Source organism: Cinclus cinclus, chromosome 2, assembly GCF_963662255.1.
Source record: "Cinclus cinclus chromosome 2, bCinCin1.1, whole genome shotgun sequence".
NCBI classification, from domain to species: Eukaryota; Metazoa; Chordata; class Aves; order Passeriformes; family Cinclidae; genus Cinclus; species Cinclus cinclus.
This window is the reverse complement of record NC_085047.1, coordinates 5,904,219-5,976,307: the sequence shown is the minus strand read 5'-3', so window position 1 is coordinate 5,976,307 and position 72,089 is coordinate 5,904,219. Positions and strand designations below refer to the sequence as shown.

The 72,089-nt window shown below is 39.8% G+C and overlaps 2 protein-coding genes across 4 annotated transcripts; one reads left to right on the top strand and one right to left on the bottom strand.

The window, feature by feature from the left end:
- The first annotated feature begins 15,591 nt into the window (after positions 1 to 15,591).
- Positions 15,592 to 26,434, top strand: CHMP2B (charged multivesicular body protein 2B). Of its 3 annotated transcripts, none has more exons than XM_062515332.1 (6): positions 15,592 to 15,699; positions 18,533 to 18,624; positions 21,443 to 21,637; positions 23,963 to 24,065; positions 25,006 to 25,112; positions 25,243 to 26,434. In XM_062515332.1, exons 1-6 carry the CDS (start codon positions 15,666 to 15,668, stop codon positions 25,354 to 25,356), a joined length of 645 nt encoding a protein of 214 aa, XP_062371316.1. In that variant the 5' UTR covers positions 15,592 to 15,665; the 3' UTR covers positions 25,357 to 26,434. The 3 variants fall into 3 exon arrangements, with proteins under 3 accessions (XP_062371316.1, XP_062371317.1, XP_062371315.1); XM_062515333.1 differs by lacking the exon at positions 15,592 to 15,699 and adding an exon at positions 16,785 to 16,809; XM_062515331.1 differs by lacking the exon at positions 15,592 to 15,699 and having other exon boundaries at positions 18,095 to 18,624.
- Positions 26,435 to 30,498: 4,064 nt separating this feature from the next.
- On the bottom strand, positions 30,499 to 41,506 carry POU1F1 (POU class 1 homeobox 1). Its single transcript, XM_062511493.1, has 7 exons — positions 41,365 to 41,506; positions 38,549 to 38,614; positions 37,520 to 37,633; positions 36,277 to 36,522; positions 33,983 to 34,147; positions 33,324 to 33,384; positions 30,499 to 30,952 (listed from the first exon to the last, which is right to left on the bottom strand). The coding sequence occupies exons 1-7, from the start codon at positions 41,504 to 41,506 to the stop codon at positions 30,739 to 30,741; spliced, it is 1,008 nt and encodes a 335-aa protein (XP_062367477.1). The 3' UTR covers positions 30,499 to 30,738.
- Between the last annotated feature and the right edge of the window lie 30,583 nt (positions 41,507 to 72,089).

Here is a 72,089-nt window from a genome sequence, read left to right as displayed (position 1 = left end):
CCAGGAAAAAACTTCATTCTATTTGTTTCCATTGAAAAGAAATTTCAGGCTACACCAAAATGTCATTAAACTCCATTAGACTCCATGTCTGCTCCTAATCATACTGCTAATAATTACAATCATTATAATATTCTAGAGCACAGGAAAACATTAAAATGAAAACACAAACCTACTCCGAAAGAAAACACTTTAAGAATCCTGTAGCATGAAAACTTCCCTGATGTGGAGACAAAAAAGGTGGTAAAACTGTCTGTATCATTTCACTATTTCTTTACAATTTTCCCTTCAGTTCCATGGTGTAAAACTGTTCCAAGATTTTGGTCAACCTTCACTTTTCCAGTGTCTAGAGCACACTTGTTACCAACTACAGAACCAGCTTTTTTTTTTTTTTTTTTTTAATCTCTGCATACACTGAATCCAGGGATATGAGATTCAAACAATATTACAGATGCTACCGCAGTGTTTTGAATTTAATAAGAATCACAGAAATTCTAACAGGTTTTTCTTTTCCTTTTAAGCTTTTCACATAGAAAAAAAAAAAAAGAACTAAGAAAAACAGAGTGTGTTAAGCACCTACATAAAATTATAGAGAAATCCATCTTTTACCAACTCACTTATTTTGCTAAACAGTTTACCTTCACTTCATATTTGGAATTCAGCATCTTATATATTCGGGTTAGTCTTCTCTGGCTAAGTATCAAAAAGGAGGAATAAACATCATAAAGAAATAGACCTTCCACCCTAATCAGTATGCTTTTCAAAAAAATATTACAGGAAACAGAGAAAGAAATGGATAATTTGCTGATCACATCCAGCTGAAACTGTAGGAATTGAATCCAGCAAAGAGGTAGAGTGGAAACTTGTATAGAATAACTGTTAATTTTCAGAAGAGCAGGTGGCTCACTATGTATTTACAGGAGTCCTGACTTAAAAGATAGTTTTCTCTAAGCCCTGCTGACAGCACAAGCCACATTTGTCAGTGAAAGCAAACCACGGCACATCCTGCTCTTTATTCAGCTCCTGTAATCCTGTCTCAAGCCTTTGGTGCACATCAAGAAGAGGAGTGCATTTATGTGCCAGACTAACACACTGTACAGGAAAACACTGTACTGAGCTGTCATTCTTCATATGCAAAAATGAAACACGAGATTTACTACTGCCATCCTCAGTGACCTAGAGTAGAGCAACCCCAGCAGCAGGGGGTTCAGCTGTTTTGATTTAGCTCTTATCTAGGAAACACATAAACCCCATTTTGCATGTCTAAATCTTCAAAACTGACGGTGCTGAGCAACACTGCGGGGCAAACCAGGGCATCAGTGCTCCAGCACTGAAAATGCCTGGGCAGAGTTGTTATCTGGGATCACAGGAGTTATCCAGGATCACACCAAACCCTGGCAAATGCCAGGCTGTGTGTTTGCTGTCTGACAGCAGCACACAAGCCCACTGCAGACTCACACATTTCTGAGCTCAGGCAGAAGCTATTTGGCTGCCACAGAACAAAAAGGCAGCAGCACACATATGTACAAAGAGACCCATAGAATCCAGTCCCCCATCTCCAGCAGCAGTTTGAATGCCATCAGCTTAGTTTAATTTTTAATTAGATTTTACTGTTACAAATACCATAGACTGTGCTACAGCTTGCATACATGAGTACTGCTGCCAAGCCTAATAAAATATTATGTCTTTTCACGATGTAGATAATCACAAATCTGCCCTTTTCTTTCAGCCAAAACCCACTCTAAAAATTCAGAATGAAAGGTTGTTTTAAGTTGATGAAATAGGCAAGATAATTGCAGAAACAGCTCATTTCTCTCCGAAATGATAAAAAGAATACAATGACCATCCCTCACCCACAAAATCCTATTTATTATTGCTTATGAAATGTGCACAAATTCTGGAACACAGCTTTATGATGCTATTTCTTTTTACCATGCTGTTGCATCCTCTTTCACACCATGTTTTGAAACTCATTCATGTTAGACCCTTTTGTCTTCTATATAGAATATTTGTGGAAGATTTTTACTGCAAGTCATAAATTAATAAATAAAGATAGACTGTAATACCAAGAGCCAAAAACCAGCCCCCATAAAATAATACCTTCTGAAAGAAGTTAATGACACTCCTTTAGACAAGACACCAACATATCAGAGATGATATTTCTATCCTGAAAGAGATTGCTTAGAGTACCTACGGGGTTATTATTACACATTCAGATGATACACTCCATAACGGACATCTGAATAAAATAAGGGACTAATTTGGATGTGTTATTACCCAATCATGAAACTGGACCTCATGTCTTACTGGCAAGGAGAAACTTTGTTTCTGCTGCACTGAAATAGTTTTGTATAATAATTTTCTGAAGCTGCCATTTTTCAAATGTCATACAGACCCTTTATAGAGGGACAGTGGTTTCCACATAATAACAGCTACTTCGGTGTCTTCACTTCAAAATACATGTTAGTTCCCACTAAATGCTGAAGTTTTATACTCCTCTTTCAAATAACCATTAAGGACATTTACTACGTTCAGTTGCAAACTATTATCTATTAATTGCTTGATGCAACTTATTAAGAATATTTTATATGTTGATGCGGAGGAGGTTTTTGGTAATGCAATCAGTTTTAAATGTAAGATGATATCCCAGTACAAAACACTGATCAACTGGTTAAATTGAGAACTGCATCCGTTTAAAAGCTATTTTTTTGCAAATATAAAATGTTTCTTTCATTGAGTTAATAACACAAAGGGGTTGATTTGGGGTAGGTTTGTTGGTTTTGGGGCTTTTAAAATTGTCAATGCTTTGCTGAGGTGATTACTAACTTTTATAACCACTCTTGGGACTTATGGATGTCTACACAGATCTACTTTTCTTCAGTGGGATGGAAAACACGAGTTTGGGATTGTTCAGCCCGGAGATGTGAAGGCTCCAGGGACCATCCCTGGGAATGCTCAAGGCCAGGTTGGATGGGGTTTTGAACAACCTGGTCTAATGGAATAAGTTCTGCCCATGGAAGGGAGGTTGGAATGAGATGATCTTTAGTGTCTCTTCCAACCCAAACCATTCTATGATTCTAGATCCAAAAACCAAGCTAAAAATTTGTGAGAGTCCCTTCTTTTAAATTAGGTATAGAACCACAAGGCAAATGAAATTTAGGATTTTTTTTTTCATTTACAAAAGAATTTTAAGAAATAAAATATTCACAAAACTAACCCTCTCAATTTTCCAGATGTATTCATTTAGAGGACAAGATTCCAGATGTATTCATTTAGAAGACAAGACTCTCTTCCAGCTTCCACCAGTCTAAATTGGAACAACTGAAATTAAACTAAATGGCAGCATTGTAACAAAAGCATAAATGAAAAAGGCTGTTAATTTTATTGCCACAGCCTTCAGAAAACTGGAGACAATACAAGAAACACAGAATGTGTGAAAAGCCCTGCATAATACTTAATCTTCCTGCCAGCCCAGGGTGGAATCTCAGCAGTGCTCTGAGTGAGCTGTGCACCATCTATTACTCCAGCACTTGATAAAATCCACACATCTCAAATCAGGCAATATGCCAGATGCCAGTGATTAACAGAGGTAACTGTTTTATCCAGATCTCTGTGGGCATGAAAATGTGCACTTGCCTAGGAAAGCTAACTCTGGGCAAACAACTCTATTTCAAGCTGGATGGAGGTAGCACAAGGGTTAAGAAAAGCTTCACCAGCCTGTGTTGTATTGGAGCAATCACTGTAATGCCAGTGCTCTGGGCAATGACAATCTGTTAGGTCTTTTCTAAACCCAGTACAAACATTTGTAATGCAAATGTTAGCACACTGAATATATCACACTGTTCCTACATCCATTGATACCAGCAAGGGGAAGAATCATGTGGCCCCATCCTCCCTCTGCAGCATCTTGTTCCCTTCTAGCTCTTCCCTGTGTTTTCTCAAATCTAGTTCTAAATGTCTTCAAGCACAGCGTTTGTTGGTCAGGACTAGTTATAGCATGTTAGCCTATTTTCTCCCCTGTCATGTGATTTTTAACTCTGTTTTGTTGAGCTGTGTTCTTGGTACCCCCAGTTCAACACTCTGTGAACAATCCTCCTGTTTAGGAACTGGGAACAGGAATAATGGCCAAGAGTTAGAAGAAATTTATGGTTTGATTTCCTTGGAATCTGGTACTTACACTTGGTAAAGTATTTAGAAAAACTGGGAAACCAGGTCTCCAACTGAGACAAGTTCAAAGATAAAGAAGAATAGTTTAAAGGAAAAATATTATAATTTGATACTGCCATTCAGTTTGCTGCACAAAATATAGAGATAAATAGCACGCATACAGCCTTTTGTATGCATCACCAGTTAATTTGCTCTAGCTCACAACCATCTTTTATTTAGAAGCCACCATAAGAATTTTACCACAGAAGTGTTGAACACTTGCAGAACCAATTTAAGCCCACCACAGCTTTTTTTCTGACTGACTTTTCATGGATGTGCTAGAAACAGGCCTCGAGTTCGTTGGGGGACCTGTAGGACAAATTGGAAACATACCAGAAAGAGTTACATAGGAATATTTACATTTTTCCTGACAAAATCACTCTACTTACAGCTCACTATGAAAATGAACAGGATTTTTTTTTCCAGTTTACCCTTGCCCTTTGTTAAAATAAACAAATACACCTCTCAAGAAAAAAAGCAAATCCAGTCACTTACCTTGGAAGAAATTAGCAGAGATAAATATACCACAAAGTACATTAGTCATATGCAGTGGTTTAAGTCAGTTTAACCCAGAAAACTAAATTTTCAACTTATTTCTCCTTTCCTTTAAATGCATATTTGAAAATTATGAAGCCACATTCAAGGTCACAACCATGTTCTTTCAAGGCAGACACATCTGTAAGAGCAGTAGGCATGAGATCAAATTTCAGGGCTTTTTTTTGCACAAGTGCTGAGATGGAGCTCACAGCTCCTCACTTCTAGTTCTATAGAGACAAGATAGTGATAAGTGATATGACCTAAAAATTACACTGGAGAGCCTGCCATGACATCTATGTGAGCTGAACAAAACACAAGAAAAAGGAGCTAAGTGGCCTGCACGGAGGGTGAGCCTCCACATAGTTAAAATGTCTACAAAAATCTCACAGGGGGAGCTAGGAAATATAGTATAGACAAGAAATGTGGGAACTGATCTTCCCCAATCCCAGCGTTCGGTAGCAGAAGAAATTCCCATTTCAAGTGGTGTATTTGCAAAGCAGTAGGAACTCATAATCCCATTGAATTGGTACAGATCCACTAGACTGACCATTGCATACAAAAAGTAAAACAGCAGTGAAAAGCAGAGTTTTACCTGATACACTAACTTACATTTTATTTCTGTCCCTATGTATTTACTAGTTTAAGAAATCACTGCTTCTACACATGAAGACAGAAGGTGTGAAGACCTATGAATACATTTTCAATAGCATCTTGCACCAGAGCCACTCACAAAATCTGAAATATTTGATGGTGAAGGCTAAAGTTAAATTGACATAACCTTCACACACAGACATAAGTAAAGCAGGAAAAAAGTTTTAACTTCAAAACCGTAAGAAGCAACTATTTACCATTATACCATAGGACTGAAGAGCTGTTTGTGATGATACAGTAAATTAACAACTTGAAGACATGGGTCTTGTTTGACTGAACATCCCTTGTCCCTGCAATGGATTCATGCACCCAATCAGGTGATTAATATGAAAATCCAACACTATGTGTAAAAGTTTTCAGTGATTAAATGAAGCACTATTTCTCAGATTCTCTCATTGACAATCAAGGACATTCCTGGTTCAATTCAAAGTGATCCCCAAGCATACAAGTCATTAAGGATCAGTATTCTTCATCTACCTGGCTGCATATACTGAAAACAAAATGAAAACAAAATGAAAAACATCCTTTGCAGAATATAGGTTAGGCAGGACATTTATCTTTGTACTTTATAGAGTAAAATAATTGAACCCATCAAAAATTACCTTAGAGGAAAAGAAATTTGAGAATGGATAGCATGTAGCGACTTTCCTTATTGCACTTATTTCCTTATTACATTTCTAAATGTATAGAAAAAAAATCCCTTTTGAATGGAAACAAACAAATTATTAATACTTTAAAACAACAAGGTTCACATCTCTTCCGAGTACTTATTTAACATTATCATCATTTCTTAGGGAAAAACCACAGAAAAGATACAATTCTACTTAGCATATCAATGAAATCAGAAGGGAAGTCCTGTTGAAGGACTAACTCTCCTTAATGCCCTTATTCTCCCTTCATTATGCCACTGATGCCCCATGACAACAACATTAATTTGACATGGATGAGTTATGACCCACAGTGTCTTGCACAACTCTCAGGAAGCCTAAGGCAGGGTTTTTCTGCTTTGGGTATTGGGGCCAGAAGGACCATGCAGAAAACCAGGGCAATAGAAGGCGCAATTAAGCTACAGGTTGTTTTGCTGTAAGCAGTTAACCAGCTGTGCCTAATAAATTATTTGATTATACAACATCTTATAGCTTTGACATCGATTGTAACCGTGCATAAAACTAACATTCAGTGGCTTTGTATATTTGCCTGTGTGGTTATAACTTTCATTCCTCCTGGTACTTGTTGGTGTACCCTGGCAATCCCAATCACTGTTGGGTTTTCCATACCAATGAGCAGCATGCTCAGAGCACCTCAAAAACATGGACTGAAATAAAACAGTCTTGAGAAGGAAGTGGGAAAGGATTGCTATTACGTTTTGCTGCCGAGAAACAAGACCACTGTCACGCAGAGCAGAAATGAGTAAGAGGGGCAAGCTGAGGCACATATACACTGCATATGTGTATATTCACAATTACAATTTACAATTTTACTCACACAGCTGAGTGTCCATTGTAAATACATTGTGACATACCTTCCTCAGGAGCTCTCAATTACCTCTATAAGCAGTGTTTCCTGCTTGGGAGTTCTAACTGTGGACCTCACATTCCCAGTCCCACACTGACCCCATGCTACTCTGCATCCTCACAAAAGGGAAATTTGCTCCGTGCAAGGTCTTGTCATTGTTCTCTGAGCTGAATGTCCCAGTCCTGCAGCAGGACTCACAAATTGTCAAGATGACTCAGAAGACCATCACACATCACGTACAACAAAGCAGTAAATTAAGCACATCTCCAAAAAAATTTAGACAGCAATTCATAAACTATTAAATGGAAGATTATAATGACAAATAGATGAATTCAGTCCTCCATGGATAATACATGTACAAAAATGCTAATCTTTGAGGCTAAATTATTCACAGTGAATGAGTCAATCAGCCCTATTCCCTCATAGACCACTATTTCCGGGAGCTATTTATAAGTGAGACAAAATTCATGCACTTGTATCATCTATTTCTCTACAAGAGGAAAGTGCATGATAACCCTCTTTTCATTCCCTTTATTAAGGCATTCCATGAATGCGAATGACAACAAAAACCACAAGAACCATCTGTAATTGATGCTGCAGTGACAGCTAAACTGTGAGTTAGTGAATTTGGCCAACATTATAAATTTCCTTGGTTCTGATCAGGCACTAAATAATGAAATATTAAATAATGTAGTCACCAGAACTCTGAATAAAACAGCCCATGCCAGAATTCTGTCAGTGTCTTTTAAAATACCTGGCATACAGGGACTATTCCTAAAACCAAAAATATCTCATTCCCAGGAGGAGCTACAATCAGAAATGACTACTGAAGGGGGGAGGGGGGGGGGGGCGGGGAAAGGGGGCAGCAAATCACACATATTTCTCTTCGCTAACTTCCCATTTCCCCCAGCCACAAGATCCCCTCCAGAGAAAAAAAAAAAGGCAAGACCTGACAAAAGGACTTTGCTGAAAGAACAATCAACCCCTTGAGGGCAGGTTCAGAACAGCTTCAGGGAACTGGGACATCGGAACCCTCTGTGGTCCATGTTCTCCCTCTAAAATAGGACCAGGGTCCATAACTGTCACACAGACTTTTTTGGCAAATACAGCTCTATCAGAGGCAAGGAGTAAGTGAACTTAACGATGATATTTTATAAGCAGTTGCCACATTACTCATTTCAAAGGAAAAGAGAGCCACCATAGAAAAGATACATTTCCAGAACCAATTTAAAGGTTAAGCCAGACAAGTTCCCTGAATCAGGATCTAATGAGATTCCAAGGCTCAGCTCAGGAGACTTGGTGCTGTAGGAGCAAAGGAGAGGCAGCTCACACCTCTTCAGTCAGTGACAGCTGAAACTCCCAGAAGGATAATGACACTTCCATGGATCCTGGCTACCTCGTTTACCAGCACATCCCAATTAACTTCTATAGGGATTATGCATCAAATTCTTGCTGAAATTAATGTGCCCAAATGCCTTTCCTGGCTTTGTAGGATTGAATCCTCATTTACATGTGGCTGAGTGCCTCTCTCCATCCTTGCAAATGGCATATGTTTTATCCTTGCTGTATAAAGTGACAACGGCATTAAAGGGTTAAGAAAGAAACTGTTAAGCATGATGTAAAAATAAAGTTTAGGCTACTCGAAAGTAAATTAAGTGCCTTCTTAAACAACAAAAACAACATTCACTTAATTTTTTTAAAAAATACTGATGCTCACACGGACAACAAAGAGAGCATAGATTCAACTAAAATCAAATGAGATTCAAAATTGCTTCCAGTGTTGGTGCTGAAAACAAAGCATGCACAAGGGTCCACTACACTGCTCTCTTGCAAGGCATAAACCAGGTCTGCAATAAAATGCTTGATGCTGTCTTGCTGGTCATAAAGCTACCAAAAAAAAAAAAAACCCACCATTTTTTATAACACTTTAGGGTCCAATGCAATATAAAATATATTTTTCTGGAAGTGTATGCTTTCAGAGTAGATTCTAGTGACTTTGAGGTTTATATAGACTTTTGTCAGACAGGAACAGAATATATTTTTTGTTGGATTGGGCCATAGGCAGTATAGCTGCACCCAAAGGACAGTGTAAATGACAAGTATTCTGAACCCTGGGGAAAGTATAAATCATTAACAACAAGACCAAGATAAGAGCTTCTTGAACTGACATTTCCAGTTTTAAGAAATAGTTTTCTATTCCCTTTATGTTTAAAGGAAATGTTGCCTTTCCTAAATACATTGAAATTACTTCATCTTCGTATGGATGCAAGAATACCTTCAAAATGCCCCTCAATAAATGTAACCCCAAAAGACCATCTCTTTAGATCACTTCTTTGACCACACTGCCATTTTCATTGTCTCCTTCCAGGTGGCTCCTTGGGTTGCTCACCACAAACAGTGCAGGTGCCTTCAAGGCTTTCCCTGGCCTATCCCAAACTCCACACCCTCACAGACCACACTGATTCCTTCAATTCTTGTTCAGCTTTTAGGTCACTGTTATTAATTTTGCTTCTAACAAGCATCTTTTGTCTTCTCTTTACTGATGTTTTTTTCTAAAGCTTAACTTATTTTTACCTTGACACCTATGCACAGACAATATGTGAGGCTACATAAATTAACTTCTGCTTTCTTTGCACTGCCCAGTTTGTTGAGATTCACAGACTATTTCTTAGTATTTTGGGACAACATATTCTCTAGGGGATGGACTGATATTTCCCCCCCACATTATAGAGCATTCCAAACCCAAGGCAGCCATGTTTCTAGATAACAATGTCAAACAAATAATGAACAGCAATAATCTTAAGATGGATTTTCTAGGTTTGTAAGGCATTCTTTTAGAAAAGCTACCTGTAGTGTCTTTAAAAAAAAAAAAAAATGCACACATGTTCTCAAACCTGAATCTATATAACCCAAGCCCTGATGTGTTAAACTTTGATGTGTAGTGGACTCCAGCTAAATTAAATATCAAAACTTGACCACTAATGCAGCATATTTCCTGGGAAAAATACACTGTATTTTATCCAAGAGACATATGGGGAATACAAACAAGAATAACATTACTGAAAAGATCTTCTCTTAGGATCCTAAGATCTTCTCCTACGATCAAACAGATCTGGGTTACAGGCAAACCATTTGAAAACAAGTTGCTGAGGCAATATTCCATCAAAATGACTACTATCAGCCATAAACATATGGGACCCTCTAACTACCCAGGGTAATAAGTCTTGTATATTATTGCTGGGAATTCCTCCAAAGCCCAAATCATTTTTAGTTTGTGAAGCTCCCTAATTTATTTTCCATGGTCGGGAAGAATCTGCTGCTAAACTAAAAATACAGTTTTACCCCCCATTATCTCTGCACATAAAGAGTCACAGAGCTTTGGGCTAGAATTAACATGAGATAGGCTATTATGACTGCAAGAACATTTAGCAGTCCCTGTTGAGTTTGCAGTTTTTTAATAATAAATATCCTCCCTATAATATCTTACTCTGTTTTTTCTGAACTTGATGCCTTGAGGAAGTCTTGAAGCTTGTGATAAAATGCTAACAGTATTTACCTATTTTGTTGCTAGCCTGGATTTCCTTTTCTCCCTGGGAAAACTCATTTAAAGAAATGATATTTGCACGCAAAAGCTCTTAAAAGTATAACCTCTGATGAATGCCCTACAGAAATATGATTTCCTACTGTACATGATTACTGAGGCAAAACTGAGACTCTGCTTGTATAAAGTAATGCTACTATTTTATTGTGAAGCTTTTGCTCTTCCATGAAGGAAAAACCTTGCAATCAGAAGTGAAGGTTATAAAAGATGCAGTCTGCAAGTCAAAAGCGTCCTATTAGCACCAATCAAGGTGATAATTAAGATTTCTCTAAGGAGGGGGGTAGGCTTTTAGGGGGCTTCAAAAGTACTGAACTTCATGCACATAATAAACAGTTCAAAGTACTCTTACTGTATTAAGAAAATGCTGGAAGTGACTAAAAGTAAGGCGTACTCTTGCATACATAAGTATCTTACTTTGTTAGGCTAACTCTGTGCAACAGAAAAAACTTGCCTACCCTCACATACATTAAGGATGAGGGAGTTTGGCAGTTTTCTTATTTTTGTTGGGGATTTGTTTAGGGGTGGGGGTATTTTGGGTTGGGTTTTTTGCCCCCAGAACTGTTCATAAATGCATTTAGGACAAAAGAAATTATACGAAGCCAACATCCTTTAGGTATTCAAGGTTTCAGTTCACTAAAAGATCACTAAACTAGAGGAACGTTTCACATTTCAGTTTTCCTTCAATTCATTCTTGCTGGTTTTTACTTATTCATAGGTCTGTCAAGCAAATTCAGCAGAGTATCAAGCAAAACATGCACATCAAAAATACCCTCTCTCATAAACAGACAATCTCAATCTCCATAGATGTCAGCAAGTACTCACAATAAGAAATTAAATCAAGTCATGCTTACACACCTAAATGAGTAATTCCCTCTACCCATTGCACCTTGTGTGGTGTAAGGCTTTAGAAGAGTAGCAGTCTATGGGCAACAGATTCTTTTTAGGCAGAGAAAACAAAAAACAATTAAGTTATGAATGAGACCAACAATACACTCTCTTCTTCACACACATGCCCAGCTCAACTTAAATTGTGAACAGATGGAAAGCAAAACACTCTTATATATTTCAGTTTCACCACATTCCCCAATATTCTTCTAGATCAATCAAAATACACTTTTTAAACAATTAAAATGTTTAGAATTATAAGCCATTTCCAAACAGGCAATCCACTGATCTTTAGTTTACTGACTTGTTTCCCTTTGCCACCTCATTGATTGTGGCATTATTCTTACTGGACAGCAATTCACTATGGGCATTATTTGTAGACAGTGAATTTTCTCTTACGAAATCTATTTCAATAATTTTACTTTCAGCATTCATAAAGGTTATTTCATACCTGTGTATTTGCTAGATGTGACTCTCCATTTTCCTCCTACAAATGAGGTATTTTTCAGTTCTCACAAGCTTTCCACAAATGTTGCTGAAAAGTGGTCCAATCTGTAAGGTGAGGGTGAGATATGCTGTATAAAACACAGTTTTTACACTCGCACAAATAAACAAGTGATTTCTTTTTTTAACAAAGCAGGAAAATGAAACTGAACTCATTTGAACCCTCCAGAACTGCAACACAAGAGGAAACCTCCATCATCTTACAGCCACAGCATTTCCCCAACCGCTCCTCTTCATCTTCTCTATCCTCTTTCCTAGGGCTGCCTCCATTTTTTCCTACCATTTCCAATTCCTTACTCTTCAAATATTTATACCCTGGTTTTGTGCTGGCCACCACCCCTCACCTGCTCCTTTTTCTGCTTCACCTTCTTCTAAACCTCCCAGATTTTGTGCCTCTGTATTTCCATGTCCTCCCCACTTTGGAAAGCACACTCTGGCTGCCTGGTTCCATTATAAATCAGTGTAATTAGAGGCAACAGGATGACACTCACCCAGACTGCAGCAGAGCCACACACTTAACACCACCACCACATTTAACACAGCCACAACATCCCCCTGGTGCCACTGCAGTTCCACATGTTGGGGTAAACTGCAGCCTGAGCTTCATTAGGGTCTGGAATTGTGTCCCTTCCCTGCTCCTAGCTCAGCCCACCCTCACATGATAAGGTATAAAGTCATGAAGCCTTTAGCATAACCTCACAAACTCCTACAAAAGTAAGTAGTTTCTCATGGAGCTCCTCCAGGATAAGGTAAAACTTTGAAGAATTTGGAAAGTGACCACTCACGGAGACACGAAAGACACTCCTCATAACTTTATCTCACATGTAAAGTGCTGTGCGTTTCATATAGCAATACATTTATACAGTATGTGATCGTTTCTCTTTCTCTGGCCCCTGTAATTTTCAACTTAACCACTTCATTCTTCACTATACACAGCCTCATTTAATTTCCTTATATCTGCAGAGCAGGAATTAGAGAGGCCCAGAATAGATCAAACGGTGCTGAATTTGGGTCATTATCCACAAAGCCTCCCAAGACAGTCTGCCTTAGTTGTCAGTGAAAGTTCACTTGCAATGTTTTGCTCACACTAGAAAAGGAGATGGAGAAACCTGGCAACCTTCAATAGACAAGGAACCTTAAAAAGATTTAAAACATAACCTCAAGAGCTTCTTCAAGACTCACACATCTGAAAACTCACCTCTCCTTTTTCTCCCAAGAACATGGTCAGGACAGGATTTTTTTGTCAAATCAGACACTTTATCTACTATTCTATAGAAGAATGCCTGAGAGCACCAACTCTTCAGAGTCTCTTCACAGCAGCCATTTCATCTGCCCACCTGAGCATGTTTAGATTTAAATAGACTGAACCTCATCACCTGGTTTAAATGAATTATGTGCTTAAATACTCCAGTGCACCAATGCTAGAACAGCTTATCTGTATCTCTAAAAAAAAAAAAACAACACCCCCCCCCCCAAAAAAAAAAACAACAAAACACTCCCCTCTATCTTTTTTCTAAGTACAACTCTGGAATGCTGAACACTAGCTTTAATCTGGTTTTGTTATCCATTCATTTTTCATACTTTGACTTGAAGGCTTCCATTTTCAAATTAATACAGGATATTATCTTACTAAACCAGTTTTTGTGTCCCAGTTTCACTCTAAATCCAACAAACAGAAAAACAGAGAGTCCCTGCTTTGGTTTGCTAGAGCTATTTGCATACAGTCACTAAGGAAAGGTTATTTGTTCCATCTGATTGTGGTTTTTTTTAAATGTCTGTAGCATAAAGAACTAAGGTGGGGTTTGTTTTTTGTTTTTTTTTTTTACATTTTGATTGGTGATTAGATCCTGAACCAAGTCAGAATCTAAAAGAAACACTGATATTTAATCATTATTAATTTAAAAGATAAATTTGAGGGCTTCTCTTATCACTACTATCAATACATAAAATAGCATTTCAGCATTCAGGCTTACAACACAGAAAAGTAAGTCTTGGCAAGCAATAGCTCAGACATACTGTATTTATTGCAATCATGAAGCTTATTATGGACATCTTTGTTTATCTCATCACAATTAAACATTCATGAAGAAATATTATGGAAAAATGCATTTCTGGTCTCATAGCTAATTAGCACAATTTAAGAGTACCCCATAGCTGAGCTGCCCAGCCTCTCTCTCAAAGAAAGTGGGGATCTGAATCTAAATTGCAAGTGCTCTCCTCCCCCTCATCTGTGCATTTTCAAAACCAGGATTTCAGTCTTGCTTACTAACCCATATCTGATTGATCTGACCTAACAAAGAATAGAAACAGGCAGGAATAAACTTCTAAAGTGTGTTTTATTTAACTTGCCTCATAGAGAATCACAGTATCTATGTCATCACACGTGCTCTGGATTTCAGCCTAGAACAATCAGTGAAAGATAAGTAAAGGGACACATGCAAAACAATGAAAACTTGCTATTTGCAACAAAATCAGTGTTTCCAGAAAATCAAAGAATACTGACAGCAAGCACATAGTCTGTATCTTCCCATGTCCACATACATCCTTACACTGCTATTACAATATTCTAATAGATTGTTTCTCCATGCAAGGTTATAAAAGTGTGGTTTATTAGGGTACTGCAACCATAAACTTACAATTGTTTCTCAGGCTGAATTTATATCTAGCCATCAAAATGCATTACTACGTTCCAGTCACTTCTTTTTTTCCTTGTATATTAACATAATCACCCCCAACACTTCAAAGTAAGTGAAGTTATATCTAGCTGGTATTCAAACCTACAGCTCTGCCGTTTTTAATAAAGGTCCTCTTTTTATTTTCTAAGGGCATGATGCATATGTAGGCAATCACCAACGATGAAACCACAGCTATGTTATAAACTACCTTATTAAAAATTAAGGATTGTAATTACATATTGAAACCCAAGAAAATTATTATTCCTATTTCCATACTCCTGTGCACAGCAATGCTTGTGACCCTCAGACAAAAGCATATCCAAGAAAACTAACGTGCAGAGAGCTCTCCAGGCTCAGCAATAGCTTGGAGTGACAGTCCAGAGCCGGGATGCTCCTGAACAAAAAATCCCGAACCCCACGATTCATCAGTCACGGACGGGCACTGCTTAATCGTGTGTTTAATTGTAACCTGCGCCCAAACCCCTCCAGATGGCCACGCACCAGGTTTCCTTATAGAAGCTCGCTGAGTTCCCACAGTATCAGTGTACACGCGATTTGGATATCAGCCAGTGAAAAATAACTGAGGGGACACATGAAAAACAGTGAAAACTTGCTATTCCCAACGGGACTGCTGCTTTCAGAAAACCAAGCGGCGCACCCGAAGAACACCGCGCTGCCGAATCAACTTTTGACATGTTTCCATTTTGATCTTTAACAATTACACGTACGAAAACCTAAAGCACAGAGCAGGGAGCCGGGACATCACCGCCCGTCCCGGCTGCGGGCTCGCCCCCACACTGTCGGGCCGGACCCGCAGCGCCTCTGCCGCGGCTCGGGGTGGCCAAAGGCGGCCGGACAGGCACAAAAAAACCCGCAGGGTGGAAGAAAAGCCACGGCCGGAGCCCCGGGCCGAGCCCCGCAGGGTGGGCGGGCGCAGCGCGGATCCCCGGCCCGGCCCCCGCCCGCCCCTCGGCGCCGGGAGGAGGAGCCGGAGCCGGAGCCGGGCGGGCGATCGCGGCCCGGCCGCTTCCTGGTCACCGGAGCAGGAGGCGATAGGAGCCCGCCGAGGCGGCTGCGGGGGTCCGGCTACCGCCATGGCCTCGCTCTTCAAGAAGAAGACGGTGGACGGTGAGTGGGTGCCCGCGGAGGCCCCGCCGCCCCCCTCGGCAGCGGCCGCCCCCAGCCCTGGCACGGCCGGGGGGGCGCGGGGCTGATCCCGGCGGGGCTCCGCGGCACCGGGAGCTCGGCGGGGGTCGCGGCCACGGGAGAGGAGCCTGGAGATGAGCCTGGAGAGGAGTGAGAGGCCCCGGCCCGCCCGCCGTGACTCACCGGCGGCGCTCCGGGAGAGTCGCCGGGCCGGGCCGGCCCTGGCACAGCGGGGAGGGGGATTCCCGACTCACCGGGAGGGGTGGGAGCCGGGCCCGGCCATCCCGGGCCGTGGGCAAGGGAGGAGGAGAAGAAGGACGAGGAGGAGCAGCATCTCGCGGTGGCAGCGAGGGAAACAAAACAGGCCCGCCCGGAGTTGCTGGGGCCCATGGGGAGCCGGGACGCGAGCGGTGCCGCTGTGAGGGAGCCACGGCCGGGCTGCGGGAGCCGCCACCGCCCCGGCCTGGGCCCCCCGCGGGCGTGGAAACAACTTGGTGTCGGTGTTTGGTAGCTAGTCTGGCATCAAAGCGCTTAAACTTCAGCAGGAATAACGATTCTCAAAGCGCCAAAAAGATGCCTGAGCTGCCAGCAGGCCGCTGGGCGATGCTCGGCTCTCCACATTGCCGTGCCCCAGGGCTGGCGAGCCCGAGGTTTGGCTCTCTGCCGTGTTGGGTGCCCCTTGCAAAGCTGGTGGGTCGGCGTTTGAAAAGGGATCGCAGAAAACGACGCTGCTCGTCAGCCAGTTGTGTGTCACCGGAGGGGAACGCGCGCAGGTCCCACCTGGCTCTTCCCGTCGGAAGGAATGAAGGAGAGTCGGCATGAAGCTTCCATGACAAAGAAGGGATTGCAAGAGCCAGGTCAAGCCCTGCTGGATGTCTCTTGTCCAGCCTGTTTTAAGGAATGCTTGCTCCTTGCCCTGGTGTGTGTGACGGTAGCGTGACACACAGGAGTGGCCATTGGCATGACACTATCTCAGGATAACCTGTCATATTGTGTCTGGGAGTTTTCCTCACTTATCAGAGAGAAATGAAAACCAAGTTCCCATCTTGGCCTTCACTTCTAAAAACATGAAACAGTCTGTAACTGCAGATAGTTGCTTTCAATTTATTGCTATCCTTAGTTTAAGCCATTGTGGGGGATCATAAACTACAGAAATAAGCACTGTGCTTACCCTTATTGTCTCCTCAGTACTGTTATTGTTTGCTGTCACCTTAAAGTTCCTACCTCTCAAGCTCACTGTACTAAGGATTTTTTTTTTAAATAGTGTAGTTAGAAAAGCCAGTCTTGTATGTAGCTATTAAGCTTATTCTTTCAATTTCACCAAGTGCAGCTGTGCAAGTAATATACATTTATCTACCTTCAAAATTACTTGCCTGTAGCATTTTCAGAATGATTTTCTCCGCTGTTTTGCCAGTGTGAAGAATGCAGTTATATTCCGTGCCACCTTTCAGTTCTTAGTTATTGTCCACTGAAAAGTCTCCATCTTCCAAGGATGTTTATTTTCTTTTTTTTTTTTTTTTTGTAGTACTCACAGCAGTAGTAGCCTTGTAAAAACAGGTGTCATTTTCACACTGTTTTTTTGAAATATATATTTCTTTGCCCAAGAACTGGGCAAATCTTCAGCAAGGTTGGAAGTGGCATTCTTTAAAATGCCACTAAAGGTTTAGGATTTTATTCTGATTTAAACCTATTAACGTTGAAATAATTTTAGCAATGGATGTTTAATAGTATTTCTGGCTTTGGGAATGAAGAACTCAAATGCTTCTCGCTGTTTGTAGAAAAATTGCCTCAAACCTTAAAAAATGAAAAGGATGGCCTGTGATTCTAAAGTTTATCCTTCATGAGCTTTAAGAAAGCTTATGTGGCAGTCTACTCCTTTTGAACTCCCGCTCAAAGTGCAGACGTAGAATAGGAGTAGATAAATCTCTCCTGGATCATTACTGCTTTCCTCTATGGAGGTCAGAGGATGCTGAGTCACATGCAGACATCGTGCTCTGCCTTTGCCCAGGTGAATCACCCAAGCACATGCTGTAAATCTTATCAAAACTTAGTTGCAACTAGCATGATTGATGCCTAGACCATAAATAATACTTGCTTTCAATAAGAGGATGTTACTAGTATATAATTTTTAATAGTGCAGTGCACAGAACTCCTATGAAGGATGATAGTTTTCACCTAAAGACACTGTTTAAGCTTAGCACATTACCTCAATTGTCAGTAGACTTAAATTTGTTGAGAATACCTCCACTTTCCTACCTTACTATTCTTAAGCATCCTCCTTGTTGAAAAGTTTCAAACACTGTTGCTTTATAGACTGACTTGAAGAAGTGGAGGAGAGGAAGCTCCCCAGGAGCAGAATAAGGACAGAGAAGAACAGGATCCAGGACTTGCACCTGGAATTATTTTCACTGTGTTATGAAGCTGGGAACTCCTCGCTTGCTCTGAGCTCTCATAAATTAAGACTCCTTTAGCTGTCCTACCTGTTGCAGTTAGGCCTGGCCATGATATGGCTGAGTTAGTGCTGGACTTGCAGGAAAGTGCATACTGTGGGGGTTAAGACTCTTGCTATGGTTACGGTGCAAAGTAAAATCCTAGGTGAAACAGCTTTTTTATTTTTAACAGGGTATAACCCACACTGCTGACATAACGATGTTGTATACAAATTGTATTTTGCTAATATTTTCTGTATCTGAAAGGCTGGCACTTCACTCTGAACAAAGGGAGGTGTCAGGCATGCTGCTTGTCTGTAGGGTGCCTAGCAGATGTTTATGGAGTACTGAAAAACTTTGCCCAGCTATCGATATTTTCTTTCCAGATATAATCAAGGAGCAAAATCGAGAGTTAAGAGGTACACAGAGGGCTATAAGCAGAGATAGAGCAGCACTTGAGAAACAGGAAAAACAACTGGTAAGTATGACAGGGAACTTTATTTTGCTCTTTAAAAAACACACACACACGATAGAAAACTTGCAAGGTTTTAAAGACACAAATCAATGCATAATAATGGAATACTAAAAAAAGTTGTCTTCCCCTTTTCATTTCTCAGTTATTAAAATTGTGTTGGAAAATATTTACTGTCTAAAAGCGATTCTCAGCCTTTGACATAGGAAAATCCCGAAACAATGTGTTTAGGTAAAATAATCACATTGGGCTTTCCCTACAATTCCCCACATTCTCTGTCCTTCAGAAGTTTTTTTCCTAAAAGATTTGTAAATCAGTGATCTCATGGTAGAAAAATTAAAAGAAGTGCTGTCACGTTACCATGACTGTCCAGTGGGAGAGAGTCCTTGAAAAACCACAGGATATCATGAGTACCCCGTAGAGTTGTTATTTTCATTCAGCTAGAACTTCCCTAAAATTAGCTAATAATAGCAGGACTGTTTGCCTGAATTAAGATGTATTCAGAACTTACTGTGCCTGAGCTTTCAAGTACTCAGTGGCTGAATGGTGCACCTGTGTGGCACTATAAGAGGAGGAATGGATGTGCCAGATGGTGGGGTTTGATGCACGAAGAATGCTCAGACTGTGGGAAAAGCTGTGCAAATCCAGCCCATTCCAGCAGCTATTGAGGTGGTGGTTTGTGGCAGCAGGTTGCATGAATACCAAGAGCTGGGAGTAATAAAGTAGTAAAGTAAAAGAAACTATTTCTGAAAGCCTTGGACATGTAAGATATGCTCATAAATAAGGCATTTTCCAGTATGAAATGTTGGGTTTCTGAGGAGAAGAAAAAAGGAGCAGTGAAATATGTCTTTGAAAAAGTTAAAATTTGCTGCTGGAATGAGAGAAGGACTGTGGACAATAAATATTAATTTTCAGTGTCAGATCAGGTGAAGAAGGATCAGGGGTTTATCAGTCAGTCAATCACAAAACATTTCATTATGTGCTTTTTCTAGAAAGACCTTTTTTTCCCTCCCTAGTTTTAGGGTACTACTCTGAGAAAATCCAATTCTACAGTTATATTAATTCTATGGATAAAAATACCTTAATGTATGCAGACAGTTCTGTTTCAGTTCAGTAACGTGATATAACTATGTGAATTTTGATTTTTTTCCCCCAGAAGAACATAAGTGACTTCAGTGAGCTTGCCCCAGACCTCTCAAAAGTAAACAATGTGCCCCAAATTTACTCAAATTCTTTTTAATTAAGAATAAAATCATCTGTATATAGAGTTTGAATTCTACAGGTGGATTATGTGCAGTGATTTAGCAATGGTTTGTATTTTTCTTTGAAAAAATCAGGTTGTAAATGCTATGTAGGTCTTTCAACTTACTGAGAAAATCCCCATTTTCAGACATTTGCTGTTAAAACCATGGGGCGCACACTAATCCCTCCAACCTTTGCAATACTTCAGATACCAAAAAAGAAAAAACAAAACAAAACAAACAAAAAAAAAAGGAAATAATATTCTGGTGATCTTACTGGAATTTTTGTGTCTTCTGTGAGCTACTTTCAAAGAGCACAGCTTTACTTCTATTTCAGGCCTTTAACACTGGAACAGTCTCCTGCTGTTTCATGCTGCTCTGTACCTTCTTGGATTAAAAATAGCTTATATGGCATAGCCTTTAGAAATTATGACTCTGCAGAGGAGATTTTGTGTGCCAGAGCCATCTCTGTAGTAAACTTAAGTATGAACTTTTGTGGTAGTCAGGGTAATGCAGTGGGCCAGTTTACACCTGCCTTGAAAGGTGACTGTTTTTCATGTCGTGGTGACTAGAATTTATCTTTTCATAGCTTCTTATGAGTGCAGTTTTCTGGATTACCAGTGCACATAAAGTGAAGCAATTGCATACCTGTAGTAGGCATATTCTCCTGAAAAATCGAGGAGAAAGCTGATCTTTAAAAGCTGTTTTTACTTAATGGTAAAAATCAAAATGGACAAATGGACATCTGCAGAAAATTGAGCCACTGTGGCAAGACCTCCTTAAAAAGGCTGTAAAAGAAAAAGTAGTTGCAAAGTTTACGCTACCAAGTCACAAATCAGAAGGCACAATTTGAAGAATCCCAGCTGACAAGATTATTTGTGCCAGGCTTTTTCCTACTACCTCTGGGCTAAACAGATTGTTATTTCTTTTTGAATTGACAGATTGGGGTTTGGATTTGTTTTATTCTAAGACAGAAGTGTCTTTCTTTCTTACAGCATTAGCACATGTTAAATGATGCTATTTTTATTATGGTTTAAGTCCAGCTAAATTAGAAGGGTGAAGAGCCTGTAATGGTCATCTAACTTTATCTACTTTTTCCCCAAAAAGGCTGTGAGATTCTCTTGAGGCTGAAAAAGTGTTATAAAGAGCTCTCCACTTCTTACATGAATGGTGTTGTTTGATTGCAAGAAATCCAAGTTGATTAGAGTCATGGCACCAGCAGTTGATATCACAATTCCTTCACTTTTTGGGGCTTTTTTTGAAGTGTGGCTGCCTGTCCAGATATGGAACTGAATGTACACATGGAAGTGAATGTGACATCATGCAGAAATTGAACTCTTTAGGGGAACTGTGTGCTACCACACTATAATTCTGTTGTATTGAGTTTTTTCCTTGTGGTCAAATCATACCAGCATGACATTGATTCTGCTAAACAGCCTCGTTAAAAAAGCAGGGAACTATTTATAGCACTTCAAACATCTCAAAAGAAGATAGTTAACTTTTGAATTTAGTTATTAGTGGTAATTATAGTCTTTGCGTGAATGGAAATTCTGTGGAATTAATCTCACACCTTTTTTTCACAGGAACTGGAAATCAAGAAAATGGCTAAGACTGGTAACAAAGAGGCCTGCAAAGTGCTGGCAAAGCAGCTGGTGCAGCTGCGGAAGCAGAAGAATCGAACCTACGCTGTGAGCTCCAAAGTCACTTCCATGTCCACTCAAACCAAGGTCATGAACTCCCAGATGAAGATGGCAGGAGCTATGTCAGCTACAGCAAAAGTAAGGCACTACAAGATATTCTTTTATGTTCAAATGCAGCATACAGTTGCAAAAATAGTGTTATTTTGGGTAATTGCAGGGCTAAAACTCACTGCGCGTGGGTGGTGAGGATACAGTAGGGAAACATAATTTGGGTTTATATTATTACATTTTTGTTTGGTCAATCTGTCCACATAGCACCTACGTACTTTCTTGGGCTAGACATCTGTCAAATGTTTACATGATAAAAATAAACTAATGCCAGTGAATGAGCTCTTTTAGTACATAAAAAAATACCCCAAACCCTGCTGCTACAGTGCCTTGTCTGTATTTATTGTCACGAGCAGTTGTTACTGGGAAAAAGTAGGGCATGATTCATCTAGAAATCAAGGCACTGTGTCACAATAGCTTTATGGCTTTTGAAAAAGTAGGTTATTGCTTTGGATCTAAAGTTCCTAAAAAAAAAAAATCTAATCTGGAGTTCACTGTCATTCTCTCTGTGCTCTCTCAGGAAAGAGTATTGCATTAAGTTTTCTCCCAAATCTCATCTCATAAAAGAGTGAAAAATACCAGTTTTCTGAGTTAGGTGTGAACTTTCCCCTATTTCCCTTAATTGATAAAGGGGGATTTGGCTTTTGGCACAGAGGACTGTACAGCTTGAGGTGCAGGAAGCTGAATTAGTATGCATCACTGTAGACCAAGATGAGCTTTGATCCCAGTCCAAGTTAAATCCAGTTAAACACAGCAATGCAATTTAGTGCAGAAAGGAATTACCACAAAGGCTTGGTGGTCAGATGCCTTTTAGACACAGCATGAAGGCAGATTGCAGCCAGCCAGTGGTACAGAGCTGTGGCTCTGCAACAGATTTACAAATTGGACTTGTCTGACCGATCAGGTACAACACCTTTCTCAGTAGTCTGACAACAGCGCTCATGTGAACAAGCTGGTCTTCCTTTTTCATTATTGCATGGGTGACTTCTTTTTATCTATGATAGATCTTGGATTAAATTTCTCAAAAGCAAAGTGTCACTAGAGTGGTTATAAGGATTAGGTCAGTAGGAAAAAAAAAATCCAAGAATATTTTTAAAAAAAATTAGCCAGCTTTCAGAAAAACTATGTTTTTTTTGAAACACAGCAGGCACTTGTATGTACAATTTGTGTAACATTATTGGAGAGAAAAGTCTTCAATTCTTTTGATCACTTTCAAAGTGAATATTTTGCCTTATCAACATGGGAAGCTTAAAGAATTGTTAATTTCTTAAAACCATCAGTAATAAATGAACAGGATCAGTTGCCTTAACAAGCAAGACAAATATGTGAATGCAAAGCTTTCAAAGTAGTTTCAGTATACTTCTTAGCATTATGTTGCTAATTTTGAACATAGTAAAGTCCAGTTATGTTACCTGTTTATTTTAGTCGTGCATCTGACTCTTGTTTTCTGGATATGTATAAACTATCAGTGCAGATACTTTTTGATGTCTATTTATACCAAAACTTTCCAAGCCCAGAACCATTTCTTAAATTCAAATAATGTGACCATGAGCACAGTCTTTGAATTTCAAGCAACATTAGTATCATAATACATTATCACTTTGAAGAAACTCAGACGCAGAAGAACTTTTGTAAAGCCTATAGTGGCTTCATACCATCTCTTTTAATTAACCAAGTCTTTTATCTTCTCAAAGATGGTTAAATTTTACATTTGAATTGCTTATGTCTATATTTAGATTCTGATATCCCACAGTAACTTGCTTTTCAGGAAGGAGGGAAGTACCCCATAGCAGTGCCCACAAAGGCAGTGCTGCACACCTGTAGTAAAATGGGTAAAGTTTATTTCACTGTCATAGCAAGATCTCCACAGGTGCACCCTAAGCAAGTACTTCCTCAACACTTAGATATTTTCTTTCCAGAGAGAAGTAACTTTTCCATTAAATTGTAACATCAAGAAACAATTTAAGGCCTGTCCTCCAGTGATGGTTCAAATAAATGGTCCTTTCTGAATGAGAACCTGCAGCCATTTACTTCTTTAATGTTTGTAGCCTTCAAGTTTAGGAAATGTTCTCCATTCTTTTAATTCAGATCAGTTGGGTTTTTCCTAATACAAGGCCAGGGGAGGGTCATGGTGCAAGAAAGATGCACACATTTAAAAGTCTGTCTATTAGGACACTAGACAGCAATATTTCTTTCCAAGTGCAGGCTGTACTATTGATCTGTCACTTATCTACAGTTCTCATGAGATGTAAAGAGACAAGGAAAGGGAAGTTTGGATTAAAGCACTTTTCTTAATGAATGCACTGATATTTACTAATGTCTCGTATGATTTAAGAGTTTTTTCCATATTAATAGACAATGCAAGCGGTTAATAAGAAAATGGACCCACAAAAGACACTACAAACTATGCAGAATTTCCAGAAAGAAAACATGAAGATGGAAATGACTGAAGAAATGAGTAAGTTCTGCACTGCAGGGGACAGCTGGCTGCTTTTGGCAAGGAAGAACTAACCTAAAAACACTGAAGTTTGAAGTTTATTTCTACAGTTAATGAGACTGACAGCAAAAGTGTAGCATAAACAAAAGAATGTATGTCTGAGCAGGAAAGCTGAGCCTTAGACTTTTTAGAAGCTCTAGGTATTAAATCTAGAATCTATTCCTTCCCATCTTCTGCAAAAAAATCATATTTTTAGAAGGAACATTCTGGGGGGGAAGAGGGTTTGAAACCCATTCAAGGCCTTGATGGCAGAACTGGTAGGGGGACTTGAAAAATTGCCTTAATTTAGATGCTGATAATCTCATCTTTTTGCATATGGTGGTATGATATGGTTCTGTCTCCTTTTTCTTAAATTAAGCCACAAACAAATTTTTGGGGAGGCAACAAGTTTCTTGTTTCTGAGTACATGTGTTCATTGTCAGCTAATTCCTGGTGTTGCTCAGTCTTCTGCCCATCCCAGTTCCTGCCCCTTTGTTGGTCATATTAAGTAGCATGGACTCAAACCAGTGCTGTTGATGGAAACATGTCAACTGCACACAAGTTATCTGAGTAGTTAACAACTTTGCAACATACTTGAAGGAAGAAGAGAGGAAGGGGAATTTTATGAAACTATAGGTGTTTTGTAGAAATGGTAAAATCTAATGTGGGGAGAATACAGCAGTGGAACAAAACATTTTTATAAAAACAGCCATGCCTTACCCTGTTGTTGCCTGGCTGTGCTCACAGGCCTTGCAAGACAGAGCTAAGAAAGCCTCTCTAACATCCAGGTGCCTTCTGCTGAAATATTACACCATGGCATTACTGCTGTGTTCTGGAAGGGTAGAAAGAGGGTACTAGGTCATGGTAGTCACCTTTTTGCTTAATGCACTCTGGATTTTTTTTTTTTTTTCTTCCTTCTAAGTTAATGATACTCTGGATGATATTTTTGATGCTTCTGATGAAGAGGAAGAAAGCCAAGATATTGTTAATCAAGTGCTTGATGAGATCGGGATCGAAATCTCTGGCAAGGTACGGCTATTTTTGCACAGTTCATGTGCTTTCCCCCCTTCATTCCATTTTTTACAAAGAGTTCATTGTAAAAGCCAGCTTATCATAACCTGCATTATTCTGACTGAAGAAAACTTGTGTCTGCTTCCAGATGGCCAAAGCTCCCTCAGCTGCCAGAGGTTTGCCATCTGCATCGGCATCGACCACCGGCACCATATCGGATGAGGAGATCGAGCGCCAGCTGAAAGCCTTGGGCGTGGATTAACTGATCCAGTTCAGAGCCTGCCTGCTGGCTGCTCAGCTCTAGACACACCTACAAAGTGCAAATACTCTTTCAATGCAACTGATTTCTAGGAAAACTCTGCAGTCTCGGAAATGACACCTTGAAGATCTATTTGCAGAGAAAAGTACCTTTTTCTTCGTCCATTGCATGGAGTCTTTTTGACTCTGGACCAACAAGGGGTGTAGTTCTGACAATAAATTCACTTATACCAGATCTGTCCTTTGGATTCAAAGTTCCATCTCAGCTCCTGATTTGTCTCTCAAACTGACTATTCTGTGGCTGGTCATGCCACTTCCTAGGACAGCATCTATGTAATATTTATCATTTTTACAAAACTTTTGTTACAGAAACATTCTTAGTCTGTCATCTCTTAGCACAAGCTAAACATCACCTTGGCTCTTAGTTGGAAACTATTTTTTCCATGAGAAATAGCTTTGAAAGTCTAGCTAATTTAGGCAGAAAGAAAAATCATTTTATGTATTTCTTTGAAATGCCTTTTGAGCTGATGAAATAATAGCTTGTTATTCTTCTTACCAGAAGGGAAGGATACACTCCTTGTGCAGTTAATTTTTCTGGAAGAGGACTTATATTTGTTAGTGAGCTTTGCTGCATGAAAGGCACTGATTGAACTCTATTGTACTGTAACTTAGCTCGTTTCAACAGAATTGCTGTGCCTTTATGTATATAAATCTTGTACCTTTGTGGTTTTCTTTCAGAATGAGTCTTTGAAAGGTGAGTAAACTTAATAATTAAGATGGTTTCACAAAATGCTTTGGTGAGACCTCTCTGTACACTTGATGGGACTCAGTGCTGGAGAGATGCACTCATTCAGAAATGCAACTTGTGCACTTGAAAAAAGGACATTTGCCTGAAGCAACATTTGTATATATTTTACAGTATTTCTTAATGGAAGATAACTGTGCATAATTGTATTGTTTGCTAAGATGCAACTGATCACATTGATAAGCTAAATCTAAATATTAATTTTGAGAAAAATTTTGGATCATAAATGATAATTACTTGTCTAAACACTATAATAAAAGCGTTCTGGTTCTGTGAAGGCTTTTCTATGGTCCCTGAACTGCATCAACACAATTCTAGCTTTAAGTGGAATATGCGTTGTGTTAAGGAATAAGAGCTGTTGATACTTGAAAGAGACAAAATGAGAATGCAGTTCCCAGTTATTACTTCCTAGATGGTGTGGTATTCCTCAGCCCTGACTGCTAGAGATGTTCACCCCTCAGTGTTGATTTATTGTTGCTGCTCATTGAACAGAAACAACAATCATCTTCGCTTGAAAAGGAGAAAAGCAAAATACCTCCCAAAACCAGGAAAATAGGGGAACAAACCTCAGTGAATCTACTGTTGTTGCACCATCTACTGTTTAGGACTGAAGTCAGCAAAGAAAATTTAGAGGAGAGCCTTCCTCAGGTTTTAGGCCTAGAATTGCAGGTGTTGTCTCTCTTCCAAATAAATAGTGGACAAATTGATTCTGTCAGGTAGTGGGTAGGAATGTATAAGTAAATATATTGCATATATCCAAATAGGGTGATTTTTTTTTTTACAAGTTATTTTGTAAAAATCTAATAAAAGGCATTTTATTCCACAATGACTTTGTCCTCTCTAGAGTTAGTCTTACACATCTGTCTCTTATTGGGCTTTCTTCATGAGCTCTGATAAATATTCCTTTGATTTGAGCTATAAAACACCATAATATTTATTGTAGTTGCTTGAGGGCCTTTGACTCAATATTCAGTAAAGACTTTTTAAAGCTTGCATTCCCTTGTCTGGAACCTCATGCCCAAGTATTGCTCTGTGGCATTGAAAGAAATCATAATGTGAGCACAGGGATAAAATGTTAGTGGTTGATGGTAAGTTTGGTTGAACACCAAGGCTTGTGAATGAGGTGTGCAGTTGCTCCTTCTAAGAATAACTGTCAAAATCAGGCATGATTCCATAATGAGTTCTTTCCTCTGGGTCTTTGGACCAAGGAAGGAGGAGAGGTATTTCTCTTTTTGGTGCCATTAGGACTGCTGAACTAGGCCTGGTATCAGTATTAATCCCATGGTTTGTTACAAGTTACCTTTTCCATCCTGCAGCTTTAACCTGTGTAAAAATCTTTGGGAAGCAGAGTGAGAAATGCTGTAGGTTTGCAGGCTTGCTATGTGTCCACCATTATGGTCAGTATGTTTGGATCAGTCTCAAAAAATGCACCCCCTACTTGGATACAAATTCTTTTTAAATCATGTTGAGTGAAACCCAAGGAAACCATTCTATCCTTATCCTCCTTTATCCTTGCTAACACCTAAATAGAAACTGAATCTGAGTATCCATCTGGGAGCAATGACATAGTTGTGCATACACCTAAAAATGGCTCTACCCAGAGTCCTATTCCTCATGGGGCCAGAAGCAATTCCCAGGGGACCAATGAGAGGACAATGAGTGTAAATGATGCTTCCTCCCCTAATACTCTTCCAATTTCTATTTTAAAGTACATCCAGAGCCATATGCAAGTTATACACAACCAGCTCCAAGTGGCTTCCTCATCTGAGAACTCATTCAAAGGAACTTCTGACACCCACTCATTTTTTTCCACAGATGCTTTTCCCCCCAAGGATGTTAAAAACCACCACTTTGTTTTATTTTAAGCTTCTTTCCATCTTCACTCCTAGTTCTTATATTAAGCAGGAAGGTGACCAGCCTGCCTCCATCAGCCTTTTAGTACAGTTCATAATTGAGCAGAATCTAAAACATTCAATGCACGCACATTAGGTCTAGCAGAGAGTAATTTGAAGTTATTCACCTTACCTTTAATCAGCAGCTTGGCCTGTGTCCCTCACACGAGGGCACAGCACATCACAGTTCTTCAGAGACACCTGAACCTCAGATTTATACCTTGTGATAAAGCCTTGTTTTGCCCTCTACTGTGGGTGTTTTATCACCCTACCTAAAGTTACCATGGGAAAAGAAGAGCAAGAAAAAAACCCACAGCTATCTCACAGAAATACAGTGCAGCCCAGCTTGGCTGAGTAGCTAACTAAACTCCTGCAGGTTTATACAGCTACTCCTTGGAAATACTGCCTTATATGCAGGTTGTTTCTCCACCCTCAATCAAGACTAATTGATGGTAATTAAGATGTTCCTAGAGGAAAAGGGGGGGAGGGGAGGGGGAGGGGGGGGGTGGGGTGGGGTGGGAGGGGGAGGGGGGGGTGGGGTGGGAGGGGGAGGGGGGGGTGGGGTGGGAGGGGGAGGGGGGGGGTGGGAGGGGGAACAAAAAAACCCTGCCACTTTCTGTAAGTAATGGCTCCAGCTGCAACAGATGAAATTTATTTCATCCAGCTTTTCTTCTCTAAACAATTCTAATTTGTTCGTATTTCTGTGGTAGTAGCTAGGTGTGTTTAAATGGTGGCTGCCTCCTCCAGGTGGCCTTTTGTCATTCCTTTGTAAGACAATTTTGTTACGTGTCACCTTTCATTTTATTTTACTCTGTTGCTGCAATTACCTTTCACTTGTGAGACTTTTTGAGGGGCAAGAGGCCACCACATTACAGCGAGGCTGCGCTGGAACAAACTGTTAAAGCATTCTAAAATGCACTTCAGCATGACACGCAGCTAAAAAGATTAAAGTGCTACCAAAACAGAACTACAAACCATTGTCTGGAGTGCCAAATGTATAGGAATACTTTATTGGATGAGGAGGTTGGGAAGTACAGGCTGATAGCATTTCTAGGACACCTTTTATAATTAAGAAAATAACTTAGAATATAAATAAATTATTATATATCAGATAGTAATTTCAATATACATAACATTTGACCACATCACATGACTACAGCTACAGCAACGAATGCCACTACCTTTGCTAAGTGCTGATCCTCTCAGCTGAACTTTTTTTGTGAAGTTCATGACCTGCTGATAACCTGTAGTGGATAAAAGTATGCACCTTGGTCCCTGCTATAGTGAGTGAGCTGTGCTAGTGATGAGAGCAGCCTGAAGGGAGTGCAGAGTTACAGTTTCTCCCCTATGAGTTATTAAATTGAAGTTTTCTTCTCAGTTACTGGCTTAGAGTGGTGCATTCATCCATAAAAATGTATTTTTTTTTAGAAATCCAGGAACCTGATTTCCATTGCTGAATATGCTTATAGTCACTGTAATAAGTATCAGAGATAATTTAATGTACACTAGAGAGTGAGCACTTAACTTGTACACGCTGCTTCTAAGTGGTCTTGAACATTAAACTCCTTTGGCTTTCTGTAGGCCTATTATATAGACATTTTCTAAATCATCAGGTTTGTTTTATGGAAAAATAAAATGTATCTGGCCAGTACTACTTCCATGTACTCACTTAATTTCAGTCCTGTGAAAACAGTCAAAATACTTATATGGTAATGGGCTAATTCCCATAACAATGAGCAGGGCTGATGAGATAGCTGGATAATCTATCCCTGGTGAGTACTACAGTCATTAACTCCATTTTCTCAGTGCCTGCCTGATAGGTGGAGCTCTGGCATTGGTATTTTTCCCCTTGATTCTCTCTAGGCTAGAGGATGACAAATAAGGGATTATTTTCAATTAGTGGGGTGTAATAGAGGAGGAATGCACAGTGCAATAAATTCTTATTTTGTATACTTTTTAGCGTAACGCACCATCTCTGGTGTAAGTATGTCCACACATGGTTTTAATCAGAAGTACAACGCAGAGAAAGACCAATGTAATAAACCCCCTGATAATTATTTTTTCCCCCTCAGGCCACAAAGTCTTAAGGTCAGAAAAACTCTATTCCTGCTTTTATAGCAAATCCTACCCAAACCAAACGTTGAGGCACATAACAAAGTAGCAAGAATTACCTTTGATAACAAGCATTATCAGGCCACTTCTACTTGACAGCAGTTCAAGGCAGTCAAATGCTGGGCTGAGACAGAGCATCCAGTAGGAGCAGTGTGATGCCTCTTAATTAATGCCTCAATTAATGACAGCTAAATCCTTCCCATGGTAGCTGCTGACACCAAGCCTTGCAAACTTTCAGAACGTACAACACACGTACATTTAGTCGTTAACTCGTACCACAAAGGCAAAAAAGGCACAGCACAGAGAAGCTTTTTGGGAAGCTTTCCCGGGTGAACAATATGTATGGGTTCCTTGCAGAGAACTCCAGCTCTTTAAACAGATACTGCAGGATTTAGTTTCCGACCTTTTACATTAAAATTGGGTCTTTCACACACACTACATCTGAAGCTGGCAGCTTGTAGGAGGAACGAGTGGTTTAGTGATTTTTCTTTTCTTTTTTTTTTTTTTTTAAACAACACAGTATTTACAATATCTACAAAAAGCAAAACAGAAATCCACATCTGTACGTGGAAAAGCTTCACTGGCATTCATGGTGCTCCTTGATAATAGAACTGAAGGCGTTCTGGTGTAAACTGGTCTTCACTCTTTTTTCCCTTTGTCTTCTGTTGCAAAACCAAACTCTCACGACTTCTTTCTCAAGATTGAGCCCCTCAGCCATCCTCATAATTTCCTGAGAAGACGGCTTACTTTGTTCTCCAAAGTGCCTCTCTAGGGCTTCTTTGGCAGCGATGCTGGATACAGGGGTAAAGTTTCACCTTTAAAAACTTTTCTGTACATTCAGGCTTTCACCACTAATTCAAGAGAAAGATCAACTAACAGCACTGAAGGCAGTGACTTGGTTTGTTTCATCTTTCTCTACGTAAAGGAAACCCAAAGCACTAAAAAAATACTCCCTAGTTGTCTGCTGACATGAGCACCATGACATCATGCAGAATTTTGGCATGGGGTGATTAAAAGGCAAAAACAGTGACGTGTTCAGTGCGGTTTCAGTGTTAATTGTAAAATATTTGTGCCTCTTGATATCATCTAGGAGACACAGCTACTAAATAGTTATGACTGGGGTCACAGGAATTGGAGCAAGCCTGACCACCCTTCTGCCCCAGCAAATGCATATCAGTGGTGTTACCTAGTTGTATCAAATAATCTGAGTTTACACAGAGGAAGAGCACCATCACTGAGATTTGGGAAATACTGTGTGTTTTGCATCTCACTAACTATAGAGACAGCACTAGAGTATTCCTAGAAATCACAGAGATTATGGCCAGCTGTTTTAGCCATCATCACATTTTCCAAATATTTGCCCTCATCTGTTCCTCAGAGTCAGCAGCAACCAAAGTTGAGTGGTCCACTAAACAGAGTAACTTAGTACTGTTATTTTTTCTTGTTTTCAGACAGAATTTGCTTCCAATTTCTGTTACATATTCTAAAAAAACCACATCTGTGACATGCTTGTGTGCCACTGGGAGGCATCCAGAAGTTTCAGCAGTAGCTGTAATTTCTTTGGACACGAGAGGGCACTTCATGCATTACTCTGGAAGTGAGGTGCAGGTATTTGCTACAGAAATATAGAGTCTGCTCTCTAGTTATTTCATCTGTTGGTCTTTCATTTACAGTCAGTTTTTCAATATTTACTACTGTTTAACAAAACTGGTTAATTAATAGCATGGTGTTTCGCACATACTGAATTATGGTATTATCATTACTTTTGACTAACAACTTCTTAGGTTTTGAGCAAAGTATGAAAAATAATGCTTTCCACAAATCCAAATTTAGAAGTCTTTGCTGTGGTCTAGCTTAATTTAGATCACGGGACTTTCCTTATACCATTAGTTTGTCTTCAACTATTTGTTAAGAATGGCTGAGAGTAAGACTACAGAGTTCAGATAAAGCCCATCTCCCCATTAGTTTCAGGTCTTTAAACTGAGGTGCTGTATGCCTTCAAAGGAATAATTAATATTTTCTTACTGCCCAGGATTTTGTCCTGAACATCTCCTCAATTATCCGTGCTCTTGACAACCTGCCTTGTTTGTTAACCCTACTGCAGCGGGATTAGATGTAAAAATGCTTAATATAAGGACTGATTTTCTCAATAAATATTAAAAACCAAAGCCTACAATGCTGGAGGAGCAAATTCTAGTGGGTTCCTCTGGCCAGGGGCACAGAGATGCTCTCAGCTCACAGCTCTCCTGCAGGCCATGCTCCATGAAATGGGGAAGGTCTTGGCACCTCCACTTGAGTCCTCACTGGCCTAGGAGGAGAAAGCGGCCTCACAAGAGCAAAGCTTCATCTCTTGTGAGTTGCTGAGATGAGCTATGAAGCATTTTCCATCCCAAATTCACTCCTAATTGAGAAGCATCCTTACAGAGAAACCTTCAATTAGAATCTAGGATATCTAAAGGAGAAGGAAATATACCACACTCTCATTTTGCCTTTTTGGTGATTTTTTTTTTTTTTTTAATATGTTTTGCCAGCCTACTCAATTTCCATATGGAGCTGAGACTTGAGATGTGGTAGATGTTGGCCACCAGAGCTGTGAGTAACTAAAAAAAGGAAGTTTCCAGAACAACTCTGTTTCTTTCCCTCTAATTTATTGCAGTGTTTCTTTGGAACTTCAAAGAATTCCATAACAGGGATGTAATAGGACATAGAGAAGCTTTCTCTCAAACTTCCCAGACCTCAGTTCTCTGGCAAATTTATGTGGCTTTTTTATGGTATCAAAATTTATACGTTTATCTATTACTCAAAAATAATGCAATTTATTTTGGTATAATATAGAATTTCCCAAAATGAAAATAAAGGTGCTTACTATATAGATACAATAAATTTTGACTGAATTAGAGTAAAATATATTTTCACATCAAAGTGTGTGGTTGAAAAAAGGTCTTTAATTGGGAAAAATAATATCTTTGGAATGAGCTGGGGGTCTGGAGGGTTGTGCTAGTTTTTTTTCACCTGATTGTTTCCTAATACTGAAATTTTTAGAAGCAAAAGGCATAGATATTGATTAATAGAAGATATTGAAGCACTTCAATTTTAACAGAAGAAAAAGAAGCATCTTAGACAAAATTGTTTCTAACCTGTAATGACCTAAATATTTATTACCTTATGGTGGTTCTGCGCTTCCTCTTCCGTTCATTCACTCCAACTTTTTCATTGTACAAAGCTGTATTAAAACAAAAAAATAAAGAGGAAGCCAAACAACAAAAGCTGGCAGTTACATTCCACAGGGATTGGAAAAGAAAAAAAAAAATCCAGCAAAATAGTCACTGTCTTCGAAGGAAGAAGAAAGCACAAGAGAAAGTGCTGCTGAATAAGAGGAGCACCACACACAGGATCTTTCCATTGTTAGGATGGTTGGTCACTGTTTTTACCTCCAACTATAAATGGCTACAGGCAGAAATGGTCAGAAGCATAAAGGACAAAGAAAGTCCTAGGCCAGTGAAAAATCCTTGTACACTGTTAAATGGGCCGTCCTGCAGATCCTACTGTGGCTCTCTACAGGATGGGAAGAAATTTCTTCCAGCATCCCAAGAGGTGTTTCTGCTGTTCTGTGCACTCCATGCATTTCAGTTTTCCCCCTCCATGCTCATCCAACAAAACAAACAAACAAAAAAGATAACTATACCTTAATACAAGCACAACTCAACATTTAAAGCTGGTAAAGCAGTTTGCTCTGCAGAAGACATAAAATAGCCCTAAAATATTTATATGGGATTCTGCTTGAAATGCAAATCAGTATTTAGAGGACTTCAGTTCTCTACCTCCCACTTGTTCTGCTTCCTCCAGCCACTTGGACAGGATGGATTTCAGTTTGCACGCGTTCTTGAAGCTCAGCTGCAAGTTCTCAAAGCGGCAAATGGTCGTCTGGCTGAACTCAGAGCCGTGCACGGCAGCCAGCGCTTCTCCAACGTTGGTTTGTGTGTAACCTGCCAAAACACAAAGAGGAAAAAGCAACTTTGAAGCTTTCTTTCCTTGAGATGCTCAGCCCCCGGCTGCTGGCTCTCGTGGACAGTGTGTGCTGCAGTGTATTCAGGCTGAGCTTCCTGCAGAGGTCTCTGGGGCCAGCTGAGCTCACCTCAGAGCCATGCTCAGGCTCCTGGTGGTTTCTGTGGAGTGGGATGCTGATTTAGGGGAGTTTCACACTCCAGGATTAGGGATTTGAGAAGGATCCAGACACCCCACGTCTGTAGATAGTGCAAGAACAATAAACTAATCCCTAGAGGCACTGCTGGTCTCCTTTTAATTGTTGCAACAGCTGAAGTCATCGGAGAAATGCTGCAGTTTCCATGCAGAAACTGACTTTGCATCAACAGCTCCCTGTTCATCTCTCTGAATGTGGATCTGCCATGGCTGAGGGATTGGATCATCATCCTCCTTTTCTGCTTTGGTGCCAGAACAAGACAGGATCTCTCTAGGCACTCAATGTCCCATGAGGTACCTTTTAACCTCCTTTCTGACTGCACTAACCCTGTGTCTCTCAGACCCACAACTCTGTTTAGTCTTGTAAAGCTCTAACTCAGATTATTTTTCCTGTGCGTATTGCATTTCTCCCATTCTACAGGCTCCATGTCATTTGCTTGCACCAAAGGAAGTTTGGTTTCCCACAAAAATTCAGAACGAAGATGCAGTGATTAACTATGTATGGCCTGGCAAACGCTTACCATTGCTGTGGCTGACATCAAGTACAAGATATACAGGAAAATTATCCAGCCTGCAAATACTTTTTAAAGCCTAATTTCTTTTATTTCAGTTTAGACAGCGTATGGAATATACTGGCTTTCGAGCTGTTGAGATAGTGCTCACATACCCCAAATTACCTTATAATTTTTTTAGATTTATAAAATAAAACTATTTCCTATAATTCTGATGCAATGTTGTAAGTGATAATGACAAGAGCGACAGGGCTCAGCCCACCTTTCTCCTCAGCAGTTATCTCACAGCAACAAAGATATGAATTGCTTCCCAACTGTGTCATGGCACAAAAAAATAAACCAGGAAGAGAAGCTTCCTGATGGTGTGAAGTATTTCCCATGGATGCCCCTCAGTGTATACTGAAATGACAGCCCACCATCAGATGAAACACTCCATGGGGAAGAGGATGGGTACGAAAGGTTAGAGCATGTCCTGCCCTGAAGTGCAGATAATTTAGAGCTGTGCAGAATATTGCACCTGACACTGAACGTAATTTCTTGAACAGCAAAACTTTTCTCTGCATTCAATGCAAATAATTTAAGGGCAGGAAAGTTTAAAGTCCCTTTCTGCAAACTAAAAGCTGAAGTTCATTATTTCCATGCAAGTCGTCTGGGAATGGAGAAAGTTTTGCAGGGCAAGGCAGGGTTAGAGTTGTGATCAGACAATGGCAGAGTCCAGACCATAAAACATTCAAAAGCTGTTAGAACCCAGAAGCCTGGGAGTTTTGAACTTTCTGTGCTTTCTGGCACTGACCCCCAGGAGAACACTGCTTTTGACCTGAGGCCTTGGAGAAGGCTTCCAGATTTGAGTGATGGAGCTAGAATCACATGCATAGTTAGAACAGAAATGTAATTTCACATGGTGAAGGGATTTGAATTCAGGGTTTTTAGAATATATTAATAGGTATGGGACAAGATGGACGTTCTTGGGCATTGTCTCTTTCCTCTTCTTCCTCCTTCATGCTTTCAGGTAGTAGTTTCTGGTTGGATTGTTAGTGCTGCACTGCAGGTCACAGGGGTTTGGTTATTGGGCCAAAAGCATAAATAATATAGGTGTTAGCTTTTAATTGGACTGTTCAGCTTTAAAAGACCTTGTAACTATCTAAATTCACCACCATTTTGCTCACTTTTAGCTGGTAGCTAGAAGTGTTGCAGAAGTCTCTGTACTTTAGATAAGATTTAATAAACAGCCAAGTCCAAATGAGAAATTTGTCTCCTTCATGTTTTTAATCTTGACTGTGAGCAAAGGCAGAAGAAAATGAAGACAAATCACTAATTAGGTGGTGCACCTAAACCATTCCAAGAAATAACCGGGCTTTCACTGGAATCTCTCAGCCTTTTGTTGGTGGACATAAAGCACATACCCAGCTTGATTCGCCGCAGCTTGAACTCGTTGGCAAATTTCTCCAGCTCCCTGATTTCAGGGGAGTCCATGTCCACGGGGTCCTCCACGGACTTGCTCTTCCTGCGGAACTCCTGCTTGAAGTCAGTGGCAGCGGGGTCATCCGTGAGCAGGGGCTGGGGCACAGCGGTGAAGCCGTGGCCCAGGGCACAGGAGCTGGCGCTCAGCGCGTGCTCCGGGAATTTGTACAGGCAAGGGGTGAGGCCACCTGAGCAATGCCAAAGAGAAAGATCCATTGCTGTGATTCTCTGCTGCTACACAGTGAAAACCTCCCCCGGCCGCCTCATCATCCATGTCTGCAATATTAATTGTATAATATACACGAGAGAGAATCCAGGAGTTAGAATTTCCTGGGATACATTTTCTCTTTTCTGTCCCAGCACATGGAAACCTATCAACAGCCCCTTTCACAGCCATCCTATTACTCAGCGAACTGTGAAGCACTGAAATAAGAGGCAAATGGCCTAAACTTTCACAAATAAAAATCCATGCTCTAAACTGGAATTAAGTGTCACAGCAAGATTAATGGATCTGTGTCATTTTGAGTCACTTAAAATTTGCCAGTCTCTATTTTCTGGGACAAAGAACATTTCCATGTAGATGCCATTTGATGCTCAGACTAGATACTACCTTGGCTTAGCTGTAGCATAAAATTTCTTTGAGGAAAGTATACAGGTAAAAGCTCAAAGAAAGAAACAACAAACCAGAACTCATTCAGAACGATCCTTCAAAAAAGAAATTGCTCAAGGACAAAACAGAACTATCCCTCACTACCTTTTGTTCACAAAGGTCAGACTTAACAAGGAGATTCAGTTAGAAGTGAAGGCTGTTTTTTTTCCTAGATATGGTACATAGAGCTAAAAAGTCTCTGACCTGACAAAGGCATGGTGGGAATTATTGGAGAAATATTAACACTCCTCAGTGTATCAGGAGCAGCCAGTAAATTCCAGGTTTTCAGGTCATCCTTCCCAATTTTCTAAACTATAGAACTGTGTAGAAAAACTTAGAAGTTCACCAACCTCCCACTGCTTCCTCCATTTATTAGGGTAAGGTTCTTCACTGCCTCAATTACTCCCATCCATGTTGGAGGTTCTAACCCCATAGAATTATTTTATACACTTCACACAGGATAACCACCACAAGAAAAAAAAAAAGAAAGAAAATAAAAAAATAATGAAAGAATACTTTAAAAGAGGGGAACTTGCTTTGCAAGGTGCTGACACCGTTTACCACATTGGGGTGGGGCATGCTGCATGTCTGTAAGATGCGAGTCTGGGAGAGACTTGCTGAGAGCATCTCTGGAGTTGCAGGCTTGATGCCTAAGAAAACAGAGTAATTTCTTACTTTAGAAGATGAAAATAAGAAAAGAAAGGAAATAAAAATGCATTTATTTTGGTACTAAAGAAAATTAATTTCTGAGCAATATAATTTATTATTACTTATTGACTTTCCCCAGTTAATTAATTAATTAAATATTCCTGGACAATGCCAGGAATGTTTGCAAAAGACACAGAAATAAAAAAGGAGCGTTTGGAAATTTGCACGCCATGAAGGAAGTCTACACCCTGTCCCTCTGCAGATATATTAGTCTATGCTGATTTACTCTAGTATTTCCTAAATTCTTAAACGAAATAAAATTCTGGGTTTGATTCTGGATTATTTCCAAGTCCCAGCTATTTCCTGGGAGTTATGTTAATTTGGTTCATGCTAACATCTCATTGCTACTTAAACTTGCACAGAATAAAAGTGCCTCACTCTTACTGAACCTGGGACAGGGGAGAATGAACAGGATGCTAGCATGCATTCATGAGTGTAAAAATCCATGATCACATGGCTGGTCTGCCTGCTGAATTCAGCTATCCCCTCATTATGCCATCATTTTATTTTATAGCTTCAGCCAGAGGTTCATCAGCCCAGGTACCAGTAATACACAGCTATACTGGGTATGTCACTCCTCAAAAAGTGATAATCACCAGGAGAAGTGGCCAGAGGTGAGCAAAAAGAGAAGGACTTTCCCAGCCTTTTAGGGAGACAAGATGCAGAGTGATTTCACTAGAGATGCAGGGGTTTGGGAAACTCTGGGCCCTGGCCCCTAATTTCCCAACCCTTCTTCTAACGCCTTGATCCAAATCCCATCTTCTTTACGGGATTGTCTTAGATTGGCCCCTCTAAAGGAAAACTGGCTAAAAATCCACACATTGACAGCTCACCCAGCTGAGGGTTGGGCCTCTTACCTGCCATCACCCCGTAGGTGGAAGGTTGATTCCCATAGTGACAGGAGGGCACGGAGTAGTGCAACCCTGGCCAAGGTGTCCCAGCGTTGATGCGGCAAAGCCATTGCACGAACACGCACGAGTTGGAAGCAAAGAGAAAACAGACGGCACTCGTAAGAATTCAAGATTCACGACACAGCCTTTCATTTTGAGCACCTTCGGTGCAGTCGTAGCTTCTTCTGTGAGCATTTAACACAGGGTCAGAACCAGCAGGTTAACAGGGACCTGTCGGGGAGAGCTGCCACTAGAAACAGTGGGACATCCTCTGAGGCAGGACTAGGAATTGTCATGTCTGTCTCTTGATGAGTTGTTTTCAGTATAATCTATGGGCATAACCCACTTCACACAAACTGCTGAGCAGGGGAAGCACTGCACTCTTAAGGAGGAGACCTGTTCTTCTCCTTGCACAACTTTCACACGCTGATTATTTCAATCTCACACAACAACTAATTCTATGGTCTCAGGAAATTGCCTTCACTGCTGAGCAAAGTGAACAAAGGCCTGGGTTTCCAAAGGCAGCAGTCTGGGACATCTGCTGTGATGTGCCCAAAAATCACAATTTCTGGAGTGCTAAGCAACAAAAAGCATTGCAGAGCGCTTTGGCAAGGTGGTAGAGAAACAAGATGGTAAATTCTGTATTCTTCTAAAAAGTCAGGCCTAAATAAACATTTTCCATCACCAGCACCAAAGACACTGTTAATTTATCTCTAGTGTTTTCACAGGGGTATTTCAGATCTGTGTTCAGTAATAGCCAGTGCCTGAAGAATGAGACCATTTTTTGCTGAATGCAATATAGAAATACGGCTGTTTCTCATGTGTAAGTAGGAATAAAAATGCATGTACTGCCCCCTCTAACAACTGCAATAAAACAGAACATTAAAAATTAATGTTCATGAACGTTCAGATATGTAAAACCACATTTTAAAGAACACATTCCTGTTTTTCAAAACAGTCTATTTAATTAAGGATTGGAATCTTCAGGTTTGACAACAGTAGTCGTAGCACTGAAGTGCTCTGTCCAAATAGACTTGTACAGATATAAAATCTACTAAGACAAACATGCTTATAGTATTGTAGATGCAGTGAAAATAGATTGTGTTCATAACTGCAATGCATGCAGAGCAATTCAACTTTTCTGTTAAAATCTAAGTCTTTACTGGTTGCATTTTTCCACTATTTTATAATCCACATACTATAACTATCATGCATGAAAATGCAATTTTTGACTTGCTAATAATGGTTTTTAATTAAATAGTGAGAATGATGCTATTAAAATGAAATAGTAGCAGTTAAACTGTTGAGCACACTGCAGAACATCAGCTGAATGACATGGCATAGTATTTGAGCAGAAGTATGTTCACCTTTCTTGTGATGAAGAACTGTTACATCCACTTTTAAAACTTTTGACATTTAAAATAAGTTGTTATTCAAAATTCTTTCACCATTACATTGTACACAAATTCTCCTCACATGCGCTCAACAGAGTGGCACTTTTTATGACAATTCCTTAATCTATGTACGAAATTTGTAAATCTTGATTCCTTATAGTTACCACCCTCTGTTCTCTGTTTTCCCAGGGGTGTTTTTTCACAGGATCATCTTCTGGATATGATCCTGCAATCAAAACTTCCCCTGACTGCAGTGGCATTTGTCCTTGGGTGGCAGATACAAAATACCAAAATCTAAACCTGTAGCAGGAGAGCAGATGTTTTGGGCCAACACTCCTCATGTCCTTTCCATTACAAGTCAGATGAATCTAGAAAATACTGCTGTGATACAGACTCATAAATTTGACCTCATACAAAATTTAAATTCTCCTATTCCCTGCCACTATTGCTAACCCACAGCTGTATTGGGATATTTTGAGCCTCTTGCTTAATGTATAAGATGATCCTGTTTTCTGTTACTGATAATCAGTTTTCAGTACTTACATGCTTTTTCTTTCCATTAAAATGCTTTATTACCATTTACCATTTTACCATTACCATTACAATACAGATTTTCAGGAAAAATCTGGTCTCTTGTTAAGACTCCAAATAAAAATACAATGTTAATGCAATTTCAAATAAATAAACTATTTCTTTTTTCCGTTCATGAAGGCTTTCTATCAACAATTCCTGTATTCCAGAATCCCACCTCTTCAGTATTAACACTGAAAGAAAATTCTCTTTGGCTCAGCTATTCAGTGATTAAATAGTCCTAGTATTTAAATGCATCTAATTGGATGGTATACACAAACATATAAGATTCAAAAATACTGACAAGATTTCTACTACCCATTTTGATCATCCCACTTAAACCTTAGTCTTGATTCACTTTGCAATATGCCTTGCAGAGCAATGTTTTTCCTTCTTTAAAATTACCCCAAGCTACATTTACACCTGAGGTCTTTAACTATATTTCCTATTTAAGGTAGTTTATAAGATTTTAAATTATGGTTGAATAATAAACAGCCTTTCAATTAATTTCTGTGACAGCTGTCATTGAAGACTGTAGTTATACCAACAAAGACAAGGTTTGAACCTGTTCTAACTTGGCAACATATTTGACTCTAATCTTGTAACAGACTTAGAGAAAACTATGCATTTAGCTAAAACATGAACATTTGTGCTTTTCCGGATTCACTCACATGCAGAGTTCTGTGGAATTGCTTCTGCTTTGGCATAGTCCCAATCATACATAACACTGATACTGAACACTTCAAACACTGAAAACTTGATGAACTCATACATTACCCAAAAATCACAAATGAGAGCCAGAGTATTTTTAAAAAGTACCTGTAGACACAACATTGGTGGCATGGTTGGAGACCTGTAGGCACTCTGCAGCGCTGTGATGCATTATCAGAGGCAGAGAGGGAGAAGAGTCAGAATTCAAGGGCACAAAGGCGTCTGAGGAAGCAAATGCTTGGCAGCTCATACCCTCCAGGAGGCAAGAGAGCTGCCTGTCCCGTGTTCTACCAGAGCAGATCCTTCAGGATTAATGGCACCTCAAACTCTATTCCAGGATTTTACCTGGATATACACACAGAGGAGGGCTCCGGAGCACAGGGAGGTCGTGTGCAGGTATTTATACCGCTAGGAAATCCCTTTATCCATTTTAATGTTCTTTTCCCAGCAATATTGCTGCCCTGCTACAGAGCCTCCTTCCTTCCCACACAAACACAATGCATGTCCAATTAATGGGGGGCGGGGGAAGAAGAGGGAAACCAGAGACATGATTTGACAGATATTTTCAATTAGGTCTTTTGTGGAGGACAATGACCAGAAAAAAAAAATGAAAGTATCGTCTCCAAAGTCGGTGGCAACAGACAAGTGAGTCTAATACTAAGTAAGTTTCCACAGTTAACACCTGCCTCCAAAATCTCATCCAGGCAATTGTCTGGAAGGCAACCTGTCTGAGAGATCAAACAGAAGTCTGCAATAGTCAAGAACCTACAGCAAAATAATCTGAATTAACCTAATTCCCAGCAGTTGCACAGTGATCATTTGTCTTGGCCTACAGCAGTATAAATCAGAGATGTGTAATATGAAGCAGCTGTAGCCAGAAGGAAGTTTTTGAACAGATAGCTTTCCATAAGCATGATGTGCTAAATATTTAGATAAATGTTTATCTAAGATGAGCTCTTGAGAATGCATGGTGTCCCTTAAAACTCATTCACAGTTCCTCCTATTAATTTATACTACTGCAGTATCTAAAGTCTTCTCCAGGAGATCCTAAATAAAATCAGCATCCTTACTCAAAGAAAAGTGATTTCTGACATGAGACTGGAATAATTCTGGAGTATTAAAGAGCATACAGGGTACCCTAAAAATGATGAACATTTCTGCAGTACACTGCAGTCACATATTCTATGTAGATGGAATAAAGGTGGGCTCGGCTTGGCTTTTATTACCAAAGATGTTTGGTCATATTTTAAGTGAAGATGACAATATTTTTTGTGTGTATCATATTCCAAACTGGGTTAAATTTCTGAACTAGAATTTGAACAATCTGAATATAATCTGAACATCACCAATTTCAGATACATGAGATGGGAGCAATCACACTTATTATTGCACCATTTTTCATAGCGCAGAAAAGTGGTATTGCATTGAGCCATTCTGCAGAACCCTTTATATTATATTTATGGGTGCTTTGGGAAGGACTTTGTCTAAGATTGTGAAGAAATTTCAGAATTAGTGCATATGGCAAACTGCACGTGTGCTTTAAATCTACTACTTATACAGACACTTTCAGACTGTAAAATATGCAAAAAACCATCAAAATAATTATCACAATATTGTGGAGGATGCTGTCATCAAATGAACCCCCATATACATTACTTTGGGCTTGGCTCAATGCACCCTAATGTCTGTGGAGTCATATTCAAAAATTATTTTAGTTATTTTCATCTTTTCTCCCTAAGAAAGGGGCATGATAAATCCCTCCATGTATACCAGAGTTTTGAAGCCATGAGAGAAACAGAATAACTTTATATCCCTGTCTTTGACAACTCTTTTTTTCTCAAAACCCCAGTTATCACTGTAGATAGTGATTCAGTAAACAGAAAATTTACAGTTTTACCATAAACTCATGTCTCAGTGCAGAGAAGTTGCAGCCTGTCCTCAAGTACAAGATGGAGCTCTCTTCCAGATTTCCATTTCTTCCCCTGGGAGAAGCTTGCCCAGCTTTGCCCAGGTGCTCAGGCTTTCCAGATCCCTGGAGTTCATTCGAGGGGGTGGTTGTGGATTCATGGGTGCTGCTCACCCACAGAAGCTGAGACTGATTGGGACTGGGAAAGTAAATTCAGTCATGTGTCACAAAGCACTGAATTTTCCTTCAGAGTGCAGTGTTGTGTGTTGAATGCTGTTCTGTGACACCATTCCAGACACCACCTCAAATGAGTTTTTTCACACCCTGGCTAATCATTAGTGTGTTATATAGTGCTAAATAAAAAAAAAAAATTCTAATTTTGCATGTTTGTGCTATATCGCCTACTTCTTGCTAATAACTTTATTACTTTTCATTTTGATTAAGACCAAGTTTTTTTAGCTGCATTCAGTTCTAAAGAAAGACTTTTTCATATAATTTTGGAGGATCCTGGTGAGCTGGATTGTTACCAATACTGGGTATTGGAAAAAATTCACCTTCATCAGAGCTCATTTCTAGCACAAATAGCACCACTCATAGAGCTCTGTAACCACCCTCCGTGGGTACTGTGTTAAGGCTGCAGATTGCCTGACCCAAAGTTACTCTATGGCTCCTCATATTGTAATTTCTTTGTCAGTTTTAAGACTCTGCTTCACAGCACACAGTTCAGGTGAAGGCTTCTGGCAGGAATTTCGGGCCACTGACTGAAAGAGGTCGTGCCTTCTCTACACTTACAGGTACTCTGAAAAGTTCAGTGGGAGTTTTCCGCCCTGAAACCCAGACCTCATTCTCCATTTGGATGGTGGTATGATGCTCTTAAATGTCACAGTGAATGCCATATGCTTCCTGCTGAATCCTCAGTTAAATTGGCCTTTTGGGGGGCAATTACTTCTATAAGGAGGATGAGGGAAAATGAAGATTTTAATGACTGAATCTTTTTTACACTGTCCATTATTGAATAATTCTGACCTTACCTTAATGTCTTTCCTTAGGTTGACTCCAATCCTAATTCCATGTCAGTAGAATGACATTTTGCCCCATAAATCTCTTCTGATTTAATCCCAAAATAATGAAGAAAGCCATGAAAAACTCACTGAGGGTTTTTAAGACAGCATTAAACTGACTGCTTTGGTGGCAAAAAGATCTGTTCATGTGGTTTTCTTAGCTCAGAAATTTTAAGATCTCAGGGCTGGCCATGAGATAGGTAGGGAAACACCATCATTTTCCTCCACAGGAGCACAGCATTTCTGCTCCCAAGAGATGATTCCATGCTGGTTGGCAACACAGATTTCCAGCCACACCTTTGCCAAGAGCCACAAAATTATGAATAAAATTCGAACAGTGCAAGTCTTGGCAGCATCATTGATTCATTCACTCTTTTTCCCAGGCCTCCAAGCCCTCTTTGTAGATAAATTGAAAACTACAAGTCTTGTTCAAATAAAGAGCTTGCAGAGAGGGAAGTCTCTACAAGCCTAATCACTGTCATAGTCCTGCAGCTGAAATACATCCCACTGAAACACTCTGGAGAGGAGAGTGTGTGGGTGTCTGTCTATCTCCCAATAATGCATCTCAGTGAACTTGTGGTTCTTTGGGAAGTGAGCTTTATTTTTGCCTTCACTGCACACAGAGAGGGTGATCTTCAACTATTTTTTTTCCCTGATAATACTGCAATTTGCATCCTGTCCCCCATACACTTTGGTACAATGTAAATATTTGTGTCACGTTTCCTTTTATTCAGAAAACTGAAATTCCCAGGTTTTAACTCCATAATAATTTCATGGTTATTTTTCACTGCGTTGGGTAAAAAACTATAAAACTGCTCAAAAGATCTGCACATTTACCCAATTCTTCCCCTCGTTCTTCCTATCCAGAAAGTCCTTGAACTGAAATGACCATGCTCATGTTATTGAAATCCCCAGAAGGCAGAGGGATATGATAGATCTATGGTTTGCTCCCCACACTGTAAATGAAAGAGACATCTCTAAGTGCATAACAGTGTACACAGGGGTAAAAAAAAAAAAAAATCAAAAATCTTCTATCTTAGGTAAGACACAAATTGACTCACAAATTGCCAGTGCATACCACAGATAGTTTCATTCACAACTGATGGGGGGGAGAGAGGGCAGACTAAACATTTTCAAGGAAGACACTTTCCCAGGGAGCAGCACAATGCAATTTGCTTTTAAAAACCTATAGAAAGCTTATCCAGTCTTGCTGCCAAAGTCTGGCTCACTGGAGTCTGAGTAAAACACGTGTGCAATTGCATTAGAGCAAACAAAAGCCTTAAAGCCTGATATAGACCGGGTGGGACTACTTGATAAAGACCAAAAAGAACGCAAGATTACTTGTTTCTCTGAGCCACCTGTCCTTAAGTTTAGATCACCTCTGCAGAAAAGAGCCCCCTGAATGTGCAGGACAGACATGATCTGTTATCTGCAGGGAAAGGTGCTGTTCCCACGGCTCTCAGACAACAACCTGAGCCAGGGCAGCAGCTCCCATCATAAAATATGGTTCAACTTATCTACAAGAGCCACAACCTAAAACAACAGATACAAATTCCACTGCTTTTCTTCATGATCCCAAGTCAGACTGGTGGTCCTCAAAATTATTCATGTTGCAAATATACTGGTGGAGACCCTGACACTTCATGGAAGTGATCCAAGCTCATTCCAGCCTTATTCCAGTGAAAAACAGGGTGGGATCATAACTGCAAACAACTATTACTGGGACCAGACAGGGGACCTATACCAGGAATTCGTTTAGTCAGATACATGGGGGAAAAAGAAATCAACTTGTACTTAACTTTAAAGCATTTACAAAATATAACTGCTGACAATGATTTCAATATTTGTCAAAGGTCAGGTTTAAAACTCACATGCGTTACAATTGACTAATTTTCAGTTTTTCTGGGACAATGTAACAACAACTTCAGTAGCAAAAGTCTTTTTCCCCCACGGTTTCCTTTGATAAATAAGAACTTTTCTACAGAGAGAAAGAGATTCATATATCCAGTTATGAATTTAAATCCACATAATGCTATTACCAGAAACTTAACTTTTCAGGGAGTGCTTTTATTCTTCTCTGAATGACTTCTTTCCCTTTTTTAATGATGTCATTACAGAGAGGGGATCTGTAACCCCAGGAAGTTCATCATGCTACAGTAGCCAAACCATTAATTATTTTCCAGTTTTGCTTTTCAAGGCACATGACAATCACTGCCTTCACAAAGCTTTGGTAAATACTCCTGTACACAGAATGCAGTGCAAGTGGCACTCTGAATCTTGCACGTACTCTGAGAAAATACAAAGATGGAAGGAAGAGAAAAATTCAATGACTGTGAGTACAGCAGGGCAAGAAAGTACAAGGAATGACTAGGACTTAAGGCAGACAGCTGGCCAGGGTAAAGCTGCTAAGATTGCTGAGATGACAAATCGGGCCCTAGAAAACACCTTGGAACCACCCAGGTCAGCCATTGGAATATCTACCACATTAATAATGAAATTCATCAGCATTACACATAACCTAAGAACGCATCACCTACTGCTGCATATCTGCTATGAATTTGTCCTTTTACTATGGAAGATGGCAAGAAAAGTTTGTCAGAAAAGACAGACTCTAACCAGCCGTACACAAACTAGCACTGCTAATCTCCTGCTCACAGCACAAAAACCTACTGAACACAACTTTTTCCTGGAAACTGGGCTTACAGAATGAACCAATTGAGTGAAAAAAGGACAGCGAACAGCCCCCCCAGCTATTTTTCTTGTAAGTATCTTTCACTTCTCGTGTCCCCAAAAGTAACATTTCTTCTTAGCTCCCGGACAGGGCATTGAATACCACCCTCACCACTTTCTGAAAGGGTTTCAGAAATTTCCTTTTAGAGGTCAAAAATCCTGAAACATTCGGAGTACGTTCAAAGGCTCAGAACATTCTTCCCTGGCTGTTTACCACAGCAAGGTACCTTTGGCATTACAGCCTGTGCCACCTCTGAACAGCTTGGACCATCTGCTTTTTCCTGGGGAAAAGAACTGCATGTTCTCAGTGTTGGTCCAGCCCTCCATGGGTCACAGAAAATTTTCTGCTTTAGCAAAACTATCCTCATGAGCATCTCCATATGTGGATATGTAGCCTCATCTCCAGCCCTTAATAATTAACTTACTTAAAAGGAATGACAAAGAAAAGTAGGCACTTCCTAAAAACTTTCCACGATTCAAAGGCAGAAGTGTGTGCCTCACATGCCCAAGCCTCTCCAGGGAAGTGGGAGTGGCACGTAAGAGTCAACAACAGAAATAAGATTCTGTGAGACTGATTAGTACTTTTGCCCATTGTTCAATTTTATTGGAAGCTTGGGAAAAGGATGTGGTAAAATTCACAGGAAATGCTCTGAATAATGAGGATCCTCTTCCCCCCACCTTCTTCTCCCCATGGAACAAAAATCAGCCTCTGCTGTGCTCATCCACTTCCCTTCTGCTCCGTGCCTCCTGTCCCTACTCCCCACTCCTCCCTCGTTATGTGGCACACCAAAGAGAAATTGGATTATATGTTCCCAACTGCATCTGGATATCTGATCAGCAGAACTGATGAACATTTTTCAGCTCTAAAATTGTTCCAAAACTAAAAGCAAAATCTTCAGTTTCAACAGTTTTGGCATAAAATCAAATAAACAAATTGAAATGGAAACTTGCAGCTTTGATAAGGAGTAATTCAGAATTTCAAAACCTGTATCAAAGTTCTCTCCTAATGCTCTGGGCATTTTTCATGAGCTTTCATAAGTTTGTTTTTGTTTTTTTTTTTTGACTGCTTGAGGTTATTTTAGAAAAAAAATCCATTTTTTTTGATCTGCAGCATTGTGAGCACTGTATGAGCTAAATTGTACAAACAGAATAAACTACAAGAGGAAAACATCCCAGACAAACTGCAACTTTAGACATCCACTCTTTTGGATTTATGATTATTGATACAATGTTACTTAGTAAGATTTACAATAGTAAAGGCACAAGATATAAAGGAAATCTGGGGATTTTTAAAAATTCAGTTAAATCTTTTGAGGTCTGAATTTTAATTTTTTTTTTTAACTATAACACTTTAAATCACAACCCGTGCTCTTTTAGATCACAACATTTTGCTCTTTTTTACCAAGACAACTGTAATGTTCATACTTCAACCTGGAAATTTACTTACATTCCTCTAGGTTGAGTCTCATGAAAATAAACGATCCAGTAGAAAAAACCAAACACAAAACAACTGTCAAAAGATTGAAATTTATTCAAAATATTGAAATCAGACTTTGATATCTTCACTGAGCAGTGAATTAAGCAGTAAACATTCTCACAATACTTCAGAAACATTACTCAGTAAAAGTACAAGATGTGGGCTAAGTGGGACCTTCTGATTTGCTAAAATGATTAGTGATGAGAACTCAATTATTTCTGTATTCATGGAGACGAGTGATAGAGTAACACCATTTTCTCTCATTATCAGTGCAAAGAAAAGGTCATCAGCTGGCTGCAAAGATCAAAACCTAAAGGACACCATTTTATGAGCTCCCAGAAAATCCTGGTCATCTATATTCATCCCTGAACTTTGCCTGCACACACTGCATGGATGAATATTACTGTCCTAGACAGACAAACAGCAGCAGCTCAACACGGTCAGCAGTTTTGTGTTTCACTACCAAACAAAACATCTTGCCAGCAAAGTGATTTCATTTGCATATTCAAACCACTGGCTGGCTCAGTCTGAAGGTCATTTAAAATTCCTTGAAATATGAGATAAAATTTTAATTCTTAAATCTCACATAACATTTAAAATGCATTATTCTTTAGGAAAGTATCTCATAACTCTCACTGAAAATTTAATCCACATAACTCGATTAATCATCGCCAAGCAGTGTTAAAACTGAAAAGTGCACCCTTCTCAGGAGAAGAATAAAATGGTAAAGCATGATTTTTGCTCTTCAGCATCTCCTGTCTCCTAAAGATCTCGTTTTTCTCCCCAAAAGGTATTGCTTGAATATTTTGGGTGAGGAAACCACATGTTAAGTAGCTTGCCCAAGAGAATACGAAATCAGAGGCCAGCCTGGGGGTAGCAGTCAGACCTACTGATGACATTTTGATCAGATCTTCACTTATAAAACTGTACAGTTTTTAAATATATTCCTGTGCCACGGGCAAAAAGTATGAAACCTCTCACTAGGCTGAGATTCCTAGTGAGAATATGAGTCTCGAGACTCAGAAATTCCACTTGCACTTCCTGGGGTGTGTCCACAGGCAAAGGACCATGTGAGCCCAGTCTTCAGAATTCAGAAGCCACTGTCCAAGATCTGAGCTGATTCAGTCTCCATGCAAGTTGACAGCTGAGAGAACATTCTTTTCTTTCAAATATAAATGAGAATGGGGGTTGGAGAGAGGGGGATTTCTGGCTTTTTTGAAGGTGAGAAGTAAAATTATATCATCTGCATATGCACGCCTCTTAAAATATTGTTCAGGTAGAAGAGGGAAAGTGGGAACTTCCCAGAGCAAAACACAACTCAAAAAACAGCGACTGGAGCAACTGTTATTTACAATTTGCATGGGCATAGAAGAATTATTTACTCTTTGAAAACATTCAGATGTTTTCATTTTTCCCCCAGGCAAATATTTTAATGCTTCTCCTTGGAACTACAGCCCTTTCACAAGATTACTGCTCTGCTTTTGAAGAGCCCAACCACACAGACACCATGGAAGAGGGAGGAACAACAGGGCTTTGAAACTTCCTTTTAAATCCCAGCACTGCACTTGAGTCTGACAGCACATACATTTAACATATGGCTAAAAGCTTCTCTCCATCAGCAAGTGCTCTGACCTGAAGTAGATATTAAAGAAAAAACACCACACCATTTTTAAGGTGTTAAAACAAAAAAGCACAACTGAAATGCGTACATGGGAAGGGGAAAGCAGATGAGGGGAAGCCCTTGTGTTCTTTACATAGACTCACTACAGGGAAATGAAATCCTTGGTTTAACTCCTTTTAGACCTTTGAAATCAACCCCCCTCTTTCTTCTCATGCAGGGAGGCACAGGGGGACAATTTCCACCTGCTTCAGGGCTGCTGGCCAGCCACAAGCAGCCAGGGAACATCAGCATGAGAGAGACACAGCCACCCAGGAACTCTGACATTTCATATGCCAGCTACAGCAGCCACAGAACTCACTGGGAATTCCCTTTTGGAGGGGGAATTTTTTCCCTTCCAGAGCAGTCAAACACTCCCCAGCTTGTTCCTCAATAGCCCCTCAAGGAATGGATGCTTCCAGGCCATACCCTTTTCCTTCACCTTCCAGATCATGACCACCTAAGGACTGCACAGCATCCCAGGAGCTGGGTTTTTAATGAGGTCTCTGTCAGGACATTGTTCCAAAAGCTGCTTTAATTCAGGGGACTCCCAGAGTACAGAGCACAGCACACAAACCCCAGGGATTTTAAACATGATTTTTCTCTGTGTGTGCAAAGATTTCACCAGAGTGAAATTCCACCACCCATCATTGCAGCCTCCCCTGGCAGGGGAAGGGAAAAAAAACCACAAACTGACCACCATTTCCTACACCTTTTACACCATTTACCAGGATAGTGCAGTGGATGAGGGGAAACAAAGGAGTTATTGCAAGGAAAACATAAGCCAACCCTCGCTGTAAACTTAAGACTTAACACAAATAACATTCTTTGTCAGTCGCTGTCAAACTACTGGGTTTTGTTTTATAAGAATAGTAATTATCCACGTGTGAGTGACGCTGAATAACAAGTCAGCAACCCAGAGGATTTTGTGCAGACTACATGCTCCAAAAGTGTTATACACAGGGAAATACTAACTTTTTCTAACCACATACCTGGATCAAGGCTGTGCAGATGCAGGAATAAAAGGAACCCCTTATCCACCAACACTGCCTAAGGAAGAATTCCAAGAGAATTCACCTCCACATTAACCCTCAGATCAGTATAAATGAGTATTTTCAGAAGCAAAAGGGAAGCAAGCACAGGGACATGATTTGTAAGTAGCATGTCTGAGTCCATGATGGTCTGTGCTGATAATGGTGCCATGATCCCACCACAGCACTACAAAGTGCATTTACAGCTGTGGACTTCAGCAGACCTCAGCAAACTTCAACAAATGAAAAACCTAAAATACAACAAGAAAATAAATGACCACGTTTATAAACTGACCTGTGACATGATCCATCATAAACCACAAGAAAAACCTGAAGCCACACACCTGTTACAAAGCATGTTACCCTGAAAAATGGAATTCAGCTGAACGCATCTCCCCAGAGCTCCTTGGATGATCAACAGATGTGGAAATTTTTCCCTTTTCTGCCACAACCTTATTCTCTTTGTTGTTTTCTCCTCTTTTCAGACATTGCTTTCCCCTGACTTGGAATTGGCTATAATTCCCTTTTCCAAGCTCCCTCCAGCTACTCATTTGACTCAACCACAAGGTACAAAATCACTTGCACTGGAGAACAACAAATTTTTCTTGCTGCCCAGTAAAACATAAAACTACAGGTTGAACAAAATTATACAGCATATTAAATAAAAGATTGGCATGTCTGCAAGAAACTCTATATTAGCCCAATTTTTTCAAGAGATTAGGCATAGCCAAACCTGTTTATATTTAACTAGAAGGGAAATCGGGTGGTGCATTACTGTATCTTCAAGGGAAATAAAGTAATGAAAAACCCAGCACATCCCCGTCACAAAACTGTAGTTAAGGAAAAAACCACCGCCATCGTATCTGCCACTTAGAATTAAATAGAAGCAGATCAGAGTCATACCCTCATATTCCAATTAATTATATTTTACGTTAGTTTTATAAAATATAAGTGGAATTTTTCCAGAACTTCCCTTTGGATTTTTTGCAGACTGAGTAAATATCTACTTTCCTTGCAGGAGAGGGGTTTCCTTAGACTGAATAGACACCAATTTTCCAATTGCAGTCCTGTTGGAGTTGTTTAAAGTAGCTGGAGCACTACCTGACTGCTCCTTTGCGGAGAGGTATTTGCCTCTCTCTTTGCAACCCAAACAGAGAGCAAAAGGAACATGAAATCAGATCCCCCCCTTCTCTATTTCAGTACACTGAGAGCATGGTGACTTTTTAAAATGCCTGGGAGGAAAAAAAGCCCCAAAACACAGGATTTTTTTTTTACATCCCCATGCTGATATGATTCACAGCTATTGGTATTTATTCTGTTTTACAATTTCCATGCAGATCATCAGCCAAGCAACCTGAATGAATTAAGTCCTCATAATTAAATTCTACTTCTGCCCTTCGTGACTGTTCTAATACCAGCCTAAAACAAATTATCTTTGTGTCCCCAAAAGATTTAACAGAGATTAAAAATTTTAATTCACTTTAACAGAGATTAACGACGTTAATTCTCTTTAACAGAGAAAGATAACTAAGAAATAAGGAATCACAGAAAAAAACATACATTTCTAGCAATACCTATGATAACTTATCTCCACACAGCAAACACAGTACCTGAACAGAAGATTTCCACAAAGACATCTCTTAATCTCTTTCTTAATCCAACACTCAGCCTCATCTTCATGTTTGCAAAACATAACCACTTGTTCCTTTTCCACTCAAACTGTGGAAATCTGTCCATATCACCTACAGAATATTCTTCTAAATGAATAGCAAGATGTATTCCCAATACCAAGCCATTTTTCAAGAGGCAACAAACTTTATATAGAGAATAAATAAATTTATAAAATGAATACTTCATATCTAAAGAGAGAACTAATTGATATTACTAAGTGCCTCCACCTGTCAGAGGATTTTATTAATAGCTTTGCTTTAAATAATCATTCGCAGGTAAAGATTGCTTATTTAATTTTCACTGTTTGCTCAATGGTTAAAAATTATATAAACTACCAAATTATCACACTGGGTTGTGTTTGTTTCAAAAATATCCCCTTTGTAGTGAAAGATATCAGAGTGATACTAGAAAGAAATATTAGAAAGGAGTTATATGCTGACACAAAACTATTTGTCATAGAAAATGGAGGCAAGACAATTTTAGTGTGAGTTTGGATTTAAACACGTCAAAAATCTGGAGAGAATTTCCATGTTCTTACATTAAACTGCATGTTAAAAGTAAGGCTGCTAATCTAGAAGAAGTTGAGGCAGCATGCTTTGTTCTCACTGCCAGCTCTCAAAAGGTGACTCGTGCAAGATCACAATTTTTCTGTGATTGAAAATCATCTTTTAAACATAGGAAAATCCATGGTGGAAAGGGCAAAACTTGTAAGATATGTTTGTTTACATGCAAATGGATACACACACTTACAGCTTTGCTTCAGACAGACGGATAGAGCTGATTGTGTGCTTATATTACAACTACAACTGAAAGATAAAAGCTGTTCAGGATCTGCACAGCCTCCTTCAAAATAGAGATGCTTTTAGTTCAATGAAAGGACACTCTAATAATTCTCACAGTTTTCATAAATATTAGCAATTTTGAGTAAAGCTGAAGAAACAAAAATATTAGAAAAAAGAATGGCATAGTGGAAGTCATAAAATAAAAATCCTGGGTTGCATTTTGGTCACATCAGTAAGCACAGAGCATGAGAAGCACACCCCGGTACCCAGGTGTGTTAGGTCAGGATAACTGGTACAGATTACAAATATCCATTTGGCATGCAAGGTTTTTTACTGTTCCTCTACCAAAGCAAATTAAATGTGGGTTAACATTTGAAGTAATTTTTTTTCACTACTGTGAAGAGGAAAGTACAGTTAAAACCTTGCATTTTGAAAATTTGCCTCATTTTTGTGTCCTCTGGTAGTGAGAGCTGTAGCTTTAAATATGACACCTCAAAACATGTTTCAAAAATGAGCAAGAGCTGAGGTTCAGTGCCATATCTAAGTGGAATCTTCGAATAAATTTCACTGAGGAATAAAATCTATTTCTGCAATGAACAAAACTTTCTCAGCAACTGCTTCAACACAGTTGAAGCTTCACAAAATTAAGCTTAGTACCCATTTATTTTAGATTTGTAATGTAAACTACACATTCATTTAAACTTCCTCTTAGCTCCTCAGAAACACTCTTCCCTGCATTAATTTTTAAGATTTTTTTTTAATTAATGAACTAGTTAATAAAACATGATGATGATTAACACCACCAAGGTGGTAAACAAAAAAAATAGGATGCTCAGATACTTCAGTGTGACCATGACCTACAGAAAAAGCATGGACCTATGAACATATGTGACAGGCAGACTTTCATGTCAAATAACTATGAGAAAAAACTGTGATTTGGTATTAAATGAAATAAACTGAAAGGTTAATAAAAGCAATTACTCAGGTTTCTTTTTCTTACTAATCGAAAAATAAAGGAGCTATAAATCTGTTTCAAAATTCATTTTCCATCAAAGGAAGTAGCTGACAGCACTCAGATTTTACAACACACTGCATTCTGTCTAAAGAAAAAAAACATAAAAATCAGTCAGTTGTTATGAAGGCACCAATTTAAAAAGGTTGTGCACTTATGCACACACACACACACCCCTGCATTGTACTCTTTCCATAGCATTGGCTTGAATTTTTGGCACATCAGAAATCAAAAGTAAGTGTTCTTTGTGTCAGCAGGCATTGTGCATCTCCATTCAAACTAAAGCAGAGTGGATAAATGAATGCTGTCATAGTCAATCCAACGTCCAACTCCATGTAGGTTCCATCTTGCTTTCCCATAGAGGGCCAGAAAAGTTGCCCCCCAGAGATTTTAGGTGTTCATTTGCACCATTATTCCTTTCATGTAAGAACAGGGGATAAAACAATTCAGCAAGGTTTCAGTGCTTCAATTCAATCAGGTACCATAAAACTTCATCATAGGTCTGTTCCATTATCTTCTCATGTAATTGTGTGTCAGCTTCAGGCAGAAGCCACAAATTCTTTGTGCTGTGTCAGCACCCAACGACCCCAAAATCTGAGGAACTGGTACCCAAGGGTTGGTAGAAGCTTCTCTTCAGAACTGAGGTCATGATTCAGGAAATAATGAGTGGTAGTCAGAAATGGAGACTGAGATCACCCAGCTGTTGCCACCTCCTCCTTTAGCAGGTATCCCACACCTCTTCTTTCCCAACACCACACACAGACTACTCTGTCTGAATATTTCTCCTTCATGATATATAGGTCAAATTCTTGGAAAGTAGAGTTTTAGGTCTCCAGTGGTAATTATTTAGTTTTCACAGAGGTGCCTCATCTGCATTTGGTGAAGGAATGAATTATTTGCTTTCCCTTCCACCCTTAAAGTACAGGTGAGAGAGTGCAACATACAAAAAAAAAAAAAAATCCTATCTTCAGTAACTTTTCTGATTTTTTTAAATCAGTTTGTATTGTTTACCACAGGTCTGATACAGGCAAATCAAAGACTTTTCCTGCTCTACCCTAGTCAAACAGCTTATCTGCAAAGCTGAAATTCAAAATGTGGGTACCTCAAAACTAAGGATGCCTTCACTTAAACATATTTTGGGAAAGACGCAAACATGCATGCTCCTCTCTGCTGATTCTTTATATGTGTGACCTTTTTTTGTCCTGTATTTTCTAGCCTGCTCCTTTCTTATATGCTCATATATCTGTCTCATCATCACTGCTCATCACCTTTTTGAAGATATTAATATATATGGATTATTCAATGCTTTTAACACGCAGAGGTTTGGGGGTTTTTGTTATTGTGGAGAAAGTTACTGTCTTTTCAGTGTTATTTCATTCACCAAACACCAGGCCGGTTTCCAAAAGTACTTTAAAAGACATCGCTCTTTATTCCAAATTTTGAGCATAAAGAAAAATAGATGCAATTTAAAATATCCATTTTTTCTTCTGGTGGGTTTTTAAAGATGATCAAAGCAATTTTCCCTTGCTCTTCTCTCATAAAAGTGGAAATGGTGAAAGTGTCCATAAATATTTATCTGAGACTCCCTCTAAGAATAAAAAATTTGATCCTGAGGTGTCAAAACCAGGCAAATATAAAATAGCAAACATAACAGACAAAGGCTAGGGCAGTCTCAACAACAGGTTATATCTCAACACATTCTTTGAATGAACAGACTTTCAAAAGTCTTGACAAAAAGAAAAAAGACATTGAAATGCCTATAAAGAAACAGCTAGAAGCCAAGGAATCACCTGCCTCATTTCCAGTGCCCACACACCTGAACAGGGAAGGTGGGGAGAGAAGTAGAAAGCAATTCTTTTGTGAACTGGAGGGAGAATGGGGGAAAAAGCAAACCAACAAGCCAAAAAACAAACAAGCAATCACAAGAACTGAGACAGAGGGAACCTTCTGTGCTGCCTATCCTTCTACACATACAAAAAGAAGTAGTTCTCCCTTGCAGAACTGTCCCATGAGCCCATATCCACAATCCAACTGAATCCACCTGAAAATTAATTCCATGCTCCTTAGGCTCCAAAGAGAGGCGTGGAAAATGGGGTGAAGCAGGACCAGAGAGCACAGACTTCGTGGCCTCCAGTAAAACCACTCTGCTATGTCAAGTCCCCTTCAAGCACCTGCCCTGTAGGTACTCACCACTTTGTTTGGGTTCCACCTTTTATCTTTTACATGTTCTTCACACACGTATTTGTAACTCTGTCACCTATTGCATTATTAGCTAATTTTCCCAATACCTTTCCATGGCCTTTCCCTGGGCAGAAAGACAAAATAAATTCCAGAGCCCCAAGCCCCAGAGGTACAAGGCTTCAGGCTACCTTGGAGCCAAGGCTGAGAAGAACTCTTGGAGATACATTCTCATGGACAAAGTGCAGCCAGTGCTGAAGGGGGGCTCCAGAGAAGGGGCTTGACCTGGGGGGGAATTGCATCACCACTTGTCCTCCTAATTGGTGCTTTGTATCAATTATGCTAATTTCCTACAACCTATAAAAATGTACTCACCCCGGGGAGGTTGGGCTTTTGTGGTTGTCTTTCCATAACTGCTCCTGAAGGCCTTCAATAAAGCTCCCCTTTCATATTACCCCCTTACTAAAACTATCTCCAGTTTCATTTTCGAGGTTGGGGAAAAGGCAACACTCACACCTCACATTTGGAAAGTGTCCCCTTCCCTGTGGCTGCCACAGGGATGTCTCAGACCTCAGCTATGCCCAGCTCCACTTCCCAAGTTATCAAATGGCTGCTCAAGCAGCAGCTGGCACACACTCCACAGGGTTTTTACAGCAGTAACAGCCAGGAGACAGCTGGTAATTCTTGTGCTGTGCCAAAATCCATGTTATGCAGAAGACAATGAGATTAGCTCCTGAGGCAGGCTGGCAGTGGCCAGCACAGAGCTGTCACACACCCCACACACCTTTTGCAGCAGAAAACATCTCCTCACCTCTCTGATACTATTTACCTCTGAATTTGAACATGGGTATAAGATTTCAATGCCACGTGGGGCAGAAAATCTTCAAGGCAGCAGAGGTGCTGTAGGCAAAGGGAACCCCTGGAGCAGGGATGGGAACAGGGGCTGCAGCAGCACTATTAATGAGACAACTTGCAAATCACCAGTTTTTGTGTTGGGTTTGAGACACAAACAACATGGGCTGTTAGGTGGTCGTGTTTAATTCCAGGAAACCCAGAGCACACCTGCCTCTGCCTATCACCTTAGTCATGTTCTGGAGTGTTACAATGAAAAAATTGAAAAATGAACAAGCATCCTCATCAGACAAAATAAAAGCTATCGTAAGATTTCTTTGAATGTTGACTTGAGCTCTGGGCACAAAAATACCTGCTCTTTTCATCCCGACCAGCTTTTGAAATGCATTTTTGGATGAGCTCTCCAAAGCTGCTATAGGCAAATTGAAAACCTGGAGTTTTAATGAGATTGCTGAATTCAGGTCTTTCAGGTCCCTTTGAAAAGCCAATTGCTAAAGTGGCTAAAAAACTGAGCCTCGGTACTTTATAAAATGTAAGCGTTGCTCTTTGACTATTTGGTGATTTGCATAATCTGCAAATAAACAGGCAGCAAACCCACATAAATTAAATCATATTTGAGGAAAATAACAGCTATAGTAGCCACACTCTCAAAACAAGTTTCCACGTCAAAAAAAAAAAAAAAAAAAAAAAAGAAAGGAAAAGCAAAAAAAAAATTAATCAGAGGAAATGCCCCTGTAGTTTTGCAGTTCACCTGTGCTTCCATAGAAGGCAAAAATCAAGTTATGGCTGTTCTTGCCAGCAGGGAGCAGCGCCAGCAAAGCATGATCCCAGTTTCCCAGCAGGATGAGGCTGCTGCAGCTGCATTTTGTGTGTGCACATCTGCTGGCACACCAAGAGTTCTCTCCCAGTGGTATGGGTTATTCCAGCTTGGACCACACAGAATACAAGCAGCTGAGCCCAGAGCTCGGCACGGGAGAAGGTGCAACGTGAGCTCAACCCATCAGAGCTGGCAACTCACAAGGGTTTACAGGAACTGATTTGTTAGAAAAAAGGAACCATCCAACAAGAAGCAAACAAACAGCTAGCTGAAAACCACCCCAAATCCTACAATACAAAAAAAGCCCAACAGATTGCAAGAAAGGTACAAAGCCAGAGGAGCAGAGCTTGGTTTCAGTCCTCTGGCTAGTCCTGGGTGGGTACCTCAGGGTGGAGGAAGGACAAAAAAACCAGTCTAGTTGTTAAAATCAGGACAAAGAATAGGGGGACAGGGAACAAAACCCACTTGTGGGCAAAATGGGATTAATTTTCCATTTTTTTCCAAGGCTGATTTATTTCACTTAGAGATCTACAGTGAAGATGTCAGCAGCTGAGCCTGGTGCCTCAGACTCTCTTTATAATCAAGTACTTGAGGACCCAATTGTCTGGTCCATTTTTAGACTCTATTTTTTTCCCCCCGGATGAGTTGCATTGGAACAAAAAGTGCCTATTTCTCTCTATTGGCAACAAAACAAATCCAGAGCAACCAGGTCAGATGCAGCAGGCCTTTATAGAGGTTTTCTCAGTGAAAGTTCCCTCCCCAGAGCTCTGGAAAGCCACTAACATTTCTTTGCACAATTAATATCACCAGTTCAGAAGCAGCCCAGCCACATGCATATCAGACATCCCTCCATCTCACTAAGAAAAAGAAAAAAGCATCTTGGTACTTGAAAGAATAAAATTTCTCTCCAACATTCTCGAGCCATTTTCACCACCACTCACCCCCAATACTTTTACTCCTCTTGTACACTGGTTTAAAATATGAATGATTCCTGGCAAACAGAAAAAACTTCATGCTTTAATCGCAATAAAAATCCATTTTAATTATGTGACCACCTATTGAGAGATGAGTACTGTATAAGCCAAGAACAATAAATCAAGCTGACTGAGTAAAGCTGAGAGAATTAGCCTCTATGTGTTTCATTTAATCCTTTGATAGAAGCATCTCATATACATATCAACAGTAAAAATTGTGAGAGAACAACAGGAAAACCAAAATTTTCCTCATGGGTTAAACTCTCAGGCTTAGACCATGTTCTGAATATAAAGGGTTCAATACTCCAAAATCTTAAAAATGACTGGTCTCAAAGATATATTTATTTGATGTCTTGCAGAACTAAGTCATAATTGCTGTCAGATGAGCTCACAGAGAAGTTTCTTTATTCATGATGTTTAGCTTAATACATTCATTTCTATCTCAGCATAAGCCAATAAACCTGTGGGAAGAATTTAATACATCTCAATTAATCACACCAAAATTACAACTCTTTGTCCATTCAGGTTTCAATACAGTATTTATTTTAATCAGAGTAGCACCTAGCACACACTGTCATCTCATGTGCTGACATTGTGAACGCTCATATTTTGAAGGGAGTGCTTAAAGAATCAAATGCTTTAGAACCAGACAAGTAATAGACATGTCAGTGAACCAGTCAAAGCTGCTGAAAAGTCAAGGGCAAGGAGACAGTGCTATTTCACGTGGTGTACAGTTTTCACTTTCTAAAAGCACAGGACACCTGTCACAAATGTGAACCACTGCTCAGCACTGATTTATTGTTCTGTAGACAAAGACAAGGAGGATCTTAAACACTGAATAAATCTTAGCAATGCCTGAGAAGAGGGCATTATGCCACTACAGTGATCAATGTCACAGAATCCCAGAACCATTAAGGTTGGAAGAGGCCTCCCACTTCATGGAGTTGAACCTTTGGCAGATCAACACCTCATCAACTAGCCCACAGCACCAGGTGAGATTTCCTGTTGCTTCTGGAGCCCTTCTAGGGATGGTAATTTGTCACCTCCCTGGGCTGTTGATTCCAATATTCAACAACCCTTACAATGAAGAAATTCTTTCTGATGTCCACCGTGAGTCTTCCCTGGCATAGCCTCAGGCTATGTGCCTTAGCCTATCACTGCACCAAAAAAGACTGTGCTTCCAAACTTAAAGACTGTGCAATGAACTTGCAGAAAAAAATAAAATCCCAACCCAGGTGTCCTGTAAGAGTGTGTGTGTGTTTTGAACTCCAGCTCCAGCAGTTGCAGTGCCACGCTGCTAAGTTCATTTGCTGAATCAATATCTTAATTTAAGGTTCAGTACTAATGTTCAGGACAGCTGGAAACTGCTCTTGATTCTGTTCCCATGCTAAGCTCTTCGTATCTCCATCTTCTTGGATATCTTACAAGGTAGAACTGAAAACAGAGCTTATGTGGAATAAAAAAAAAGAAAAAAAGAAAAAAACGTAAGAGATAACAAACCTCTGACCACCTCAGTTGTTTTTGTATTTACCTTCATTATTATGTAATATTTTTCTCATGCATCGCATCCATATTAATACAATCTCTCTTCCCTCCTCTGATATTCAGTCATTAATTTTCATATTTGTCCACGTAGAAAGACATCAAAAAAGAGAAACCACTGTACTTCAAGCAGCTGCTTAGCAACCTCATCAGTTCAAAGTTCAGTAAGCCAGAATCGAGTCTAAATACATTTCAGTTGATTCCATCTTGGCTAGATAAGGACACTTCCCAATTCTCTTCCAGAATATAAACCACAGGAACAGCAAGGATTGACTCTAAGTTATGACTGTACATGACAACTTCCTAAGCTTCTGCTCCTTGGACTGCTCCTGGAGATGGATAACTATGATTTCAAAGGGCATGTCTGGCTGAATGAGCTGGGTTTTTTCCAAGGAAATCCAGTCAGCTTTCCTGTTACTGGAGCCCTACTACCTCTCACATGGATAGTGATTTCTGGTTATGGATCAGGAAAGCGTGACATGCTGCTAGGCACAGAGGAGAATAATAACCAGAGCTCAGATACGTAGGAAATCCACAGCTTCCCAGGGCTTTAACAAGGAACACCATCTGCCCTTTTTTTTTCCCATTCTGATCCTCAGGTTTCCCCTGCTGAGGATTCCCTTAGATTTGAAAGCTCCTGAACCTCAGCTAATTTCCCCAACCCTTTCCCTAAGGGAGATCTCTTTTGCTTTTGCTTTCATTAGCACTGTGATCTCTTCCCAACTACAGAGTTAGAAACCATCATCCTTTCTGAGCATTGAAAAGAGATCTTCGACAGAAATTACTCTCCTGGAAATTCAGTAATATAATTTGAAAAATAATACCAGAAAGGTGCATGTTGTAGTAGCAACAACTGATTATGTCAAACCCTAAGAACATTTTCTGAATCTCAGTGATTTGGGAAAGTAACCAGCTCATGAAGAAAATAATTAAAATTTCAGAGAGCAGCACCTGCATCCAGAATGGTTTAAAGAAAGACAATGAAAAAATGAAACTCCTAACAAATAACCAGATCTGGAAACTGGGAACTTAGTTATAAAACAATCCTCAATACTTATGGATCAAAAAGCTGGATAAAACATAGGGAAATAGCCACAAGGACATACAGAGTAGTATGTGCACCTTCCAACAAGCACCTCAGTTCTAGTTATGCAGGGAATGAGCAGACTATTCCCCACTAGCCAAGAAATCAGGACTCATGGCACATCAGCAGATATGGTCAGTCAAATCTCTCCCTCTAGTTTTGGACATCAGGCCAAAACTTTATTCTGCTGCTCTGCATGGTTAAACGGCGAGGACTCCAGCCCAGTTGCACTGAAATGTTTTTGAGCCTGCAGTTCATGTACTGCTGGTGGTTCATAAAACGGCAGAAGGGGGACTGTGAAATGCTTGCTGCAACAGCCCCTGCTCCAAATGCACACACAAAAGCAAAGAAGGAAAAAAAAAAAAGAAAAGGGCAAAAGAAGGAATAAATAAAGATAAGAGAATGTTCCAATTTCTGCTTAATATTTTCTCAAAATAAGAAAATAAGAACAGCAAATGCTGTGGCAAAGCTGCAAACACAGGTGTTTTTCAGAAGGTAAGATAGTCTCTAGATTAAAAAAAAAAAAAAAAAAGAAAAAGTACAAGATTCTGTTTCCCTTAAAGGATGCTTTGTAGGCCCCTGGACTTCAGGGCTATCAAGTCTAAAAAAATGCTTTCTCTTCAGGAAAACAGTAAAGGACACACTGTAGAAGTAGCCTTCTCTCGAATTCTGCATTAGCCTGCACTGACACACCCTGTTTGTGGTGTACAGAAACAGAGCCTGTGCTGTTGCCACTGAAACCCATAAATGTTATTCTCAATGAATTCAGAATCCAGACTTCATAAAATTAATTCTTGCACAAACCAAAAAATATGACTTAAGCACTGATTGAGACGGACAGGTTTTCTCCCTCAGCTCAATCCTTGTAAGACCAAGTTGTTCCAGCTAATTTCCTGACAGGCAGGTATCCAGAGCACCAACAAAACTCCAAATTAACATTGGCTTTCTCACCAAAAATCTTAGCAGAGATCCAGAGAGCAGAGCAAGTTTGCAGGTCATCCCAAAAATATGAGTACAGTTCCAAAATAAGAAAACAGGATATTCAAGGGGAAAAGCAAAATATTTTGCTATCTCTGCATATGTGTTCCGTACTCCTCTAAAAGCTTCTGGTTCCAAAGCATCACTCACTGCCTTTAGTGGCAGCAGGTGGAGAGGGGCACCTGAATTAGTGACTGGTGTTTTTAGGATTTTTCTTGTACTCTCTGGAATTTAACGATGTGTCTGGCTTTCAGTTGCTCGGTTTCTGAAAGGAAACTTTATTCCTGACAAGCTCTAAGATCCCTGGATGAAGAGCCATTTGAAAACTCTTTATTTTTTTCAGGAAAGATAAAAAAAGAAACAAACTTCAATTTATTCAATCATATCTGGTAGGGCACTTACCTATTCCTATATTATTTCCATCATTCTTATTTAGTTACAATTAATAAGCAAACAGTGCAAGGCAAACACAGGGAAAAAACACCTGAGGTAAGCCATAGATGGGATCCCTGTGCTACTGAAATGTGCAGGAACAGGAAAGCTGACATGAGATGAATTCTTAAAGCATTTTTATGAAAAGGATGAAGTACTCCTCCTCCTCTCCCCAACACACAGAACCCAAAACACACATCAATGGGAGCATCTGGTCTTTACACTCCAGGAGCTGAAATCTGTCCCAGGAAGAAACCAGGGTACTTTAACAGTCAAAATGGCTCTTTTATGTTACTTATAAGATAGTTGAAGTGAGAATTTTTAAAATAGAGGGTGAGCTATATCCCGAACTCTATACTTAGATCATTTAAGAAATTAATTTCAGGTTATGGATTCAAAAACATCAGAAAGATTGAATTGGTAGTTCCAAAAGACGTGCTCATGGAAGAAGTATTTTCACCCAGGACAGCAGAAGCCTGGACACTGAAAAGTTGCAAATCCTCTAGGTGTCTGTGAAGAAGATGAACACAGAAGCCCAGCAGGTCCTCTTGAAGAAGAGGACGCTCTGTGTGTCCCTCAGGAGCTCAGCTCCTGCCACTCTCCTTTCCTGGGCCTCTGCTCATTGCCACAGCAAGAAGGCAGCACCCAGAGGGGTGAACCCAACCCACATTTAGCACTGTGTTTCCAAGTTGCTACAGCCTCAGACCATTGGAATTGAACAGAAATGGGTTTTTACAATGCCTCCCCCCGTGTCTGGCTCTGAAAAGCCCACCAGTGATACTCCCACACTCCTTGCCTTGACTTGTGTGTTCATTATGTTCATGAAAGCGCTGTCCTAGCACTTCACATCCTTTCAAAGGGAGCTGTTAACTTCAGCAGGGAAAACTTCCCCCTCTACAAGACTACAGGTCCACAAATCTCTCTACATTTTCTGTTTGCTACAGATGAAATGCTCTTTGCTGTACCTCAGAGTATGGGCAGTGACAGGAAAACAAAGCAAAGCAGTAAACGCATTTAATGCCTTCACTGTTATCCAAGGCAATTCTCCTAAGCATTCAAGTTCAATACTTCAATAATTTCCTTTTGGATGCAAGCCACTCAAACATATACATATATATACACACACACACACATAGATTTATCAAGGAAGTCATATAGCAAATATTTGGAGAATATTTTTTCTAGCCTGGTTTGGTTTCCCCCCTCCCCAGGTGGTCACTGATATCTGATGTATTTTATTTAACTTGCAAACTTCGTCAATTAGAAACAATATAATCACATTTTTTAAAGCACTGGTTGGTCTGGTTTTTGCCTTTGTTTTGTTATAAGTAGATATATCCAGACAGAAGCCACTCTAATACTGAGAATGCACACAGGTTTCAAAGTGCCATGCTCTGGGTATGCTGACTGCTAAGTTTGTTTAGCACTACATTAGCTGCCCTTTTTTTGCCAGTCATGTCCTACCATGAAATTTTCTATAAACAGAGATAATCCTGCAGAGAAGTTTGTAACAGCTGATGCCAAAAAAATAAGCCTGCAACATAACTTGTGATTCTCTGGAAGTAAAGAAAAATATACTATACAGCCTTAGAATAAAACCAGATTTAATATCAGCAAATTATAACCAGCTTCAGCAACAGTTGTCTGCCTGCAGTCATCTTCTGTGTGGGATGCAATATATTTAAAAAAAAAAAAAAGCAATAAATAAAATTACCTTCTCCATTTTAAACTTAGAACTCCAGACTTCAAAAATGTACTTCCTCACTCTGAGAGAAAGAATACAAGGCATTGTATTCCAGTGCCCTCTTCAGGAGCAGATTACCGTGGCTGGCTTCCCTCTCCCTTGGAGGCATCCTGGGGAGATAACCATCCAACAGGTTACTCAACACCTTTCAGGCAGGGCAGTCCCAAGCCCTTGGCGCTGTCCTCACTCCCCCACAGGTGCAAAAAGGAGACAGGAGGGCAGCTCTGGGTACCCCTTCAGCTGGTTTTAAATTAACACTTCAGGAAGAGAGCACACATCAAAGCCAGGCTGGATGGGGCTCTGAGCAACCTGCTCTAGAGAAAGGTGCCCTTGAACAACACAGCAGTTGGGTTGAAACCAGATGATCTTTAATGTCTCTTTAACCCAAACCACTCTGTGATTCTACGATCTGCGCAGCTTTGGTCATGTTGGCATGACAGAGGAGTGGTGGAGGCAGTTTCAAGGATGAGATTTTCATTTAGCTCTCTGGTTAAGCCATTCTCATCAAATTTCTGGGCACTCCAGGCAAGTAAATAGGAATTATTTGTGTGTTATCATTTGCTTCTACAATTTCGGCTTGTGGTAGACACATCTTTGAATTTGGAGCATCTTTTTTTTTTTTCTAGAAATGTCCAGGGTTGAGCAGGACTTCCACACTTCAAGTACAGGTGCAATTTTCCAAGTTGAAAATGATGTTTCCCTGATGCCTAAGTGTGCCTACCACTGCTAATCATAGTCTTTCATTTACAAGTGCAGGCTGCTTCTCTCTAAGGGATCTGACTCAACACAATTAGTATTCTGCCCCCTCCCACCAACAAAATAAAAGTACCTCAAAGTTCCAAACAGAAGAAAATATAACATAACATAACATTATTTTATTTCATACTTTGTGTTGAAGTCAACTATACCAAACCACATACATAAGAAGCTTAATTCCAGGTATAAACAAGGAAAAAAAATATTTTTAGTAAAGAAAAAAATTCTCTATATTGCTGGTGCACCCCACCTTGTGGTGGCAACCTTACTGCCAGCAAGGAAAAGGTGTAGGTGATCCCCTGACAAAAAGATAAACCCAAACACAACAGCCACACCAAAATCATGTCTGTTTGTCCTGTAGCACTGCATTGTATGGGATCACTCCACACTTTGTCAAAGAGTATTTATTCCCTTGTACTGCCTTTCAAAAAATTAACTGAACAACGCTCAGGTTTCAAGCGCTTCAATCAAGGTATACTTAACCACCTTCCTTTCTAGTCCAAATCCTCTCTTTCGCAAATGTCATTGTCAAAGCCTCTGCCTCTCATTTTTGAGCAATAGACAACAGAAAGTGCCATCATGCCCTACTGAAACCTGGAATCCAAACCACATTAAATTTAGTGAACTGACTGCATCAGTCAATACATGATGGCCAATACCTGCTTCCCAGGCTGTTAATGTTCATGTGCTTGGACAGGAACAGCTTTGCCCAGATTGTGGGCATTACTTTCTGTGGAGCTCTCCTGCATTATTTTACTCACCTCTCAGAAGCCAAACACATGCTGGTTTTCTATTCCCAAGGAGCTCTTCATGTCTAAATAAGCTGTGGCCATCTCCTGTTTATCACACAGCACACAGCAAAGTGGCAAATCCTCAGGATGGAGGCATGACAAAACAGAATATTTTCCTTTACTTTCCTAAAATTGGCTGTGGTCTCAGAGCCTGCACTGAAGCAGGTTCACTGTCTACCTTGAAGTGACAACAAATGTTTTCCATAAGCCACACACCCCTTCCTAACCCTCTCCAGACATTTTCTAGGAGGTAACAAGTCATTTCACTTGAGAGGTGTTGTGGGCTTTTATACATCACAGCCCTCAAGACAACCAGCTGCTAATCACTGCATTCTGGGTTACACCAGAAACAGCAAACACAGCTAGAAAGTGTTATTTTAAATTCATGACAGGAAAAATAGATGCAAAAAAGAAAAGGGTGATAGGTCTAGTGGCATTGATATTTTTATCTCAACTCTTTCCGTGGTTATTAGGACACCTACCAACTCTAGGACAAAATGGAGATTGTCAGAAGCTGAGAATGGGAGTTAATTCCTGTAAGAAGCAGAAGACCGTAACATTCATTGGGTCCCTGATATTTCATGGAATAAAGGTCAGGTGTCACAGCCAAGGCCAGAGTGGGAAGCCATCTACAGATTCCAATTTAACTGTGAGAAGGAGAACCTTGTCTTTAAACAAACAAGTCATTCCCTTAGAGGAGACAACTGAAATGAAACGAGCTTTTGTCATGGAAATGAGAATTGAAGTTGACTGAAGGCTTCAAAACCAGTTATACTGAGATAGCAGTGGTTTTAGAGAAACAAACAAAAAAAAAGATGCTGCTTGTACATCTGTGAGCACTTTCCTAAACTTCAAACCTGATGTTAGGTCTGCAAAATGTTCCATAGAAAAAGGCCTAAATAAATAGCAGCTTCTGTCTCCCTGGACACTGCTGTAAATAACAGCAGCAGCAGCCTGGGATCAGCTCATAGCTATTCTGATCCTTTCATTTGCAAGGTCATCCATGTTACTGATTCCTGCCCTGCTTCTCTGATGTAAATCTATTCCTTATTTAGTTCAATCCAAGGTGGGGACATGAAATGTAATCCTAAAGAAAGATGCTAATATAATATTACTAGGATATATTATATATGCAGATATATCAGGATTACACATTACATGTACTAATCCTAATATAATCCTCCACAGGGTGTTAACACACTGCTTGAAATTACCCAAATTCTTGGCAATTATTAGCCAGTTAATCCACACTTTGCTGAGTATATGTAAATGGTGGGCAATGAACATCTCTTAGGTGGACCCTCTTCCCACATTTCTTGAAACCATTACTAGAAACACACAGCTTTTGAAAAGTGAAAATTTTCTTTTACATCTGCAAATTTAAATGTAACTCAGTACACTCTTCTGTTCTGTGGGAAACATGAATGAACATTGAGAAATAAAATTTTAATTGGATTTCTTCAGTTTTTTTTGGTAGAGCTAAGAGTCAGAATTATATACAATTGGGAGAGGAAGTTTGAATAGTGTGATCCTAATGGACCATATGGAACTCCCTATCCATACTATGGCTCCCACACAGCATATGAAAATGGATCCAATCTATCCTTCCAGCATTAGACTGATACTTTTCAAAGCCATACTGTCCCTCTTGGAATGAGGGCCCAGATTCTTTATAAAAATAAATATTTGAATAATAGTTGATTGTTGTGGGCCCTTTCATAGCATGGAAATTCAAAGCTCTTACAGAATTTCTGCTGAAAATTGTGAGTAAAATCTTCCTCTTCTGTTAATGTACATTGATCTACAAAAATACAGTGTGCCTAAAACAACTATGCACAGTCAAAAAAATGTAGTGAATTTCTTAGCATATTTCATTATTTTCTCCTGTTCATTTACTAGGGGAATATAAAACTTTCAGAATACTTGCTTCTGCAACCATTTTAACACCTTATTTATAGGGTGAAACAGAAAAGTAAACTTGATATTTGGACACCTTTAAGTTGTTAACATTCTGGTTACTACTATTTTGCTTTAATTACTCCTACTTTTGCTGCAAACCACCAGCAGGGAAAATTATGAATCACATAATTGATTATTAAATTCAGAACTGGCTGAAATTCAAGCATACAAGCTAACCATTCATTTGTATATTCAGACTAGTAAAAAAAGCCCCAACAAAATAAAAAACAAAAAAACCCCAACTGATCCCCTTTTCTCTCAAATTTTGAAGCAATTGCAAATCAACCCAGATTTCAGCAGTAAATCATTTTTGTATACTGTATTCCTGTCACCATACAGGCAATAGCTGAAAGAGGCACCATGCAAAGAATTCTCTCAGACTGATGGTATTTTTTTAAGCCTAGATTTTCTCAAGAATAAAAGCAAGTATCAAACTCAAAGTTTATATTGTAATAGCCTATAAAGTCTTACACATTAAAATTAGAACCCTGGATTTCACGTGAGATGTACATCATGGTAGACACTACACAAACTGCTGAGAAAAAAATGCCCATGTGTTTCCAGGACAACTCAAATTCTTGAAAAAATTCTTGTCTTGCTAGCACTTGGCCTTCCTAACAATTTCTGCTAAATTAATTACTATGCAGGCAGCCAATTTTTTTCACATTTTCTAATGCATATTTCTCCTTTAATGCGCTGTTATTGATGAGAAGATATCACTGGTCTCCTGCATTAGGGTTCCTGTCTCAGTCCAGTCCTGCTGACAGTGGGCTCTTTATACACAGAATTTGAAAATATTATTTAATTCTTTGGCCAGGGATGTTTCTGGGTTTCAAATACCATGTCAAACAAGTAAGCTGAGTGACACCTAAACATCATTTTCTCATACACATTCTGTAAGAATTCTTCTCACTGGCTTATACTATAGATTGTAAGAGCTCTGTCACCTCCACTTCTTTTTTTTTTTTTTACACAGAGGCTTTAAAACATACATTTAGCATAGGAGTAAGATGCAAAATTGGATGTGCGATGCATGCTTCTCTGCACTTAAATAATATTCTATCTTTGACAAGAATATTCTAAAAGACTTTGCTCAAGACTTAAATAGTCTAAACAGCAAAAATGTGAGATTTTTGCTGAGCAACTTCTCCCTCCTGAGTGTCAAATACAACATATCTTGTACTGGGAGGGGTAGACTGAGAAGGAGAAAAACCATTATGCTGTGCAGCTCGGAAGGCTGCCATGTGTCACAGTTAAGGATTTTTTGGACTCATAAGAAAAGTTGCTGAGCCTTGTACTCTCAGTTAACTTTGTGAGACATGTATTCCAGTGTCTTGTACTGCTGCACAGTCTTCTGCTATCTGTGTACTTGAGGTATTGCCCTTTTACCTCCTTGTGAAATATTCTCGTGAGCAAGGGCAGAGTTACTTGTATTGAAAAGCCAATTTCCTTGCTAATTCAGTAGGCCCTTACGACCTTCCAGAAAACCTGAAAAAAGAAAGGGCTGCAAACACGCAACACGTCTGGGGCACCATTGGAGAAAATGTGGGACAGACAGCAGAAGGAAGGACGGACGGAATTGCAAATACTGTGTTGCACCCCTAAAAAAATTAAAAGGCTTTAATCTATTTCATTGACTCACGCAGGAGAAGCTCCATTTGCTCCCACACACACAGAGGACTCTGCATTTCAAGCTCCAGTTTACCTAGGGAAGAAACCCCAAAGAAAAGGCTGCCTCCTGTCTGTTCCTATCAACATTTTAAACCCCCAAATCACTGAGTTCAGAACCTTTTTCATGTGCTGGAAATGCGGTCATGTCAGTCTGTCCAGCCTGCATGCAGCACATATAAATGCTATCCTCACATGTTTCCTCTCTTTGTCAAATATAAGGAATACAATTTGAACCTGTGGCAGGACATACATTAAAACCCTAAGGCTGGAAAAGGGTAAACTAAACTATATCAAAAAGTTTACAACCCGATTTCCAAAAGAAGTTTAAAGGCCAAAGACACGAATGGATAGCACAAGGAGCCATCACCTGTTTTTAGGTAATGATTGCAGCAAGAAGGCAACTTCTCCCACTGACGTCAGTGCACAGAAGAAATAAGGCTGCCATGTACAAAGAAATCTCCTAATTCAAAGACTTTGGAGAGCACCAAGCCACCAAAGTTGTCCCTGTTCAGGTCTGTGGTCCTCCTGCATAAAATCAACAGCATTGTGCCAATTACATCTTTTAAAGAGAAACAGACAGATAAAAACTGCAACCTTTAACCACACACAGCCTACTTCAACATTTCTGACACCCTAAGTGAAAGAAAATTTAAGGATCCCCAAAAGACCATAAATTTATAAACAGCTGCGTTTTGTCACAGATTGAGAGATCAGAGAATCACATTTGCTCAAGGAGAGAGGGTCATTATCATGGAAATTTGATCATGAAGATAAACACTGGTACAGTCCTGATGTTTTTTTGTATTCTAAATACCAATCATCTCCATTCACACCCAAAGTCTCAATAATACTCCTTACAAATCTTAGCAAGAATGAATCTTCTCAGGAAAAAAAAAAAAAGACATTTAAAAACCCAGTAATTTTTAGGAGAGCTGATCTTCAAATGACAAAATTATAGCCTTTATAAGTTGTAAGACAAAGAGGACAAGACTACTGAATGCCCAGGCTCATATACTCCCACTGGATACAAACCTCGATGGCACTTCATCTCCAAATACCTAAGAGAAAGACATGTAAGAGAAGATGGTTTTGTAAAAGACAGGAAGAGGACAGATAATTGTGTCAGAGTAGGAAGACAGACTCTGCTTTCCCTCACTCTGAGAAGGGGCTGTGAAGACTTTGCAACCCATCTTCACGAAGATTTCCTCTCTCTCCCATTCTGAAGAATGCCGTACTGCAGTCCCAGACCAGCTGTGCTAGCACAGACAGAAAAGGGGTAGAAAAAAGCTCCTTGAGAGTTCAAGGATTTGCGTGCGTGAGTTCTTCACACCCCAGGAGCTGCTGCCTTTTGAGGGAAGGCAATTAGACACTTTCTCACCTGGCAGTCTTCAGGATGTGCTGGGAGCTAGGCAAGCAGCACTGGTCTGCACTGGGCAGGAGAGCTAATTAGAGTCAGCTCCCACGCAGGGAAGGCTGCAGACAAGAAATTCCAGTGTGGAGCATCATCAGGGCAGGCACCTCAGACGCTCCTTAACGCTGACCTTCTACAGCAAGTCACCTGTAGTACACTTTGCATTGCTGCTTTGAGCTGTTCCTGTCATTTTCTGTCCTTGGCAGTCAGATGATTTTTTTTATTTTTTTTTCTCTCTCAGAGCTGGCCTTTCACCAAATTCCTCTGTATTCACCACAGGCTGTCTTTCTCTGGTTCGCTGACGGAATCACCCACAG

What these genes read in the sequence shown, in the direction of transcription:
- CHMP2B (XM_062515331.1), top strand. Translation starts at nt 18,367, where the DNA reads ATGTTGTATACAAATTGTATTTTGCTAATATTTTCTGTATCTGAAAGG. An exon ending in AGAAACAGGAAAAACAACTG is followed by an intron (nt 18,625 to 21,442) that starts GTAAGTATGACA and finishes TTTTTTTCACAG; the next exon opens with GAACTGGAAATCAAGAAAAT. An exon ending in GGAAATGACTGAAGAAATGA is followed by an intron (nt 24,066 to 25,005) that starts GTAAGTTCTGCA and finishes CTTCCTTCTAAG; the next exon opens with TTAATGATACTCTGGATGAT.
- POU1F1 (XM_062511493.1), bottom strand. Translation starts at nt 41,506, where the DNA reads ATGAGCTGCCAAGCATTTGCTTCCTCAGACGCCTTTGTGCCCTTGAAT. An exon ending in CGGTGTCAGCACCTTGCAAA is followed by an intron (nt 36,523 to 37,519) that starts GCAAGTTCCCCT and finishes GGCATTGCTCAG; the next exon opens with GTGGCCTCACCCCTTGCCTG. An exon ending in GGAAGCAGAACAAGTGGGAG is followed by an intron (nt 33,385 to 33,982) that starts GTAGAGAACTGA and finishes GTTTTAATACAG; the next exon opens with CTTTGTACAATGAAAAAGTT.